We start from the raw sequence: 72,089 nt of genomic DNA on the forward strand, positions 1-72,089 counted from the left end.
CATATATCCCCATATCTCCTCTCTCTTGTGTCTCCTTCCCATCCTCTCTATCCGACCCCTCTAGGTGGTCACAAAGCACCTAGCTGATCTCACTGTGCTATGTGGCTGCTTCCCACTAGCTATCGATTTTACATTTGGTAGTGTATATATGTCCATGCCACTCTCTCACTTAATCCCAGCTTACCCTTCCCCATCCCCGTGTCTTCAAGTCCACTCTCTACATCTGTGTCTTTATTCTTGTCCTGCCCCTAGGTTCTTCATAACCATTTTTTTTCTTTTTAGATTCCATATATATGTGTTAGCATACGGTATTTGTTTTTCTCTTTCTGAATTACTTCATTCTGTATGACAGACTCTAGGTCCATCAACCTCACTACAAATAACTCAATTTCGTTTCTTTTTATAGCTGAGTAATATTCCATTGTATATATGTGCCACATCTTTTTTATCCATTCATCTGTCGATGGGCACTTAGGTTGCTTCCATGTCTTGGCTATTGTAAATAGAGCTGCAATGAACATTTTGGTACATGACTCTTTTTGGATTATGGTTTTCTCAGGGTATATGCCCAGGAGTGGGATTGCTGGGTCATATGGTAGTTCTAGTTTTAGTTTTTAAGGAACCTCCATACTGTCCTCCATAGTGGCTGTATCAATTTACATTCCAACCAACAGTGCAAAGTGTTCTCTTTTCTCCACACCTTCTCCAGCATTTATTGTTTCTAGATTTTTGATGATGGCCATTCTGACTGGTGTGAGGTGATACCTCATTGTAGTTTTGATTTGCATTTCTCAAATGATTAGTGATGTTGAGCATCCTTTCATATGTTTGTTGGCAATCTGTGTATCTTCTTTGGAGAAATGTCTATTTAGGTTTTCTGCCCATTTTTGGATTGTGTTGTTTGTGCTTCTGATATTGAACTGCATGAGCTGCTTGTAAATTTTGGAGTTTAATCCTTTGTCAGTTGCTTCATTTGCAAATATTTCCCCCCCATTCTGAGGGTTGTTTTTTCATCTTGTTTATGTTTTCCTTGACTGTGTAAAAGCTTTTACGTTTCATTAGGTCCCATTTGTTTATTTTTGTTTTTATTACCATTTTTCTAGGAGGTGAGTTAAAAAGGATTGCTGTGATTTATGTCACAGAGTGTTCTGCCTATGTTTTTCTCTAAGAGTTTTATAGTGCCTGGCCTTACATTTAGGCCTTTAATCCATTTTGAGCTTATTTTTGTGTATGGTGTTAGGTAGTGTTCTAATTTCATTCTTTTAGCTGTACAGTTTTCCTAGCACACTTATTGAAGGGGCTGTCTTTTCTCCATTGTATATTCCTGCCTCCTTTATAAAAAATAAGGTGACCATATGTGTGTGGGTTTATCTCTGGGTTTTCTATACTGTTCCACTGATCTATATATCTGTTTTTGTGCCAGTACCATGCTGTCTTGATTACTGTAGCTTTGTAGTATAGTCTGAAGCCAGGGAGCCTGCTTCCTCAAGCCCCATTTTTCTTTCTCAAGATTGCTTTGGCTATTCGGGGTCTTTTGTGTTTCCATAGAAACTGTGAAATTTTTTGTTCTAGTTCTGTGAAAAATGCTGCTGACAGTTTGATAGGGATTGCAGTGAATCTGTAGATTGCTTTGGGTAGTATAGTCATTTTCACAATGTTGATTCTTCTCGTCCAAGAATATGGTATATCTGTCCATCTGTTGGTATCATCTTTAATTTCTTTCATCAGTGTCTTATAGTTTTCTGAATACAGGTCTTTTGTCTCCTTAGGTAAGTTTAGTCCTACCTATTTTATTCGTTTTGTTGAGGTGGTAAACAGGAGTGTTTCCTTAATTTCTCTTTCAGGTTTTTAAGCATTATTGTATATGTGTATAAGAGATTTCTGTGCATTAATTTTGTATCTTGGTACTTTACCAAATTCATTGTTTAGCTCTAGTAGTTTTCTATTCGCCTCTTTAGGATTCTCTATGTATAGGATTATGTCATCTGCAAACAGTGACAGTTTTACTTCTTCTTTTCCGATTTGGATTGCTTTTATTTCTTTTTCTTCTCTGATTGCTGTGGCTAAAACTTCCAAAACTATGTTGAATAATAGTGGACATAAGAGTGGACATCCTTGTCTTGTTCTTTATCTTAGAGGAAATGTTTTCAGTTTTTCACCATTGAGGATGATGTTGGCTGTGTGTTTGTCATATATGGCCTTTATTATGTTGATGTACGTTCCCTCTACGCCTACTTTCTGCAGGGCTTTTATCATAAATGGGTGTTGAATTTTGTCAAAAGCTTTCTCTGCATCTATTTAGATGATCATGTGTTTTTTCTCCTTCAATTTGATAATATGGTTTATCACATTGATAGATTTGCGTATATTGAAGAATCCTTGCATTCCTGGAATAAATCCCACTTGATCATGGTGTATGATCCTTTTAATGTGCTGTTGGATTCCGATTGCTAGTATTTTGTTGAGGATTTTTGCATCTATGTTCATCAGTGATATTGGCCTGTAGTTTTCTTTCTTTGTGACATCTTTGTCTGGTTTTGGTATCAGGGTGATGGTGGCCTCATAGAATGAGTTTGGTAGTGTTCCTCCCTCTGCTATATTTTGGAAGAGTTTGAGAAGGATAGGTGTTAGCTCGTCTCTAAATGTTTGATAGAATTTGCCTGTGAAGCCGTCTGGTCCTGGACTTTTGTTTGTTGGAAGATTTTAAATCACAGTCTCAATTTCAGTGCTTATGATTGGTCTGTCCATATTTTCTATTTCTTCCTGGTTCAGTCTCGGAAGGTTGTGCTTTTCTAAGAGTTTGTCCATTTCTTCCAGTTTGAATGTTTTTTTGGCATATAGTTACTTGTAGTTATTTCTCATCATGAATTTCTGCAGGGTCAGTTGTTACTTCTCCTTTTTCATTTCTAATTCTATTGATTTGTCTTCTCTTTTTTCTTGATGAGTCTAGGTATTTGTTAATCAATTTTGTTTATCTTCTAAAAGAACCAGCTTTTAGTTTTTATTGATTTTAGCTATTGTTTCCTTCATCTCTTTTACATTTATTTCTGATCTGATCTTTATGACGTCTTTCCTTCTGCTAACTTTGGGGTTTTTTGTTTTGTTCTTCCTGCTCTAATTGCTTTCGTTGTAAGGTTACATTGTTTATTTGAGATGTTTCTTGAGGTAAGATTGTATTGCTATAAACTTCCCTCTTAGAACTGCCTTTGCTGCATCCCATAGGTTTTGGGTCATCGTGTTTTCATTGTCATTTATTTCTAGGTATTTTTGGATTTCCTCTTTGATTTCTTCAGTGACCTCTCAGTTATTTAGTAGTGTGTTGTTTCGCCTCCATACGTTTGTATTTTTTTTTTGTGGTACACGGGCTTCTCACTGCCATGGCCTCTCCCGTTGTGGATCACAGCCTCCAGACGTGCAGGCTCAGTGGCCATGGCTCACGGGCCCAGCCGCTCCACGGCATGCGGGATCCTCCCGGACCGGGGCACAAACCTGCGTCCCCTGCATCGGCAGACATACTCTCAACCACTGTGCCACCAGGGAAGCCCAGTTTGCATTTTTTTTAATAGTTTATTTCCTGTAATTGTTATCCAGTCACAGTGTTGTCATTGGAAAAGATATTTGATATGATTTCAGTTTTCTTAAATTTACCAAGGCTTGATTTGTGACCCAAGATATGATCTATCCTGGAGAATATTCCATGAATACTTGAGAAGAATGTGTATCCTGTATTTTTTTTGGATGGAATGCCCTATATATATCAATTAAGTCCATCTTGTTTAATGTATCATTTAAATCATGTGTTTCCTTATTTATTTTCATTTTGGATGATCTCTCCAATGGTGAATTTGGGGTGTTAAAGTCTCCTACCATGATTGTCTATTTCCCCTTTTATGGCTGTTAGTATTTGATTTATATATTGAGGTGCTCCTATATTGGGTGCATAAATATACAATTGTTATATCTTCTTGTTAGATTGATCCCTTGATCATTATGTAGTGTCCTTCTTTGTCTCTTGTAGTAGTCTTTATTTTAAAGTCTATTTTGTCTGATATGAGAATTGCTACACCAGCTTTCTTTTGATTTCTATTTGCATGAAATATTTTTTTCAATCGCCTCACTTTTAGTGTGTATGTGTCCCTAGGTCTGAAGTGGGTCTCTTGTAGACAATATATATATGGGTATTGTTTTTGTATCCACTCAGCCAGTCTATGCCTTTTGTTTGGAGCATTTAATCCATTTACATTTAAGGTAGTTGTTGATATGTAAGTTCCTATTGTCATTTTCTTAATTGTTTTGGGTTTGTTACTGTAGGTCTTTTCTTTCTCTTGTGGTCCCTGCCTAGAGAAGTTCCTTTAGCATTTGTTGTAAAGCTGGTTTGGTGGTGCTGAATTCTCTTAGCTTTTGCTTGTGTGTAAAGCTTTTGATTTCTCCACCAAATCTGAAAGAGATCCTTGCTGGGTAGAGTAATCTTGGTTGTAGATTTTTTCCTTTCATCACTTAAATATGTCCTGCCACTCCCTTCTGGCTTGCAGAGTTTCTGCTGAAAGATCAGCTGTTAACCTTATGGGGATTCCCTTTTATGTTATTTGTTGTTTTTCCCTTGCTGCTTTTAATTTTTGATAGTTTGATTAATATGCATCTTGGTGTGTTTCTCCTTGGATTTATCCTATATGGGACTTTCTGTACTTCCTTGACTTGATTGACAATTTCCTTTCCTGTATTAGGGAATTTTTCAACTGTAATCTCTTCAAATATTTTCTCAGTCCCTTTCTTTTTCTCTTCTTCTTCTGCGACCCCTAGAATTCAAATGTTGGTGCATTTAATGTTGTCCCAGACGTCTCTGAGACTGTCCTCAATTCTTTTCATTCTTTTTTCTTTATTCTGCTCTGCAGTATTTATTTCCACTATTTTGTCTTCCATGTCACTTATCCATTGTTCTGCCTCAGTTATTCTGCTATTGATTCCTCCTAGAGAATTTTTAATTTCATTTATTGTGTTGTTCATCATTGTTTGTTTGTTCTTTAGTTCTTCTATGTCCTTTTTAAACTTTTCTTGTATTTTCTCCATTCTATTTCCAAGATTTTGGATCATCTTTAATATCATTACTCTGAATTCTTTTTTAGGTATGCTGCCTATTTCCTGTTTGTTTGTTTGGTCTGCTGGGTCTTTACCTTGCTCCTTCATCTGCTGTGTACTTCTCTGTCTTCACATTTTGTTTAACTTACTGTGTCTGTGGTCTCCTTTTTGTAGGCTGCAGTTTTGTAGTTCCCATTGTTTTTGGTGTCTGCCCCCAGTGGCTAATGTTGGTTCAGTTGGTTGTGTTAGGCTTCCTGGTGGAGGGGGTTGGTGCCTCTGTTCTGGTGGATGAGGCTGGATCTTGTCTTTCTGATGGGCAGGACTGCAACTGGTGGTGTGTTTTAGGGTGTCTGCGACCTTATTATGATTCTAGGCAGCCTCTCTGCTAACGGGTGGGGTTGTATTCCTGTCTTGCTATTTGTTTGGCATAGCGTGTCCAGCACTGTAGCTTGCTGGTCGTTGAGTGGATCTTGGTCTTAGCGTTGAGTTGGAGACCTCTGGGAGAGCTTTTCCCATTTGATATTACATGGAGCCAGGAGGTCTCTGGTGGACTAATATCCTGAACTCGGCACTCCCACCTCAGAGGCACAGGCCTGGCACCTGACCAGAGTACCAAAACCCTGTCAGCCACATGGCTCAGGAGAAGTGGGAGAAAAAAAGAAAGAAAAAAATAAAATAATATAAAATAAAATAAAGTTATTAAAATAAAAAAAATAGTAAAAATGAAAAAATTAAAAAAAATAATACAAAAGAAAGTAGAGAGCAACCAAACCAAAAAACATATCCACCAATGATGGATTTTTTTTAGCAGCAAGTGCTAAAAAAGTATACTAACCACCACCACCCCCTGCCAAAATGAACAAACAGAACCCTAAGGCAAATGGTGAAAACAAAGCTATACAGAAAAAATCACACAAAGTCCACCACCTCAAATTTGGGATGTTTCTTTGTCTATTCCAGTATTCTAGAGATGCAGGGTACATCAAGTTGATTGTGGAGATTTAATCCACTGCTCCTGAGGCTACTGGGAGAAATTTCCCTTTCTTTTCTTTGTTTGCATAGCTCCTGGGGTTCAGCTTTGGATTTGGCCCTGCCTCTGCTTGTAGGTCACCTGAGGGCTCTGTTCTTCGCTCAGACAGGACGGGGTTAGCATCGCAGCTGATTAGGGGGGAGGGAGGGGTACGGAATGCCGTGCGAGCCTGATGTAGTAGAAGCCAGCATGACGTTGCAATAGCCGGAGGCACGCCGTGTGTTCTTCTAGGGAAATTGTTCCTGGATCACAGGACCCTGGCAGTTGTGGGCTGCATAGGCTCCCAGGAGGGGCAGTGTGGATAGTGACCTATGCTTGCACACAGGCTTCTTGGTGGCTACAGCAGCAGCCTTAGTGTCTCATGCCCATCTCTGGTGTCCTCACTGATAGCCACGCCTCGTGCCCATCTCTGGAGCTCGTTTAGGTGGTGCTCTGAATCCCTCTTCTCCCAAACAGTGGTCTCCCAAACAGTGGTCTCTTGCCTCTTAGGCAGTTCCAGACTTTTTCCTGGACTCCCTCCCAGCTAGCTGTGGTGCACTAGCCCCCTTCAGGCTGTGTTCACGCAGCCAACCCCAGTCCTCAACCAGTCCCCGCTTGCACCAGCAGGTGAGCAGACAAGCCACTCGGGCTGGTGAGTGCTGGTTGGCACTGATCCTCTCTGTGGGAATCTCTCTGCTTTGCCCTCTGCACCCCTGTTGCTGCGTTCTCCTCCGTGACTCCAAAGCTTCCCCCCACCCTCCGGGGCTTCCTAGTGTGTGGAAATCTTTCCTCCTTCACAGCTCCCTCCCCGAGGTGCCAGTCCCATCCCTATTCTTTTGTCTCCGTTTATTCTTTTTTCTTTTGCCCTACCCAGGTACGTGGGGGAGTTTCTTGCCTTTTGGGAGGTCTGAGGTCTTCTGCCAGTGTTCAGTAGGTGATCTGTAGGAGTTGTTCCACATGTAGATGTATTTCTGATGTATCTGTTGGGGGGAAGGTGATCTCCACTTCTTACTCCTCCACCATGTTGAAGATCTCGACCTGTTATGGCCTACTTAATTTCAGTTGCTACAATTCAGGCCTTAGAAATGTAAGAATTGGGCTTACACATTTATTTTAATATTTGGTTCAATGATTTTTTTTGCTAGAACATATCATTTGTTTTCTTTCTATCACTTTCTTTCTTAGTCATCTTAATCCATTAATAGATGGACCAATCCTTTCTTCATAAAGACATTTAAGCAGTGCCATTTCTTCACAAAGAAAGGTCATTGCTCTGGGAAGAACATTGCTCTTATTTCAGTCTTACTAGCTAATTTCCAGCCATGATTTTCATCATCTCATATGTGTATAGACACAGGATACTGAGTCACTGATTGTGGATTGACTATGTAATTGTCCTTCATAGTGACATCTATCTGGTGTTGTCAAAACTTGGCAATCCATTCTCTTCATAAACCCTAGGTGGTTCTGTATCATTTTACAGGTAAAAATAAAGGTAATTCCTAGGTAAATCTCTCAAATCTCTGACCACCCAAGATATTTTACCTCTTGGGTTTACTCCCCTGAACTCCATGGTAGAAACATGGTTGAAACCATGAGTCGCAGCTTGTTGGTAAATCTCTTAGGGGTGTGAGATACCTAAACTAAAATCCAGGACCAAGTGGATTTGGGCTGCTGAAAAAGAAAGAATGACTGTGAGGCAAAGTACCTAGAGTAAGATGTACATACATTTTCATTTCTGTGTACCTGTAAATGATACCCAGAGGACAGCTCTTTAACTTGTCCCCACGTTAGGGTTAAGCCTTGTTTACCTCCAGTATAAATCATCACTCTTATGGTTTTGGCCATTTTGCAGAAATTATATTTTCCCTCTTGTTTAGAGACGGCTCCACTGTAGTACCTTCCCTTGATTGCAGAGATTGTGGGAGCTATGATTCTGGTGCCATTAACCTTCTCATTTCAGGAAAACTTATCCCCTGTGATAAGGAAGAAACTTGAAGATTTCACGTGAATTTTTTTAATGCCCTGTGCTTTCTATATTTGCATACTCATGCTGTGCCTTCCTCAGCTCTGCCTGGGTAACTCTCCCTACTCTTAAAGGACCAGATCAAAATGCCTCTGTCCTCAGGCAGCCTTTGCCAACCCTCGCCAAAAAATTAATCTCTTCCGTGACTCTTCTAGCTCTCAGTTTATGCCTCTTCTAAAGCATGGATCATGGTTTCGTAGCCCAAGAGCAGCTCATTCCCAGGAAAGGTCTCAAATTTTGCTGCATTGCAGGCAAATTCAAAGTGAGGATAATTACGTTTGACCTTGTATTCCCCATGGAGCCCGACAAAGTGCCTTGCATGCAATAGGTTCTCAATAACTATTTGTTGAATTAAATTAGATTACATTTTATAAATGTTTGTAAATGAGAGAGCATTGCCTTACATGGCTTACAAAAAGAATCTGTTGGGATAAAAATAGACAAATAAGAGCTTAAGTTGAAGGGTTACGTGTTACACAATGAGGTTGTGTCATTTGGGATTTTTGGAAAACCTCTCAGAATTTATGCTTCCTAAAGATCCTGCAGCTTTAGCATTTTACCCACAGGCTAAAGGGCAATCAGAATGGATATTGATAAAATGGAATATTTTTATCCATGCTAATCAGCCTGGCTCTGGCCAAAGTTTTGGCCTTCAGTATGTGCTGCTGAGTAATGTCAGACGCTCACAAGTACACACACTGACATTTACAAGGCATGAGATGGGCTCAGCCAAGTTCAGAAACACAACACCCCCCGTTTTGATTGGCTCACCAGAACCTCCTCAGATACATTTAGTCTTTGCTACTAGAGGAACTGACAGGCTGCTGGTACCAAGTGAATTTCCATTCATTTCTTCACTCCAGGAAATAACATTTGCATATGAGGGTCAGGTACTCTGTGAAGTTTTGGATTCATGAGGTTACACGTCTAACTGTGTGAAGGGGACCTTGGGCTGCTCTGGCACTGGCACTAAGAGAAGCTGCACGTAGGGCTTGAGCTGTTTTAGAACCTCTGATGTGGGATTCGTAGAAATGAAAGTGAACAGGACTGCACTCCAAACATGTCCTGGATGATCTTAGAAAATGCCAGATAAAAATCCAAGAGGCCTACTTTCTTCTTTCAGAAAAAATACTATCTTATAAAAATAAAAATAAAAAGAAAGCGCTACTTTACTTTCGTGCTCCATAAGAATATCAGAATATATTTAGTAAAGTGTAATTCCACTGCCTTTTTTAGATGGATCCCACCAGCCAGGATCATAGCTCCCTGACCAGGGATTGAACTGCACCTCCTGCAAGTGGAAGCACTGTGTCTTAACCACTGTACCTCCAGGGAAGTCCGAGGCTCTGTCTTTAGATGGGGTAGATGCACTCAGGATCATGGAAGCACGTGTCTCTAATTGAAACACTTCCTTTTTTTATAATAGAAGAAAACATGTATCTATATTGCAAGAATAATAATTTTCTAGACTTGTTTCTGGAAGAATCTTCAGGATCATGATGGTGATAATGATGATGATTTTTATTGACCACTTAGATTACTTCCGTTTTTTTATTATTATAATAATGCTATTAAGAGCATCTTTATATGTAAATCTTAGCCTACATTTCCTATTATTTCCTTTATATAGATTCTCTCTCTCTCTTTTTTTCTGAAGCTTCAAGATTATTACAGGGCATTTCTATGTCCAAGTTATGATTGGAACCCAGTCTCACAACTAACTTAAAAATGTCTTCTAAGGACTTTATGACATCAGAGACAAGGCACAGTCTGGGGAGGGGTTATTTACTGAAAAAGCAGCTGTTTATTTGGTCCTTTTAACTGTCATGAGGATCAGAGGATTCATTCCTGGTTGTTGAGATGAACCAGGTAACCAGACTGGTGATGCTACTTTCAGTTATTTCAAATTCTATTTGTTTCAGCTCTGTAAGAGTGAACTTTTTTGCTTAGCCTATTTACTGGCAAATGGGAGCTGAGAAAATGTAGATTAGAAGCTGGTTTCAGGAGTTAAATGCAACAATTTAATTTTAGACATTAAAAAATTTGAGCGGGAACCAGTCATTTTCCAGATAAGATATCAGAAACTGTTCTTAGACTTAAAGAATTTTATGTTCTGTTCTATTTATTACTTTCCTATATCCTTTCTATGAACTAAAGTTTTTTAAACAAAACTTATGCTCATGGTGGTCATAAACAGAACAGAGGTGTTAAAAATTGGCTTTTTAATTTTTTCTGTATAAGTCTTGAGTGTAACATCTCTCCGCCCTTAACTGATGGCTGGTTTTAGTCTCATGATTTCGACAGGAAAAGGAAAAGAAACATATTTTTAGTCTACTCCTTCTAGAATAATCTCTGGTGGAGTTTTTAATTAGTGCATGGTACCTATAATAGTTTTCCTCTTTCAATCATGCTAAGCTCAACGAAGTCCCTTTGAACAGCAGATATTTTTACAAGCGTCATCCAAAATAAGGGCTCGTTCTTTTCAATAACATTTAAGCATTCGTAGGTCTGCTAGGAAGCCAACAGCCCTTAGAAGTATTAGGTGAAGAATGTCTCAGGATTTCCCTGTGTCAAGATAGTGAATTAATGTATCTTAAGACTCTATTTTTTTTGCGGTACACGGGTCTCTCACTGTTGTGGTCTCTCCCGTTGCGGAGCACAGGCTCCGGACGCGCAGGCTCAGCCTCCATGGCTCACGTGCCCAGGCGCTCCACGGCATGGGGGATCTTCCCAGACCGGGGCACGAACCCGTGTCCCCTGCATCGACAGGCGGACTCTCAACCACTGCGCCACCAGGGAAGCCCCTTTAAGATTCTTTGAAGTCTCCAAACATGGCGAGTTTGGAAGAGCTGGCTGAAAAGTGGTGTAACTAAGAACTAAGCGTTGGCTACATTTCAGTTGTCAAGAAGTCTTTTGTTTTTTTATAAGAGAAACTGAACCAGAGTCTAGTCTTAGCCCTGATACCAGTGAGCAGTAATGACCTGAAAGTTATGTAACTTCTCTGAGACTTTGTTTTCTAATCTGTAGAATGGGTTTGGCCTAGTAGACATCAATGGTTATTTCCACAGTTATTAAATTAATCTATTAAATTATCATATACTGTACTGTGATGTTCTATACAACAGTGGTACACGAAGTGAGAACCTTACAGCTAGAAATGAAAAAAATATTAAGGGAACCTAAAATCATACTTACTTAGAAAATTTTTATTTTTTTTCCAAAGCTCATTCTATGATAAGATTTCCACGTGCTTTTCTTTTTCTTAATTTCACATAATATATGCCTGAATCCCTTCATATATTAATGTATTTCTTCACTGGGTTTTAAATACTATAAGTTCATACACTGCCTGTTTCAGAAATATTTACTTAGACATTAGTCCTTCTACCTTCAAGGTGAGAGTAGATTATCTACTTCTTAGCAAAGCAACAGTTCATTCAACCGAGTTAGTTAAAATAGCAGTGATAAAATGACTGACTTATTGATTATTTCTATTTCTCAACTAGTTATTTTTGTGTGTAAACATACAGTTTGCTATTTTGTTAGAAATTATGCCAATTTTTGGAAGAAAACATCAATGTTATGAAGCCATAAAAACACCTTTGATGCTCTTGTAAAAGATGCACAATCTCTCTCTGGATATATTCTTTCTAATTTCTTGGTAGACAGAGCAGTTAAATTGGCTGAGAGCTGTATTCTCTTAGCCATTCTCTGTTTTAATCATCTCGCTTCTGAAAATACCATCCTCTTGGTACTATGAACAGAGACCCTGTTATAACAGTAAGATTGCCTCTTAGAGGGTCACACTCTGAAGGTAAAGTTCAAGGTTGCCAAGTGCTTAACAATATTGGTATTCACGCCTCTTGACTGGAATCTTGAACTTAAAAAAATACTAATTTGTTTAGAGCAGTTTTAGGTTCATGACAAAATTGATAGGAAAAAAAGAGAGAGGTTTCCCATATACCCTCTGCCCCTACACATCCATAGCCTCATCTGTTATCAACATTCTCTACCAGAGTGGTATGTTTGTTATCACTGATGAGTCTATGTTGGGAGGTCATAATTATCCAAAGTCCATAGTTTACCTTACAGTTAACACTCCACTTTCAAAAATGAACAGATCATGCAAAATGAAAATAAATAAGGAAACACAAGCTTTAAATGATACATTAAACAAGATGGACTTAATTGATATTTATAGGACATTCCATCAAAAAACAATAGATTACACATTCTTCTCAAGTGCTCAGGGAACATTCTCCAGGATAGGTCATATCTTGGGTCACAAATCAAGCACTGGTAAATTTAAGAAAATTGAAATCGTATCAAGTATCTTTTCTGACCATAATGCTATGAGACTAGATATCACTTACAAGAAAATATCTGTAAGAAATACAAACACATGGAGGCTAAACAACACACTACTTAATAACCGAGAGGTCACTGAAGAAATCAAAGAGGAAATCAAAAAATTCCTAGAAACAAATGACAACGAAAACATGACAACCAAAAACCTAAGGGATGAAACAAAAGCAGTTCTAAGAGGGAAGTTTATAGCAATACAATCTTACCTTAAGAAACAAGAAACATCTCAAATAAACAACCTAACCTTACACTTAAAGCAAATAGAGAAAGAAGAACAAAAAACCCCCAAAGTTAGCAGAAGGAAAGAAATCATAAAGCTCAGATCAGAAATAAATGAAAAAGAAATAAAGGAAACAATAGCAAAGATCAATAAAATTAAAAGCTGGTTCTTTGAGAAGATAAACAAAATTGATAAACCATTAGCCAGACTCATCAAGAAAAAAAAGGAGAAGACTCAAATCAATAGGATTAGAAAGGAAAAAGAAGTAACAACTGACACTGCAGAAATAAAAGGATCATGAGAAATTACTACAAGCAACTATATGCCAATAAAATGGACAACCTGGAAGAAATGGACAAATTCTTAGAAAAGCACAACCTTCTGAGACTGAACCAGGAAGAAACAGAAAATGTAAACAGACCAATCACAAGCACTGAAATTGAAACTGTGATTAAAAATCTTCCAACAAACAAAAGCCCAGGACCAGATGGCTTGACAGGTGAATTCTATCAAATATTTAGAGAAGAGCTAACACTTATCCTTCTCAAACTCTTCCAAGATATAGCAGAAGGAGGAACACTTCCAAACTCATTCTAAGAGGTCACAATCACCCTGATACTAAAACTAGAGAAAGATGTCCTTAAAGAAGAAAACTACAGACCAATATCACTGATGAATATAGATGCAGAAATCCTCAACAAAATACTAGCAAACAGAATCCAACAACAAATTAAAAGGAGAATACACCATTATCAAGTGGGGTTTATCCCAGGATTGCAAGGATTCTTCACTATATGCAAATCAATCAATGTGATATACCATGAAAAGAAATTGAAGGAGAAAAAACATATGATCATCTCAATAGATGCAGAAAAAGCTTTCAACAAAATTCAACACTCATTTATGATAAAAACCGTCCAGATAGTAGGCTTAGAGGGAACTTACTTCAACATAATAAAGGCTATATATGACAAACCCACAGCAAACTTCATTATCAATGGTGAAAAACTGAAAACTTTTCTTCTAAGATCAGGAACAAGACAAGGTTGCCCACTCTCACCACTATTATTCAACATAGCTTTGGAAGTTTAGCCACAGTGATCAGTGAAGAAAAATAAATAAAAGCAATCCAAGAAAAGAAGAAGTAAAACTGTCACTGTTTGTAAATGACATGATCCTATACATAGAGTATCCTAAAGATGCTACCAGAACACCACTAGAGCTAATCAATTAATCTGGTAAAGTAGCAGGATACAAAATTAATGCACAGAAATATCTTGCATTCCTATACACTAATGACAAAAATCTGAAAGAGAAATTAAGGAAACACTCCCATTTACAATTGAAACAAAAAGAATAAAATACCTAGGAATAAACCTACCTTTGGAGACTAAAGACCTTTATGCAGAAAACTATAAGACTCTGATGAAAGAAATTAAGAATGATACCAACAGATGGAGAGATATACCATGTTCTTGGATGGGAAGAATCAACATTGTGAAAATGACTATACTACTCAAAGCAATCTACAGAGTCAATGCAATCCCTATCAAACTACCAATGGCATTTTTCACAGAACTAGAGCAAAAAATTTCACAATTTGTATAGAAACACAAAAGACCCCGAATAGCCAAAGCAATCTTGAGAAAGAAAAATGGGGCTTGAAGAAACAGGCTCCCTGACTTCAGACTATACTACAAAGCTACAGTAATCAAGACAGTATGGTACTGGCACAAAAACAGAAATATAGATCAGTGGAACAGTATAGAAAGCCCAGAGATAAACCCACACACATATGGTCACCTTATTTTTGATAAAGGAGGCAAGAATATACAATGGAGAAAAGACAGCCTCTTCAATAAGTGGTGCTGGAAAAACTGGACATCTACATGTAAAAGAATGAAATTAGAGCACTCCCTAACACCATACACAAAATAAACTCAAAATGGATTAAGGACCTAATTGTAAGGCCAGATACTATCAAACTCTTAGAGGAAAACATAGGCAGAACACTCCATGACATAAATCACGGCAAGATCCTTTTAGACCCACCTCCTAGAGAAATGGAAATAAAACTAAAAATAAACAAATGGGACCTAATGAAACTTAAAAGCTAAGGAAACCATAAAAACATGGAAAGGCAGCCCTCAGAATGGGAGGAAATATATGCAAACGAAGCAATTGACAAAGGATTAATCTCCAGCATTTACAAGAGCTTATGAAGGGCAATATCAAAAACACAAACAACCCAATCCAAGAATGGGCAGAAGACCTAAACAGACATTTCTACAAAGAAGATATACCGATTGCCAACAAACACATGGAAGGATCCTCAACATCACTAATCATTTGGGAAATGCAAATCAAAATTACAATGAGGTATCACCTCACATGGGTCAGAATGGCCATCATCAAAGAATCTACAAACAACAAATGCCTCAGAGGGTGTGGAGAAAAGGGAACCTTCCTGCACTGTTGGTGGGAATGTAAATTGGTACAGCCACTATGGAGAACAGTATGGAAGTTCCTTAAAAAACTAAAGATAGAATTACCTTGTGCCCCAGCAATCCCACTCCTGGGCATATACCCTGAGAAAACCGTAGTTCAAAAAGAGTCATGTACTACAATGTTCATTGCAGCTCTATTTACAATAGCCAGAACATGGAAACAACCTAAGTGTCCATCGACAGATGAATGGATAAAGAAGATATGGCATATATATACAATGGAATATTACTCAGCTATAAAAAGAAATGAAATTGAATTATTTGTAGTGAGGTTGATGGACCTAGAGACTGTCATACAGAGTGAAGTATGTCAGAAAGAGAAAAACAAATACCATATGCTAACACATATATATGAAATTCTCCCCCCCCCCAAAAAAGGTTCTGAACAACCTTAGGGGAAGGACAGGTTAAAGACAGAGGTAGAGAATGGACTTGAGGTCACGGGGAGGGGAAAGTGTAAGCTGGGATGAAGTGAGAGAGTTGCATGTACATATATACACTATCAAATATAAAATAGATAGCTAGTGGGAAGCAGCTGCATAGCACAGGGAGAGCAGCTTGGTGCTTTGTGACCACCTAGAAGGGTAGATAGGGAGGGTGGGAGGGAGACGCAAGAGGGAAGAGATATGGGGATATATGTATACACATAGCTGATTCACTTTGTTATACAGCAGAAACTAACACAATATTGTAAAGCAATTATACTCCAGTAAAGATGTTAAAAAAATGTGTCTATCCGTCCACAAGTGGATGATACTTCTGTTGTCTAGAGGGATTTTCTCTCTAACGTTTTCAGAATTACATAACTTAAAAATTCATTTTAAACCCGTAATGTGGTAGCAGTATTGTGACTGTAGAATGTAACTTCATTATGGACATTTCCTTTGAAGATTAAATACAGTTGTGTGTGTGTGTGTGTGTGTGTGTGTTTACACAGGATCACCCAAAGTAAGCTAATGTGTAGTTTTATCATTACTCATGGGCTTGTAAGGTTTTAAACCCATTCTGTACAAACTGCAATACATCCCTCATAGACTCAGAGAAGCTGTGCACAGGGGTCTGGTCAGCACTTTTACAGGTGAGCACAGTGGGGCTCAGCGTGGTTTAGTAGCTTTACCACAGTCACATGATCAGAAAGACGGAATGGGCTTCCCCACATGGGTCTTGCAACATAGCACTGGGTTTACTGCCCTTCCTCATAACGTTTTCCTCCCCAGGCCAAAGCAATTCCCTATATCCAAGCATATTTTCAATTTGTCTCTTCCCCCTTCACCTCCATATTGAAAGCATCAGCTACACCTGTAGACTCCATGGCCACAACATATGTGACAGATCCCTCTTGAAGTGTCCTAGTTGAAGGCATCTTCACATCCTGATGCACTCTTGCAAGTGATTTTTGACTGGGTATCCTGCTTCCTTCTATTCTCTGCTCCTTTAAACCTTTCTCCACAGGCAGGCTGAGTATTCTCTTCTCCTTCACACCTTTCTCCACAGGCAGCCAGGTGATTTTTATAATAGTCTTGAAGCCTTCCAAAAGCTTGTCTTCTCACCTACTATAAAATCCCCATGTGTGGAATATTGCAGACCCTCCACGGGTTAGCCTGCCTGGCTCTCAGACCTCTGTCCTCCACCCTCTCCCTCCCCTTCTTCACTTCTAACAGTGGGGCTTCTTTGTGCTCTTCAAGCAAGTCGAGATGCTTCCCTCCCTCAGGGTTTTTGTACCGGCTCTTACATCTTTCTGGAATGCTCTCTCTAATTCCATAGAATTTCATATAGTGAGATTAAATTTTTAGATTGACTCTAGCTTAATATTACCTCTTTCCGACAGCCCAATATAAAACAGCTTCTCAGACACTTTCTATCACATCATTCTACTGTGATTCTCAACATAGCTATTTTATAAGCTATCCTTATCACACATACATTCCTTTATTTTAAACGTCTATTTTCTGTTGATCTTCTTCATATCAGCATGTATGGTAGTGAGCAAGGCTTTGCTTATCTTATTCACCTCTGCTTTCTCAGTGCCTAGCAATATTTATGAATGAACACAGGGGTGATGCTAGGTCTAATTTTTCCTGTTTCATGCATCATGCTTTCTCGTTATAATCCAGCTTACTGAAATGACAGGCGTTCACCCCGTGGCGAGGAATGCGGACTCTGAAGGCAGATATACACGGCTCAAATCCAAGCTCGACTAGTCACTAGCAGGGGAACTTTAGACAGGTGAGTTTCTCAGAATCTCAGTGTCCTCCTCTGTAAAATAGAGAGAGCTAATAATAGTATCCACCTCATGGAGTTGTTGAGACAAACGTGTAAACATGGCAACAATGATAAAGTACAGAGAACCCTGCCAGCCACGTAGTAAACCCTTATGTGTCAGCTGTTCTTACTGTAGGATGTGTATATATAATCTAGGTCATATAGTTTTGTTATATATAAAAAACAGGACATTTATATTCTTTTATTACTTATATATATCTACATTATAGATGTAATGTTAGCTATTTTTCTTATTCTATTATTTGATAGAGTAGCAAATAGAAAGTGTTACAAGATTTGTGAAATACCATAAAATAGATGCCAGCCAGCCACTCTTTTCTTAGCTGGCTCTGTTACAAGATCCAGATAGGTGCCTCCTGGTAGCCAGCCTTCCTTCCTCCCTCCCTCCTCACCCTCCCTCTGTCTCTCTATTTCAAATAGCTTTTATTTATTTATTGTAAGAACACTCAACATGAGGTCTACCCTCTTAACATTTATTGAAGTGCACAACACAGCACTGTTAACTATAGGCACGATGTTGTACAGCAGATGTCTAGAACTTAAAACTCTGTGTAACGGTTTTGATGAAGTTAACACCTCCGGTAGAACGTGCAGTTAGACAAACTTCCTAAAGGTGAGAGCAGAGGTCTAAGGTTTGGAAAAAGCTCCAGGGTCCTTGCAGACACCCTGTATTATTTGAAGGGGTGAGAAAAGTTATCCCATGGGTCTGCTTTCGTATCTTAAAATTCCCTTTCATTATTATTGCTGGGAAGGGGTGTGTCATGGTATTTCGGGAAGCTTCCCTAATGCAAATGATATCTGGGAGGCGGGAGCTTGCTGTTATTCATCAAAACCTCAGGCAAAATGAGAGCACTGGTGCATTAATAGGATGCAAGGAAGTGGAACTGGGGGTGGACGTGAGATAGCGGCGGGTAGCAGGAAGAAAAAGGCTTGGGTTTGGGCGCGTCCCAGAACGCCTTGATCTGCAGGGAGGGGCACAGCCAGGAAAAGCCAGAGCTGAACCCTCTCTAAATCACGGGGCCAAGCAGTTCCCTCTTGGCCCGGTCTAAGGTTTGAACACCTAGAAAAACGTCATTTATAAAGTTTAAATAACATGTAGATTCCACAGTGTTTATGTGTACATATCAGGTTCTCTGTATTTATTAGAGATCAGAGGAGTAATAAAATGGATGAAAGGAGACCAGGAATATTGTCAAGGGTTCAGATAGTGACTCTTTGCAATTAAATGTGAAGTACTTAGTATGCACCACTAGAGAGCGGTATTACCCCACAAAATGTTTACACCAAAAGGTTCCATCTTGTAAGCTAAGTGGACCGCCTACTACCACGCGTGTTTCCCGTTTGTAGCAGTGATTGGAATTATGCCTATAAGGAGCAATTATTCTTTATTTGCGCTTTTTTCCATAAATGAAAAATACACCTTTTTTTTGGCTGTTGTTGCTAATAGTGGCTGCTTTAGGTATACTTCAGTTGTTGTCTGGGATTATTAGATGGGGGCCTAAATGTTGTATTGTCTGTGACTCTATGCATTTTATGATTCAAAATTATCAGCGAAAAAAACAACAACAACTAAGCAACATGTGAACTGATGTCTAAAACCCTCACAGCCAGAATATATCAACTGCTGCAAAATTGCAAGACAAAATAACATAAAACTGTTCAGTTCATAATTTACTCTTTTTGATTTGCAGTCTATGACTTTTCCTAATAGCATAAAACAAAATGGTTACAAAATATCGTTCATATGGTTTACACATTTTATGACCATTTGTGTATAAAACAGCCCTCTGTAAGTGCATTTAGTGGTTGAAGAGTTTGCCAAGGTGATTATCAAATAAGATAATGTATGTAAACTATCTAGCTCAAGTTGTACACATAGCAGGGATCATAAAAAATGGAGGCTGCTGCTCCATTTATTAAGAGAAATAATAGATTAGGGAATAGGTACAACAGTCCTTTAATAGGTACAACAGGATCAGCCAAACAGTGAAATATCAGACCGATGCTTTAGTGGAAACCACTATATCAGGGCAGGAAAAACAACAAAACATTCTATCTTCAAGAGACACTCCAGACCACAGTGTTCAGCAACGAACCGTTAACACCTCTCGAGAATAGCAAATCCATATTTTTCTATTTTGCTCGATTTGGATTAAATCTCCAGGGAAAACTTAAAAGAACACTTCTGGGGGCAGTTTTTGCTGGCATCTGCTGAGTGTCTGGTTTCTTGGACAGGAATATTTGGTAGCCATAATGACATTGCAGCTTCAAGACACTATTGGACTGTATAGAGCATAACAGGCAAAGATGAGTGGCCTTAATGGCTGGGATCATCCAATTTTCACTGTCTTCTCTTGTTTTAGACTTCTTCCTCCTCCTAGTAGGTATAGATGGGGCGAATTCCTTAAGTAAGGTCTCTTGTTTGGACCGATTTAGACTCTAGCCATTCTTCAAGCTTTTTCCTCCCTCCCTCCCTCTCTTCTTTCCTTCCTTCCTTCACCTCCCCCTCTCCCTTCCTTTTTTCTTTCTGGGCATCATAATGACTTGTTTCTTATTGTATTCTCTTCATTTTAGATCCAAACATTAGAAGCAAATACTTTATTTAACCTATTTCCTGTTATGGAATGAATTGTATCCCCTCTTTCCATATATATGTTGAAGTCCTCATCCCCAGGGGCTCAGAATGTAACTCTATTTGGAGACAGGTCTTTAAAGAGGTATTTAAGGTTAAATGAGGTCATCAAGGTGGCCCTAATCTAATGACTGATGTCCTTATAAAAAGACATTAGGACACAGACACACAGAGGGGAGACCCTGTGAAGACATGGAGAAGACGGCCGTCTATAAGCCAAGGAGAGAGGCCTCAGAAAAAAAAACCAAACCTGCTGACATCTTGGTCTTGGACTTCCAGCCTCCAGAACTGTGGAACAATAATCTTCTGTGGTTTAAGTGGCCCAGTCTGTGGTACTTTGTTACAGCCGCCCTAGCAAATGAATACATCCCCTTAGAATATACATAAATAATGGAACACTTCAGGAATTTGTGCCGCATCCCTGCTCAGGAGCCATGCTGATCTTCTCCATATCAGTCTAATTTTAGTATATGTGCTCCTGAAGATAGCACTCCCTGTAGATTCCTTAACCCCCAAATTTACCAAAGTTTTTTTTTTTAAAACTGGGCTTTGCTGGAGTTAGGGTCTCACCCCTGCTGTGGCCACATCCCACCCGTTGCTGCCCACTTAGCAGTTGCATGAGTGCGAGCCGACACCGAATCACAGTATTTCTGAGCAGTTTCAGGGCCCCTCTACTAGGTACAGCACGTTGATTCACTTTCAAATTTAACATCACCACATGTGCAAAAGCATCATCAAGAAACGGAACAAACTTAAAAATGTGCGTGTGGGTGGGAAGGAATCGGGACCGTGACTAAAGGGAAAATATTGGTCAAAAACTTTCTCTTACTGTTGTGCTGGCAAAATGTTTCTCCCTCAGTAGAATGACCACATGTCTATAGAGCTCATTAAAATTCCCCTGTTTGGGTGAAAATACTGAAATAAAATACTGCAGATGGCAGCATGACATTACACATGATGATTTTGGAGCAAAGCCATTGCATCATTGTCCCACTTTCCTTTTTTTTTTTTTTCTTAGTGGGTAAGTTACTGGAACCTTTTAAAAAATGATTATTTATGGTGAAAACTTGGATAGGCAATTATGCCTGTTTTTCAAGTTCACTTCCATGGCCTGTACGACAAAGTACCAATCAGCAACATCCCCTTGAAAAGACTCTAGGCAAATACACTGTTATTCTAGCTACCCACCAGGAGAATCCCGTTTAGATTTCAACCTATTTTGAAATTCAACTTCAGAGATGTGCCCAACCTTCTTTGAAGTTCCTAAAGATAAGTTTACCAAATGTTAACAAAGAAATAATTGTTCTCAGAACTTATGGCAACAAAGTGATGAGACTGAGAACTGCCTTTTAGACTGATGCACACATGCTACTCTGTAAGGGACATACAGACACAGTTCAATGTTCCCCCATTCAATTTTTTTTTTTTTTTTTTGCGGTACGCGGGCCTCCCGCTGTTGTGGCCCCTCCCGCTGTGGAGCACGGGCTCCGGACGCGCAGGCCCAGTGGCCATTGCTCACGGGCCTAGACGCTCTGCGACATGTGGGATCCTCCCGGACCAGGGCACGAACCCGTGTCCCCTGCATTGGCAGGCGGACTCTCAACCACTGTGCCACCAGAGAAGCCCCCCCACGCCATTCATTTTTAACCAGAAAAAAATCATTGCTTTGGGAACTCCAATAATGACTGTTTTCAGAAAAATCTCTAAACACCAGGTCAGCAAATTTTTTCTCTTCAGGTTCAGGCAGTAAATATTTTCAGGTTTTGGGCCACATGACCTCTATCATAACTCTGCCTTATACCCAAAAGCAGCCATGGACAATATGTACACCAACTGGTGTGGCTGTGTTCTAATAAAACTTTATTTATAAAAGCAGGTGGACAGGTTTGGCTGTACATAGTTTGCCAATGTCTGCTCTAAACCTGGGCTTGCTAGCTCTTTGTGGAAGACTCCCTGTATTAAGTTTGAACTCTTCTATGGACATTTTGCCCTCCCTCATCTTTTTCTTTTGTTTCCCACACTTACATGTTGCTACAATTCATATATATTTCAAGCATGACCTTGTGTCATTTTTTTTGAGCTAAAATGTTGAGCTTGAGACACATTTAATCATAGTGTTGGCCTGGGCTTATTACATTTTTTCTTATTTCTTCCCATGGGGCCCATCTGGCTTGGGTTCAACCTTAGGAATAGGGGTTTGGATTTGTGTCTGCGCTTGTTTCGAAACTGGCCCAGTAAGTATGAAGGTAATGGAGCAAATGCTCTTCAGGTACCTTGGAGGTAAAGCATGTGTCTAGTAAGCAAACAACCAGCTTAGGGAGTTATTTACATTGGTAATTATATTAGAGGTCACATAAACATGCATTTATGAACAGTGCCCTGTATGTAATAACATGCATTAAGCAATTTTCAAAAAGGTGATGTGTTTACTAATATGCTTATCAACAGTCAGGTTCCATAAGAGGCTAAATCCAATTACAGTTCACTCAAGGCCAATGTCTCATCTCTGGCTGAAGATGGTCCAGGTGTTGATAATGATGATGAGTTTGTGGAAGTCAGCAAACATGATCTCCTCAAGTCTACCTTAAGGCAGACCTGAACCCTGGTTGGGCCCAGACTGTCTTCCTTCTTGAAGGGATTCCCTTGAAGGGAATTCAGCTGCTAGGCTGTTTCCCACCTGCCCACACTGGAGCAGACCCCAGAAGAGTAAAGCAAATCATTTCTAGGAACTTCTTCTGTAGAAGGTATATATGGAAGGATTTTTTTTTTTTTTTTTTTTTCCGGTACGCGGGTCTCTCACTGTTGTGGCCTCTCCCGTTGCGGAGCAACAGGCTCCGGACGCACAGTCTCAGCGGCCATGGCTCACGGGCCCAGCTGCTCCGCGGCATGTGGGATCTTCCCAGACTGGGGCACGAACCCGTGTGCCCTGCCTGCATCGGCAGGCGGACTCTCAACCACTGCGCCACCAGGGAAGCCCGGAAGGATGCATTTGATAGCTTCTGGCCTCACTTTAATTCTAAGGTTATAAGAACGTTATAGAAGTGATGACCTTGAGCATGAAACTGAAGCTAGTTAAGGATATCTCTTCTGTCACATAAAATCCACACATACTACACTTGATATACATTGTATGGATTAATTTTTGAATAAACTCCGTCATACATATGTGGACTATGGTACCCATGGGCTGAAAAGTGGCCAGAAATCTGTGGTTGGTCTTCAAATCTTGACCTGGAGTCATCTGAATTCCTGCTTTGTGTCAGCTCTCATAGGAAAGTAAAGACATTCCAGAGGCTTACCTGTACAATAAAGGACTTTGTCTGTTTTTATCTTTCTTGCCAGTTTGGAAATCTTATTGCGTGGGCTGAGTTGCAGAAATAGACAAAACTACATAGAGAAACCTGCTTCATGGAACAGCCTTGGAAAGTGTGGTTACTAAGATAAAGATAGGCTTTATGTAAGGGGAATTTCCATTATAAATATACTAAAAGGACCAGAGAAATGAATTCACATGAAAAACGTACATTGGGTGCTTGGAAAGTGTACTTTCTATAGATAGGTTGTGTAAAATCATATCAAGGGAATTGTCCAGGGGAAGACTCAAGAATTTGTTCAAGGCGTTGGTATCAAAAATTCTGCTAACTTGTTTTAATTATTGGCTGAAACTTGATGGAAAGGGGAAAAAAAATCCTCCAAATGATACAAAATGGACCTTTTTTCCTCATGCTCCACAGAAGTTTTTTGGAAACATTTTCCATTTCCACCCTTATTTGGCAAGCTTTGAATATGTATATTCAGTGCATACCTAAATGTCTTTCCTAGATTCTGGAACTGTGCTGTCCAATAATGGTAGCCACTAGCCAGGTTACTCTTAGGCACTTAAAATGTGACCACTGCAACTAAGGAACTGAATTGTTAATTCTATTGAATTCTAGTTACTTTTATGGAATTTCACATGTGGCTGTTGGCCACCTTATTGGGACATCACAGGTATAGAACATTTCCATCATTGCAGAAAGTTCTATTTAGACCGTGCCCAGTTCTAGAGTGTGACAGGTCAATATTTTGCTCATAGAGTTGTTTTTAATATTGAAGACTTTGTTTTCTACCAACTGACAAAGTTTAAAAAAGAGTGCTGTGGAAAAGGCAACTTAACTCCCATTTTATCCAAACCTTCTTAACGTTTGCTCAAACTGCTTTTCCCCCCACTATTCTGAGTAATTCTGTTTGTTCTTGTCTGTAGCATTTTATATTTAGTTCATTCTAATGTAGTTAAATACAAATATACAAATATCAGGAAACACTTCTTTAATTAGTTGTGCTTGAAATGTCCTCACGAATCCTTCCTGCAATAACTGAGTGACCCATTCCATATTCTCAGTGGGAAAAACAAAAAAGAGAAAGACCTGTTTTCTTCATTCATGCCAAACAGGAAAATGCTGTGGTTTGGCAATAGAAAATTAAGAGAGAGGAAGCTTTTTAGATCTTCAAAATGGAGTAACAAAACATATCTGTCAACTTATTTTGCTCTTCTTCCTAATTTCTCAAGAGAGAATCTGTGAATACCTAATTTAGCTTTTTTTGGGTTCTCACTTTAAGACACATTAGCTTCAGGAAAAAAAGACCTTTACTTATTTTTTAATCATGGTTTACAACCTAGTGTGGGTATATTTCAGGATGTGGCTGATATTCTCAAAAAGGTCATATACCATCAAAATGGTCATTTTCTGATAATGTTATCAAGAAAAACTAATGGAAAGCAAGATGCGTTAAAATTACTAGAGCCCAAGATCCTTGAGGGCACCAATCCTGTCTGTTTTGTCCCCATGGTAAACCCAGGTGCCTCCAAGTGCTTGTGCTATATGGAGTTTCTATGCCATTTCTTTGCGGGCCTCTCACTGTTGTGGCCTCTCCCGTTGCGGAGCACAGGCTCCAGATGCGCAGGCTCAGCGGCCATGGCTCACGGGCCCAGTCACTCTGCGGCATGTGGGATCTTCCCGGACCGGGGCACAAACCCGTGTCCCCTGCATCGGCAGGTGGACTCTCAACCACTGCGCCACCAGGGAAGCCTTGCCATTTATTTTTTTAATAATTTTTTTTTACATCTTTATTGAATTATAATTGCTTTACAATGTTGTATTAGTTTCTGCTGTACAACAAAGTGAATCAGCTATATGTATACCTATACCCCCTCCCTCTTGAGCCGTTTAAATGTGAGTCAGTTTGTATATTATTACGGGATAAGAAATGTTATTACTGCAGAATGTTGGGGAACAGGGTCATCTTGGAATGATTTTCTTAGGTCCAAGGCTCTCCTGTTTTGGGGATCAGGCAGAAACTTGGGATAAGTAGCCTCAGGGGTAAGGGCCCAGGCTCCTGGCCTCTCCATGTAACTGTTTCCTGTGTCACAGAAAGGTGTCTCTCTAACACAGACCCAAGTGTTAGAGATGGACAGATTTAACTGTCCCAACTGGCGTTTACACTTTAAAGTGATACTCAACTTACTGTCTTTTTTTCCTCCCAGATTTACTGAGCTGTTATTAACATACAACACTGTATCAGTTTCAGATGTACAGCGTAATGATTTAACTTACATATATCATAAAGTGATGACCACAGGCAGTTTAATGAACATCCATCAACTCATACAGATACAAAATTAAAGAAATAGAGCAATTTTTTTTCCTTGTGGTGAAAACTCTTAGGATTTACTCTCTTAAGAACTTTCATATATGACATGGAACCGTACTCATCTTTCTTTTTTTTTTTCATAGTTTCAAATTTTATTTTATTTTTAACATCTTTATTGGAGTATAATTGCTTTATAATGGTGTGTTAGTTTCTGCTGTGCAACAAAGTGAATCAGCTATACATATACATATATCCCCATATCCCCTCCCTCTTGCGTCTCCCTCCCACCCTGCCTATCCCACCCCTCTAGGTGGGCACAAGGTACTCATCTTTCTGACTGATGTGAAATAGGAAGACAGAGAGAGGGGAGTCCTCCCTAGGCCCATATCAACAAACAGCTTCCCATTCCTTTCCTATACTGTCTCATCCTTGCATTGTCAGAAAAATACATCAGCAATATTGCACCCTACTAAAAGATTGCCAACACCTTTTCCACATAATAGCTATCAACATACTTAATAGACTTCAGCTGTCTTTTGGGCGAACTAAACCTAACTAAAAAAAAAAGTCAGATTTTTAAAAAGAAATTCTGCTTTATTGCTTAAATATGGAAATAATAGAGACCACCAGCTAAGCTAATAGATTTTTGAGAACGAAAGTTGAACACACACATAAAGGGAAGGTGACAAAATAGATTAATGCATAAAAAGGGGCCCAGATCTGCTGGCAAGTCATTGCTATTCTGAACTCTCCACCCTCAACAATGGTCTGAAGAAGCTAAAAAACAATCTGTAAACCCTCTAATAATGCTATCTCCAAGTAAATAAAAACACAGTGCAATTCACTTCTCCATGTCTCTCCAGCTGCTCTTGACTGCATTTCTCCCTGCAAAGGACTCTTTACTTTGAGCACCCCTCTTAGTCTTCTTGGATGCTGGGTGTACATTACTGGCTAGAGTCCAATCAGCAATGGAAACTTCTGAGCATTTTGGCAGACCTGGATTGAGGAATTATGCATAGCTTGGTAAATTTAGCCATTGAGCTGAGTTGTGAGAGCTGTAAAGTGGTGTATATAGAGAAAGACACAATTCTCAACAGCTGTTGAAAGTCCTTAAAACAAATATATGTTCCCTACAAGCTTTTATTCTAAAGTTGGTGCACATTTCCAAGGTGGCCCAGGAATCACACAGCAGCTCATCTTTTTCTTAACATTCTCTGAACTAATTAAGCTCTGAAAAACCATTTAAACACAAGTAGGCCAGGATTTCAACACTTCCAAAAATTAAAAAAATAAAAAAGAGGCTGATATTTGAAATCTTGTTTTCCCTGGCCCTGCCCCCAAAGCCTCAAAAACATTTAGTAATAAATAGAGGACTGAGGACAGAAAATCTTTTTTCCCTCCTAAAAAACTTTTTGTATTAGCTTTGTATTAGTTGGGACTCTTGTCTCCTTCTACTTTTGAGTTTATGGGTAGCCTGTTCAAAACATCCTTAACTCCTCAATTTTGCACATGGAAGGGAGATGAGGATTCTGAGGGCTTATTATAAAGATAAGATTTAAACCTCCGTGAATCTTGAAATATCAGTAAGGGAAAGGAAATCTATCTGCCAGTTTTGACTTTCTCATCTGGACTGGTTGTGGATTTTATTTCCTTTGCACCTGGCTCTCTCAGTCTTTTCTTTGGGAACAAACGCAATCAGCAGGATTTCTAGAAAGGATATTAGTGTACTCAGGTTTCCGGTTTGGGAACAGCAAGTTCCCCCTCTTGCTGCCCCTTGAAGTGAGGTGTGAAAGCATCCTGGTGTTTTATTGCACTGATGAGAGATCAGGAGGCAAAGATAGACTAGGCTTTGTGGAATGGAGTAGCCAGAAAATAAAGGTGGCTGATCTACTTCTAGGGGCAGTGTGGGTCTGACATTTACTGCCTGCCCATCCATATTCTCATGCTTGGAATTAGAAATAGGCTTGCTCTCTAGGTCACGTCATTGCAGCGAGAGCAATTGAGGTGTTGCTGCTAGACTCTAAGCAAGACTCATGCATGCTGTCGGGGACAGATTGCAAGAGATGGTCTCAACCCTTCACCCCTCCTTGTGTCTATGCCTCCTTGCAATATGACTTTGCAGTTCTTTCCATCAAAAGGTAGCATCTATTTCCCCACTGTCTGCATTTGGGCTGACCTGCTTTGGTCTTTAGAATCTGGTAGATGTGCTGATGAACCAGTGGAGCCTAGGCCTGTACCAGGGGCAGAATTCCAATGTGACCTGCAGCGGCCCTCACCCTTGTGTAATCCTCTTGCCTTGACTGCTTTCAGCACCTGTGAAAATGATGAGCCATCGCTCTTGTGATTGATTATAAGAGGGATTTTGCAGATATAATTAACTTCCTAAATCAGTTATCCTGAAGAGGGAGATTATCCAGGTGGTCTTGATCTAATCAAGTAGCCCTTAAAATCTGGGTCTAGGGACCAGAGACAGAGGAAGTCAGAGAGCTGAGGCATGAGGAGGATTTGAAGTGTCCCGGCTGGCTGGAGTGAGCCTTGTGGTGAGGAGTGTGGGTAGCCTCTACTTGCTGAGAGTGAATTCTGGCTGATGGCTAGCAAGGACACAGAGACCCCAGACCTACAAATGCAAGGAACTGAGTTTTGCTGACACCAACAATGAGATTGGAAGCAGACATTTCCACAACCCTCCCCCGCCCCCACCCCCAGAGTTTCCAGACAAGAACTCAGCCTGGTTAGTTTTCAGCCTTGCAATGCCCAGAGCAAACAGTCACGTTGTGCTGAACTTCTGATTTACAGAACCCTGAGCTGATAAACAATTGTGTTAAGGTGCTAAGTTCATGGTAATTGTTACGTAGCAATAGAAAGATAAGACAGTCTCTAAAGACCTGTGCACTTCTAGTCTCTCCTGGAAAATTGCGAAGGTCATGAGACCATGCCTGGACTAGCCTACCAGAGGCTGAGAGGCCCCCTGGAGCAGAGCTGAAGAACCCCTGCTGACAGCTGGCAGACTTCTAGAAGCAGAGCCACGTAACAAACCCATATTTGACCCCAGGTGTCTGAGGCAGCTCAGCCCATTGTAAAAACATTCAGCTTATCCTAGTCTAGGTCACTGTCCTGCAGACTCATGTGTGCTGTGGTCTGAACATCTATGTCCCCACCCAGATTCACATGTTAAGTCCTAACACCCAGTGTGATGACATTAGGAGGTGGGGTCTTTGGGAGGTGATTAGGGCATGAGGGAGGAACCCCCAGGAATGGATTAGTGCTCTTATAAAAGGGGATCCAGAGAGATCCCTTGGTCCTTCTGTCATATGATGCAATTTATGAACCAGGAAGCAGGTCCTCACAAGATACCAAATCTGCCAGCACTGTGGTCTTGGGCTTCCCAGCATCCCAAACTATGAGAAATAAGTTTTTGCTGTTTCTAAGCCACCCAGTCTGTGGAATTTTGTCAGAGCAGCCTGAATGGATTAAGACAATGAACTATATAAAGGATTGCTGTTGGGCCATTCTGTTTTGGGATGGTGTGTTACACAGCTGTGTCTAATTGATACATTGGCTACCCTCATGAGCAGGCACTATATTTTTGATGTCTGCACTTAAAGCTAACATGTATATTATTACATTAGAAAGGATGGAAGCTGCTGTGCTGAAGATATGCAGCTTTTCTCTGCCTGGCGATGAGACCTCATTTCCATGAGCCATTCAGGTGGCATTCTACCTTAGAGCAGATGAAAACGGTGGTATGGTTTGATCAGGATTACTGCACAGGCTATGCCAAAATTCCTCATTGTCTCTCTAATTCATGGTAGATACATGATCAATTTATAAACATTCGTTATGATCAGGAGCTCAGGGTACATTATTTTAACAACTCAACTTTTTTTCAATTGTAAATATGATTGCAAATTGTAAATATGTGAAAAAAAGCAAATTGTCTTGCTGAATTTCTGATTATTGTCTAAAACAGACAGGCTACTGCAAAAATGTAAAAGAAATGTAAAAGATGAAGATGGAAATATTTCAATGGTGCACTAATATTGGAGTTTAAAGTTGTATGAACATTTAAAAATAAGTGCAGCGTCTCTGTGTGTGAGTCAGAATTGTCCTCAATAAACTCAAGCACGCTGTTTTGCAAACTTGGGAGTCTTCTTCAAACGGACACAAGCCTATTTTGTGTTGTCTAGATGAACAGGTAGGTCTGTGAAACAAAGATGTGGGTTGCTCAATTTCATTTTGAGCTCCTGATATGGATATCTTGGTTTCAGAAATTGCCATTTCTGTAGTATTTCAGTAATAGGAAGACTGCTACAGCATCTAATGCTACTATCTCCATCAAGGAGATATGATCATGGCTCACCTCAACCCCCAAATTAACCAAGAAATGAGAGAACAGGCATCTGTGGATGGAGGTTGCTGTAAGACTAGTGTGAAGGAGGAAATAGATCAGCAATAGGGCTGCCATTGCTGGGGGATTGGGTGGGGAGAGTGCTGTGACACGGGAAGAATAAAAGTGGCTTATGAACAACAACAAGCAGGCTATTAAAAGGTTGAACAGGGAAAAATGTCTGTGTGTGAGAAAACTGGGGGTGGGGAAGTGGGTAGGGAACTTAATTCAAAACATTAGTGACTCATAGAGAAAGGAGAACAAAATGTAAGGTGACGATAGAGGATATGTGTTCAAGTTCAAGTTCAACGGCAGAGAAGCTGTGATTGCATCACTGATTTCACTCGTCCGGGGACTGGCAGGGGTGCCTCAGGGAAGGCTATCTACTGGATGCTTCATGTGCTTGATGGGATATTCAAATGGAGGCTGTTGTGGAGACTTAAATGAGAAACAGAGTCAATGTTACCTAAGAGGAATTCTGCTACATCCAGGTAAATGAAGACTGTGGAATTTGTATAAACACTGTTGCTGCCCATTTGTACCGTTTGTGTCAGTCAAGGGGGAGGTAATGAACAGGGGGGCAAACCAACCCCTAGGAAAGCCTCCATCTTGCATAGACCCTATTCTAGAAGAATCTGGGTATTGACAAGAAGCAATGTTTGTTCTTGAGGGAGAGATACGTTTCTGGGGGACACCTGGAAGAGGGGGATAATGACTAGGGCTTAGCTAAAGTCTAGGTTTTGCTTGTGCAGATGGACTCTTTCTCTCTGGAGTGTGGAGAATCTCAGAGGATTTGGGTGTATAGGAAGGTTGTTGACGGTCATCCATTCCACTGGTCTCTCTAGGAACCATTATTCACACAAGCTTCTTTATCTTGACCTGTGGACCCCCGTCTAGTCCCTTTCTGCACCCCAAACCTCATGCCTACAAACCTTCTTTTGTTTTGGGCAAGGGAAGAGCAGATTATTGAACTGGGTCTCAGAGAGATGCACAGGTATGTCCATGACTCAGAGTCTTCTGTCTCTTGAATCCCCTTCACACGTAGAGCCCCTCCTCGGAGTCCCCAGGTGACCTGAGACATCCCTTTACGATAGCACTCATTGCATTGTTTTTGGTAATCCACTTGTTTTCCCCCCACACTGGACTGTGTTCCTGGAACACGAATTCTCTGTTTTATTTATCTCCTACCCTCATCACACATCACAGTGCCTGGCACACAACGAACACTCGAATATCCATTGAAAAAATGAGACTAAATATGGAATTACACATATGACCATAATTTGGTTAAAATTTTTATTTTTTTCCATTTCCTTAGGACGTGAAATCTTGAAGACACAAAGGTCTACATGGATTATATTTCTGTGCAGCATGTAAGGCTAGAAATAGCTGTTGTACAGACCTGGTACTTCAAAGGCAGTAGGAAGTGAAGTGTCTCCATCTTTGATCTACAGCCTATATCAAAGAACAAAAGGGCAGGGGAGACTGGGTAGCTGATGAAAGCAATTATCTTGTTTCAAGTTCAAAGCAGAGCTTTTGTGACATGTTATCAGGAGTGACACATCCCACCCATGCACCCTGGACAAACTTTTGGATGTCACCATCTTTGTCTGGGCTGCAAGCTATTGGTGAGTCTCGGGCTGGAAGCACTAGCTGTATGGTCCTGAGGTGTTCTACAGCCTTCCCTGGCAGGAGCTGTTGACACCAGTGACTGCTTGCTTCTAAGCCAGGTGCGTATTTTATTTTCTGGCAGAGCTATTGTTTCATCACTGTCATAAAACTTCAGATTTAGGGGACATTTCAGGACACAGAAAGAACAATCAAGTTTCATTCCTGAAAACTTTTCACTAACAAGTATATCTTCATCAAATAGTTGGTTCCAATCAGATTCTGAATATGAGGAGGTATAATTATAGTATGGAGTAAGGCACTTTTTCAGGGATTGGGTATTTATAGGTTCTGGCTCCATCATGTCCTATCTACATGACCTTGGGTTACTCAGCCTCTCTAAGATTCAGTTTCTTTGTATGTAAAATGGACATCATATATAAACAGGGTATTGTGAGTGTTGGGAACTGCTTATTCCTTACTCCTGATGTTTCTTGCCGTTTGGAGTGACCTCCTCCTTCCCCTTCCTTCCCTCTCCATGATTAGCCCAAGGCTTATAGCCTCTTTCTACTACTCCTTACTCATTCAGAATTTATTGACCTAATGGGTAGGTGTGAATGAACATGTGTAGTATACCCCTTCCTCTATCATTTCTCCTGGGGGCAAGCTGCTTATAGGGAGTGGATGCTTTTTCTGCTGGGATGGTGGAGAGAGCCCTACCGCCCACCCACTGTGCTGTCTGATGTGTCTGTCAATGTGGGCTGCTTCTGAGAAGGTTCCCTGTGATCTCTGTCTCATGGTACTCATGCCCTTTTTAAATCTCTCCCCCTCGAGTGTGTGCTGAACCCAGTGACGTGCTTCTAACAAACAAAATATGGCAAAAATGATGGGATATCACTTCTGAGATGAGGTTACAAAAAGGTTGTGACTTCTGTCTTGCTGGCCCTCTCTTTCTCTGGTGGAACCCTTGCTCTGGAGGGAAGCAAGCTGCTATGTTATAAGTAGCCGTGTGGAGAGGATCATAGAGCAAGGGACTAATGTCTCTGGCTAGTAGCCAGTAAGGAACTGAGGCCCTCAGTCGAACAGGCTGTGAGGAGCTAACTCCTGCCAGAAGCCAGGGAGCCTGGAAGCCAATCTTTTCCCAGGTGAGCCTTTAGATGACCACAGCCCTGGCCAACACCTTGATTGTAGCCTTGTGAGAGACACTGAGTCTGATGACCCAGCTGTGCTGCACCCAGATTCCTGATCCACACAAACTGTGAGATAATAAACATTTGATGTTTAAAGCAGCTAAATTTTGGGGTTATTTGTTACACAGCAATCAGTAACTGATACAGCTGGGCAGGTCTGTCTAATTCTTGTGTTCAGTTTTAGGAAGCCCTTTGTCCCTCACATGTAAGTGTATTCTCCAGCTTAGCCTATATTGGTCATAAACATGACAGTTTGCTCCCCATCTGCATTTTTCTTTTTGCCTTATTTCCCAAGTGTTTATTAATTAGAAACCTGGACAAAGGAGAGGTGGGTTACTTATTACCTGCCACACCCTCCTGTAAAAACCTCAACATGAAGTCTCTCCAGAGATGTCACTTGCCTTTAAGAACTGCTGTAGGGTTTGCTGCAAGTGAAGTAGGAGGGGTCCAGCTTTGCCTGAGACAGCATATTCCCAATGCTATCAATAAAAATGCATGTACTCTTTCTAGGAACTGCTCCTGGACTTGATAGAGGCTTATGTACTTTGAAGTCCCTTCATTTCCAAACCCAATTCACAAACTTTGCACAGCCTCTGTCTTGGCCTTGTCATTTGCTCCCATCAAAAACATCCCCACTTGAAGCCTAGATCTTAGGAGAAGAAATCTCAAGTTCACGGGAAGCCCATGTAGGCGGGATGTGGAGGCTTAAGCAGCTGCTTAACTTTGAGGTCACGTCAGGAGAAGGACTGGCTTTTCCCCACCTGGTCATTGTGGCCCATGTTACCTTGGGGAGAAGCAGAGGGAGAAACTGAAATTATCATTGAATAAAGACTTTCCAGAAAGTGTTAACAATGACACAAACATTTGGCATTTGGCTCCCTTGGCTTTTTCTCACTTGTTCTTTTTCAGTTCAGTGAATTTAAATGAGTGCACACTTAATTCCAAGGCTTTGGCCACTCCTGGACATTTTTTAAACATGGTCTAGAACTGGACACTGTGTGAATAGACTCTCCCTAAGAGTCCCAGCTCCCTGGAAGGCAGGGAGTGGGCACCTTTTGGCCCTCTCTGGAGGAGAAGAGGGAGACATACGTGACCTGGCAGCTTGAGAAGGTTAAAATGTGCTGTTTCAATTTCTTCCCTTGTGTCCTATTTCAGATTCTATTATTTTTTTAAAAGTATTTAAAAACAGAAAAACAGCATTTGGATTTTATAAAATACAACAGATCAATTCCTACTTGTGGTTTTTCCCTGGAGCCTGGCATGAAGAGCAGTCTTAACAGATATTTTTCAAAAATCATTAGGCTCTCTAGAATTCATGCCCATGACATTAGGATTGGATCCATTTTTTAAAATCGAATACTTTTCTACCCCCAGTGGTCTCTGGCCTTTCATCCTGTTCTTTACATCATGAATTTAGGAAAAAACAAGAATTTTCCTACTGAAAATATATGAGTTCTTTCATGTTCATTGATTTCTGGGCAAACAGGACTGCCTGAGTAGGAAAGAGAAGCACAGCTGATAAATTCTCTGCCCTTTAGGGAGGCTCCATGATTTTTAATAACCCCCAATTTCTGCTCCCCACCTCTCTCAATTTCCTTTGTACCTACTCTGGTGATAAGCTTACTTTCATATCTGCATTAGATTACCTAGGGTTATCAAAAGTCATAATTATTTAAGAAGAATTTTATTTTATTTTATTTATTTAAAAAATTAAAAAAAAATTAATACAATTTTTAAAGGTTACTTTCCATTTACAGTTATTACAAAATACTGCTATATTACCCATGTTGTACAATACATCCTTAAGCCTATCTTACACCCAATAGTTTGTACCTCCTACTTCTCCACCCTTATATTGCTCGCCCCTCACCCAGCCAACTGGTAACCACTAATTTGTTCTCTATATATGTGATTCTTTTTTGGTTATATTCACTAGTTTGTTGTTTTTTTTAGATTCTACATATAAGTGATATCATACAGTACATGTCTTTGTCAGATTTATTTCACTTTGCATAATGCCCTCCAAGTCCATCCATGTGGCTGCAAATTGGAAAATTTCATTCTTTTTTATGGTTGAGTAGTATTCCATTTTATCTATCATCTATCTATCTATCTATCTATCTATCTATCTATCTATCTATCTATCATCTATCTATCTATCTATCTACCACAGCTTCTTTATCCATTAATATGTTGATGGACACTTAGGTTGCTTCCATACCTTGGCAATTGTAAATAACCTGCTGTGAACATTGGGGTGTGTGTATCTTTTTGAGTTAGTGTTTTTGTTTTTTTCAGATATATACCCAGGAGTAGAATTTCTGGGTCATACGGTAGTTTTTTTTTTTTTTGAGAAACTTCCATACTCTTTTCCACAGTTGCTGCACCAGTTTACATTCCCATCAACAGTGTACAGGGGTTCCCCCAAAGGATTTTATTTTAGAAGTCATATGATTTTAATGTACAGTTAATATGCGATATGCCTACATAGTTAATTTGTAAAATACCTGTCATTTCACTAGGAGACTGTATTCGTTTCCTATTGCTACTGGAGCAAATTACCACAAAGTTAGTGTTTAAAACAATATACATTTAAAAAAAATTAATTCATTTTTGGCTGCATTGGGTCTTTGTTGCTGTGCGCGAGCTTTCTCTAGTTGTGGAGAGTGGGGGCTACTCTTTATAGTGGTGCACGGGCTTCTCATTGTGGTGGCTTCTCTTTTTGCAGAACACGGGCTCTAGAGTGCAGGCTTAGTAGCTGTGATGCACGGGCTTAGTCGCTCTGCGCGGCATGTGGGATCTTCCCGGACCAGGGCTCAAACCCGTGTCTCCTGCATTGGCAGGCGGATTCTTAACAACTGCGCCACCAGGGAAGCCCAACAATATACATTTTTAATCTTACAGTTCTGGAGGTCAGATGTCTGAAACGGGTTTCACTGGGCTAAAACTAAGATGTCAGCAGGGCTGGCTTCTTCTAAAGACTCTAGGGGGAATCTGTTTTCTTACCTTTCCCAGTTTCTAGAGGCTGCGTGCATTCCCTGGATTGTGGCTCCGCCTCACTCCAGTCTCTGCTTCCTTCATCACACCTCCTTTGACTCTGACCCTTTCACTCTTTACCTCCTCCTTTCACTTTTAAAGGCCTTTAGTGATTACATTGGGTCCACTCAGATAATCCAAGAAAATGTCCCCATCTCAAGGTCCTTGACTTGATCACATCTGCGAAGTCTCTTTTGTCCTGTAAAGTTAACGTATTCATAGGACATCTTTCTGTGAAAAAGGGCCAATATTCTCTTTACCGTAGGAATTTTCAGAATACTTATTTCTGTGCCATGATAGAAAAGGGTCCCATACTGTCTCTATCTGTTTGTATGAAGGCCAGGATGAAACAAAAGACTACAGTCTTTATCATTATTATTGCTATTGTTTAGAAAAGATACAAATTGTATTGCTGTTCTTTTTTGAATTCCCTGGTAAAACTATGGTAATTCAACACTAACAGACCTCTTGGCCTACTATGGAAGGAATCACCCTGAATTCAATAAATAAACCATTCGTAAAGAAATCATTAGTTTAGGAACCAATTGGCTCAGACTGCGTGAAACTACACATGTATTGTTATAATTAAATCGCTGCATATTGTTTCAGATTATTATATGTATGCATACACAGTACACATAAAATAAAGGCACATTTAACATTCACACAAATCTAAACCAATCACTGGAAAGTTTACACAAAGGTTAGTCCTGCCAGGCTGTTTTTTTGAATTTATCTACCTGTGGATTTTATTTGATTCCCTGACATAGGGCAAGTGGAATAAAATCCGGACCACTGGTCCAAGTTTCGTCAGCCATAATGAATGATACAGGTCATTGAAGACGGCCATTTCATGCGATCCCCTGACCCAAAAATCTCCATTGATTCCTCGCTGCCCCCTTTAACTTTTCCTGTATTGTCTCCACCTTGTCTGTTATATGAACATCACCAAAGCTGTTCTTTCCACTTTTCCCTGACATCCTTAGTGATTTCCAGTATCCCTGTCTTTTGTTATCTTATATTGCCCCCTGCTAGAAGACGCTCCCCTTTTCTTCTCCATTAATCTTAAATCACCAACAAATCTACCCACAAATCAGATTATTCTGACTTGGTGATTCCTATAGCACCCAGGATGCACCTTATTCACTTGTAATTTTGAGCAAGCTCTTTTTATTTGTGGCAAGGCGCAACTTTTTTTTTTTTTTTTTGGCGGTACGCGGGCCTCTCACTGTTGTGGCCTCTCCCGTTGCGGAGCACAGGCTCCGGACACGCAGGCTCAGTGGCCATGGCTCACGGGCCCAGCCGCTCCGCGGCATGTGGGAACTTCCCGGACCGGGGCACGAATCCGTGTCCCCTGCATTGGCAGGTGGACTCTCAACCACTGCACCACCAGGGAAGCCCAAGGCGCAACTTTGAAATGTTAACTAATGTATTTTTTTCCTTTTCTGGTAACTATTTGCCCCCTCCTTTTGAGGCAGCTGTCAGGGCATTAAAGTTGTATTAACTTGTACAAAGGGTGCAACAGCCAAACCAAAGAGTTAGTTCTCAGTTTTGGGGTTTCAAAAGCTTGGCCTTTGAATTTCACACGGCAAGGTTCAGAAGGACTTGGGGGTCAGAAAGTCTATTCCAAAGCCAGTGAACTGTAAACTGGTGTGTGTGTGTGTGTGTGTGTGTGTGTGTACCCTGGGGGTTCACAGACTTCCAGATCTTTTAATTCCCTAGGTCCTCTTCTCAAACTGATCTGTCTATAGACACACTTACCATCTGCAGGATTTCTTGTTTACTTTTCACACTTGTTCTTTTCCCATTTCCCCTCTTATTCATGCCTATTCTTGCTATGATGGAAAAACTCCCGAGAGCCAAAGCAAGGGACCCTGTGAAATACTGATGTTGAGAAAGCAAAGTGCTCTGATGACTGGCAAACACATCCTTTTCAACTCAGATGGCTTCTAATTCTTTACCCTAAACAAAATTGCTCTAAAATTATCATGAGACTTACTCAAGATTATTCCAAATAATCTTTGATGATAGACTACTATGTTATGTTTAGAATGTGACTCCGGAAAAGTTCAAAGAACTGAAGGCTGTTGCTATAACAAAATCTATTCCATTCCCAGCTACTTATTATTTTTTGAAAAGTTCTTTCAGTGCTATTTATTAAGATGAGGAATAACACTAAAGATGACCTTTGTCTCATTCTAGTAATAAAATAATATTCCTGTATGAAGAGATGAACTAATTAGGAAAAACAAACTAATCCTGTCCATTTTATTAAGACATGAATTTCTGCTAGCATTTGAATTATTCTGTTTATTTATCAACATTAAAATATATTTGTATGTTTTACTTAATTTTGTACTAAATGAGAAGTGTTAGAGAGCTCTTCAGAAGAAAAATTTAAAAAAACGTTTGAACTGTATGGTCACAGGAAATTTTTAAAAATGTCAATTTATATCCTTCTTTTGAGGGAATTATTATAAGCGTATTTAGCAAAATTCTTTCAATTATAATGTTATTGTATTAGGATAAAGTTCTATGGGGATAATGGAATGGAAATAAGACTTCAAGGAACATTATAAAACAAGATACACATACATTTATATTTTTAAATGGAAAATGGTGAGTAAAAAATTCCTTTGGAATTTAGATTCCATTGGAAACATTTAAAAGAGTGGAGTAACAGTTTTATTTTGGACTTTCAATATTTACATTTCACTGAAAGTCACATCTAGCAACCGCTTAAACTTTTGATAAAAACCATATAAATAACTTAAAAATGAGTTGTAACTAGTGGGTATAATGTCTTGAAATTATTTTAGGGACTAGATGAGCAAAAAGGATTGAAGACCAGATCATAAGAGTCATTCATAATTATTTAAAAGCAAGATCTCAAATGAGATTAACAACCTATAGGTTGTGGGTAACAGAGAATGCTGATTTGAAGAGTGACAGTGCCTGGACTTGCCTCTGACAGTAGGTGGGAACTGGGGTCAGGAGATGATAGAGTTTGCAGTGTCCAACCTGAGAATTGGCAGAATCTAAGTCCTCACTCTAGTCTGCAATTCCTGGGTAGCCAGTGATGGGTGGATAAGAGCAGGAGAGTAGAGATGGCTGTGTGGGAGAAACACCTAGGATTTATGAAGTTCCATTCATATGGTTCTTCCTAGTGTCCCTCTGGGTCTGGAGCCCAGTTGCCCCACAGCACTTACCCATCTCATTGATGCACCCTGTTTAGCTCACCTCCCTTCCCTGGCTCACTTTCCACACTGCCTGACTTGTGCTTCCTGAGACCATCCCCCAAATAAACTACCTGCCCCCAAGCTCTGTTACAGGATCTGTGCCCAAACCAAGATATGTGCCATAAGTTACTTTCTTAAGTAGAATAAAATTAATTTCAACTCAACTTAGCATGCATTTATTGAGTGCATGCTAGGTTGTCTCTAGGGATACCCTAGAACTATTAATTAATTAATTAATCAGAACGGAATTGTCAGGAGTATCAGCCGATTGATTCTCTGTACTGTGTGTACATAAAGAGATTTGGGAAAAACTGACCTTGAAGAAATTAATCTTAAAAAGAGATGAAATGTGTAGTGAGAAGCTGCTCTGTCAAAAGCCGGAAACCAAATGCAGAGACATAATAAAAGTTGAATATTTAGTGAACTTCTTTTGGAATAACCACAATTTTTCATTAAATATTTTTTCCTTATGAAATTTGCTGCTGTTCCATCATGGCAATGAGGAATCATAAAAGAACCCAAGTGTAGTGTCTGGTTTTAAAACAATGGTTAAGCTTTATTTGTAAGGGCAAATGAGAGTCATGTTCTATTATGGAGTTAATAGGAAATAAGCAAGATTTCCCTCTTAACTTCCATTATGGCTCATATGAATGCTGGTAATGCAATTATGTAAATGTCTGGCTGAGGTTTGGAGTGCTGCCTTTATTATTTAGCTGTAAAGTTATAAAATGTCTAATTTACATATTACTTTTTTTTTTGCAGCCGTGGTCTAAAGCCTATAAACAAGGCTTTATTTTTCAGAGAAGTTTTTTAAAACAGAGGCTTCTGGCAGTGAGAATATATAGTCTTACCCTGCATTTGGCCTTGAGCTTTGAGCAGGGAGACATGTTTATAACTCCAGCTGGAGAAAACCAAAATTAGAGAGAAATAATAAGTGTGTTAATAACTTTATAAGTTATTAATGAGTAGAGCCAGAGGGCTTGGAGGGGGACCTCAGTTTCGAAAGTCTCTTGGATAGTTTTTCTACATGTGTGATCTTGAGCAGAAAACATGGAAGCCTCTTGTGACACTCAGAATCATCACTGAGGCATTAGTGTCAGTTGGTTTGCTTTTTGATGCTCGAAATTACTAAGTTCTTCCTTCACTAAAACACTGCAGTGTTTTAATAAGGAACAGACGTGGGTCAGGAAAACAAAAAGACACAGCATGGAAGACAGTGCTGCCTGCTTATATATCCATAGACTGTCTAAGCTGGAAAGAAGCTTTAGTATCATCTACTGTTTAAAAAAATCACTTTTTGGCTCTTACTAGGCACAGTACTAGACAGTTACAAAGATGAACTCATTCTATTGTTTTATCTGTCCTATGAAGTAAGCATGATTATCTCCATCTTTTTAAGAAAGTTTTATTTTATATTGCGGTATAGTTGATTAACAATGTAGTGTTAGTTTCAGGTGTACAGCAAAGTGATTCAGTTATGCATATACATGTATCTATTCTTTTTCAAATTCTTTTCCCATTTAGGTTATTACAGAATATTGAGCAGAGTTCCCTGTGCTATATGGTAGGTCCTTGTTGATTATCTATTTTAAATACAGTGTGTTTAAAAACAGTGTGTACATGTTAATCCCAAACGCCCAATCTATCCCTCACCCTCCCCTTCCCCCCTAGTAACCATAGATCCTTCTCTAAGTCTGTGAGTCTGTTTCCATTTTGTAAATAAGTTCATTTATATCATTCTTTTTTTTTGATTCCACATATAAGCTGTATTATATGATATTTGTCTTTCTTTGACTTACTTCCCTTAGTATGATAATCCCCAGGTCCATCCAAGTTGCTGTAAATGGCATTATTTCATTCTTTTTAATGACTGAGTAATATTCCATTGCATATATGTACCACGTCTTCTTTATTCACTCATCTGTTGATGGACATGTAGGTAGCTTCCATGTCTTGGCTACTGTAAACAGTGCTGCAATGAACAGTAGGGTGCGTGTATCCTTTTGAGCCATATTTTTTTCTGGATATATGCCCAGGAGTGGGATTGCTGGATCACATGGTAGCTCTATTTTTAGTTTTTTAAGGAACCTCCATACTGTTCTCCATAGTGGCTGTATCAATTTACATTCCTGCCAACAGTGCAGGAGGGCTCCCTTTTCTCCACACCCCCTCCAGTATTTATTGTTTGTAGATTTTTTGATGATGGCCATTCTGATTGGTGTGAGGTGATATCTCATTGTAGTTTTGATTTGCATTTCTCTAATAATTAGCGATGTTGAACATCTTTTCATGTGCATCTTGGCCATCTGTATGTGTTCTTTGGAGAAATGTCTATTTAGGTCTTCTGGCCATTTTTGGATTGGGTTGTTTGTTTTTAAGATATTGAGCCACATGAGCTGTTTGTGAAGTTTGGAGACTAATCCTTTGATTATCTCCATCTTATAGACTGCCAGAGGTAATGTGGCCAAGGTCTTAAACTAGAAATCAAAGAGCAAAGATTTATTGTTTTTTAGTAGCTTTTGCTTAATTTTTGTTAGATAATTTTATTAATTGATATATAACTGTAGGGTGAATTTTTATTTCGTTTCATGGTGGTAAGAACACAACATGAGACCCAGACTTCTTAAGTTTTTAAGTGTATAATACATTGTTGTATATCACCATAGGTATAATGTTGTGCAGCAGATCTCTGATTCCTCTTGCTTATCTGAAACTTTATGCCCATTGATTAGGAACTTCCCATTTCCCTCTCCTCCTTGCCTCTAACAACAGCTATTCCTTCCACTCTTTGATGCTATGAATTTGACTATTTTAGGTATCTCATATAGATGGAATCATGCAGCCTTTGTTTTTCTGTGACTGGCTTCTGTCACTTAATGTCCTCAAGGTTCATTCATGTTTTTGCATTATTGCAGAATGTGCTTTTTTAAGGCTGAATTACTATAGCATGTATTGATATATACCACATTTTCTTTATCCATTCATCTTTGATGGACACTTGGGTTGTTTCCACATCTTGGCTGTTGTGAATAGTGCTGCAATGAACATAGGAGTGGCAATATATTTTTTGAGATCCTGGTTTCAATTCTTTTGGATAAATACCCACAACTGGGATTGCTGAATTGTATGGTGGTTTTTATTTTTCATTTTTGAGGAATCTTCATACTGTTTTCCATAGTGACTGCGCTATTTTTTTTGCATTCCCACCAACAGTGCTCAAGTGTTTCAATTTCTCCACATCCTTGCCAACACTTGTTGTCTTTTGTTTTTTTGATAATAGCCATCCTCACTGGTGGGAGGTGACATCTTACTGTGGTTTTGATTTGCATTTCTCTGATGATAATCATATTGAGCATTTTTCATATACTTGGCCATTTGTATGTCTTCTTTGGAGAAATGTCTATTCAAGTCCTTGACCCCTTTTTTATCCAGGTTATTAGCCTTTTTTTTTTTAAAAAAAACTTGAGTTATTGTTGTCTGATTTTTAACCACTATATATATGTCTTCTTTTTCTTCTATGCTCTCTTTTTTGATATGAAGCCTTTGGAAACTCTGTGATGTTCCAAGATCCCGGGGGTTACAAGTGACAGAGAAGGACTTAGAATGTAGTCTTTGACTCCCAGGCAAATGGCTTGGTGCTGTACCACCTACCACCACCCCAGGCTTCCCTGTATGACAGAGGAGATAGCTGCGATGCAAGTGTGTAGTGACATGTAGACCAATTGTTGCCAGCATTTAAAAATAAAATCTCCAAGACTTGTAGCAGGTTTTGGAGATGCAGATGTCTGGAGTATAAAAGGGAGTCGAGCCTTCTTCACTACCTCTCATGGACGCCTTCCTTCCCAGAAATAACCAGGACAGGAACGATTTTTAACATCCTTTGGCTGATAAATGGAAACTTACACAAAGACATTTCAGATTACTTTCAAAAAAACAAACAAGAAATTTTATACAGGTAGCCTTGGTAGTTTTGTTTTACAAATGCCCATTTCATTCATTTAGCAATTTTCTGCTTTTTCCATCAGACTCCTATTCCTGTTGATTTAGCTGTTCATTTACCTGGAAAAGCTCAGTTCATCTAAAATTGTGGGACTTCACAGCACACTAGTTTTTAAAAGTTTTTGTTAAATATTATCCTTAAACTTCACTTCTTTAAAAGTTTTATTTAGTATTCTCTTTTACTATTATTATTATTTGCTCTTATTGTTTTGCTGTTTCTTCTTACTTTTTCTTGAGTCCAGTTTTACTTTATTATTATTGTTTAAAATTTTTTATTGGAGTATATTTGATTTACAATGTTGTGTTAGTTTCAGTGTACAGCAAAGTGAGTCAGTTATACATACACACATATCCACTCTTTTTTAGATTCTTTTTCCATATAGGCCATTACAGAGTACTGAGTAGAGTTCCCTCTGCTATACAGTAGGTCCTTATTAGTTATCTATTTTATAAATAGTAGTGTGTATATGTCAATCCAAATCTCCCAATTTATCCCTCCACCTCTCACCCCCTGGTAACCATAAGTTTGTTTTCTACATCTGTGACTCTATTTCTGTTTTGTAAATAAGTTCATTTGTACCTCTTTTTTTTAGATTCCACATATAAGTGATATCATATGATATTTGTCTTTGTCTGACTTACTTCACTCAGTATGACAATCTCTAGGTCCATCCATGTTGCTGCAAATGGCATTATTTCATTCTTTCTTATGGCTGAGTATTATTCCATTGTATATATGTACCACATCTTTATCCATTCCTCTGTTGATGGACATTTATGTTGCTTCCATGTCCTGGCTATTGCAAATAGTGCTGCAATGAACATTGGGGTGCATATATATTTTTGAACGATGTTTTTCTCTGGGTATATGCCAGGAGTGGGATTGCTGGGCCATATGGTAGTTCTATTTTTAGTTTTTTTTTTTTTTTTTTTTTGTGGTACGCGGGCCTCTCACTGTTGTGGTCTCTCCCGTTGCAGAGCACAGGCTCTGGACGTGCAGGCTCAGCGGCCATGGCTCACAGGCCTAGCCGTTCTGTGGAATGTGGGATCTTCCCGGACCGGGGCACGAACCTGTGTCCCCTGCATCGACAGGCAGACTCTCAACCACTGTGTCACCAGGAAGCCCTATTTTTAGTTTTTAAAGGAACCTCCATACTGTTCTCCATACTGGCTCTACCAATTTACATTCCTACCAACAGTGTAGGAGGGTTCCCTTTCCTCCATACTCTCTCCAGCATTTATTGTTTGTAGATTGTTTTTGATAATGACCATTCTGACCAGTGTGAGGTGATACCTCATTGTAGTTTTGATTTGCATTTCTCTAATTATTAATGATGTTGAGCATCTTTTCATGTGCTTTTTGGCCATCTTTATGTCTTCTTTGCAGAAATGTCTATTTAGGTCTTCTGCCATTTTTGGATTGGGTTGTTTGTTTTTTGATATTGAGCTGCATGAGCTGTTTGTATATTTTGGAGATGAATCACGTGTTCGTTGCTTCATCTGCAAATATTTTCTCCTATTCTGAGTCTTGTCTTTTTGTTTTGTTTATCATTTCCTATGCTGTGCAAAAGCTTTTAAGTGTTTCTTCTTACTTTTTGACCTCTGCTTCTACACTAGTTCTAGACTGAAGATGAACCAATACCCTAAAACTCATGATGATTCAGCATTTTCCCCTTGCAAAATCTTAACTTTTGGAAGTTAATGACTTTCTTTTCATCTGTTTATATCTTCAGAGAATGCCACTGAAGGCATAAACCATTTTTTCTTTCTACCAATAAGTAATTTTTATTTTAAGGGTTTGATGATCGTATCAAATAGACATTTATTTGTGTGTGTGTGGTGTGTGTGTGTGTGTGTGTGTGTGTGTGTGAATGCAATGGTTAAGAATGTGATTGCTGATTTCCTGAGTCAAATCTGGCTCAAATCTGGTGCTACCTAGGGCAAGTCACCCAATCTTTCTTTGCCACAATCTTCTAACCTGAAAAAGGAGGAAAGACAGTAGTATATATTTCAGGGAGTTCCTGTGAAGATTAATTAAGCTGTACTTGGGACAGTGTTTGGCTCAGAATAAGTAGGAGACAAGTGTTAACTACTATGTAGTAGTGTAAATTCTCACAACATGGCTATTGGTTCTAGATCAGCACTGTGTGATGCAAGCATAATGTGGGTCATATATGAAATTGATTGATTGATTGATTGACTGATTGCTGGGCAGGGTCACAGGCCCATAATTCAGGCTTTATTTGCATAACTGAATCTCTGCATCTTCTACCTTTTGGTAAGTGAGCTATTATTTTTGGCAGAGGGATCTTCAATAGGAGTCTTGGATAAGACTGATCATTTTTAAACCATCAGGCAGCCCAAGGAACTATGTTAAAAGGGATAATTGAATATCTTCATGCATGCATTATTAAGACACCTAAATTTTTGGTGTTTACAGTATATAACTTTACTGCTACATTTTAGTCTTTTTTTTCATTTTGCACAACCATGATATTAGATATTAAGTGACATAATTCTTTCTCTAGTAATGAACTGGTTTATCCATTTTGCAGACTCTAAATTGAGATCTTGTGAAAAGGAAATAGATAATGTGGGAACACAGAGAAAAATATATTGAAAATCAATGGATGTATTGTTGACTACAGTATCATAAAATGTAAAAAGGTTCTAGTAGCCACATTTAAAAAAGGTAAAACATAAACTGGTGAATTCATTTTAATAGTACATTTTATTTAACCCACCATATAAAAATGTTCCAATATGTAATCAATACAAAAATTATCACAAGATATTTTACTTTTTACAAAAAATCAACTGTGCCTTTGAAATCAGGGCATATGTTACATTGCCAGTACGTCTTCATTTGGACCAGACAGTCTTGTGCTCAGTGACCACATTTGCCTGGTGGATCCTGCACTGGGCAGTGCAGGTCTAGATTGTCAAACACTAAGATGAAAACTCTGATACAATGCTCATTTGCCATGGATATTTTATGTAGCATAGTGGCCAGACTAGTAATACTATTAATCTAGGAATAGGGTTGGGCTCAAGAAGTGTTGAGAAGAACTCAAAGTTTGTATCCAGAGTTCCAGCTCCCAAGTTCAGGGCCTTCCTCCCATCTGGCACAACACTCCCTACCCTAGGCAGGATCTCATGGGGAAGCCCACCCAAACCTACACTTCAGGGCTTTAGGTTTTGACATTACTGTCCATTCTGTGTCCTAATCCCCAAGGACTTGAATATGATGAAGTTATATTTGATTCTTGTTATTTATGGTAGTTATGTTTTATAAAGTCTCTGAGAACACTGGATTAGCAAATACTAAAGTGTTGCTCCTGGGGACGAACAGGGTTAAGTTCTTGGGCCTCTGGTCACCATATTTTCATCAACCATCCAACATATAACCTTTTAAAATGTATTTCTGTTTAAGTATACCTTATTTACCATATACTGTTGATTCTTGAACATTGAACTCATGGCCAACAGCACTATAACTCATGCTTAAATGAAATTTATTCAATACACATACTACACAGTACATCAGTACTAAGCTTGGGGAGCCATTCTATATATTTATTGATTGACTGATTTCAGTTTTATTGATATATAATTGACCTACAGCACTGTATAAAATTTAAGGTACACAGCATAATCATTTGACTTATATATATCATGAAACGATGACCACAGTAAATTTAGTGAACATCCGCCATCTCATATAGATACAAATTAAAGAAATAGAAAAAAAAAATTTTCTTGTGATGAGAGTTCTTAGGATTTATTCTCTTGACTTTCATATATAACATATGGCAGTGTTAATTATATTTATCATGTAGTACATTATATTCCTAGTACTTATTTACCTTATAACTGGCATTTTGTACCTTTTGACCAACTTCATCCAATATTCCTAATCCTCCACACCCCCTTCCCCACCTCCAGTAACTATAAATCTATTCTCTTTTTCTATGAGTTGTTTGTTTGTTATTTGAATTATAATTGACTTACAACATTATGTTAGTTCCTCATGCACAACATAGTGATTTGAAGTTTCTATACATTTCAAAATGATCACCATGGTAAGCCTAGTTACCATACAAAGATATTACATTATTATTGACTATATTCCCTATGCTGTACATTTCATTTTAAACAGTGAAATCACCAACCAAAAGCACAAAAATACAAAAAACATGGCAGTAACTAGACTGCGAAAGGACACTTGTTTTATAGTATGGCAGTAACTAGACTGCGAAAGGACACTTGTTTTATAGTATGGCAGTAACTAGACTGTGAAAGGACACTTGTTTTATAGTATGAGAGCTTAAACAAGAAGGCAGAGTATTGTCTTGATTGACCTCAGCTGGGAATGTATATGTGGGGAAACTCAAATTTTTTGCTGCTCTGTGCATATCCATGAATGGCCACAAAAGTTCCACGAATATTGATTTTGATGTTACAAATAAATTTTAGTGCATAGGCAAATTTGGGAATAATTGAGATTGGCTGTATCCCTTTTTTGACAGCATCTGCATTTTCAGAGATGCTTCTAGTGGATGTGGGTGGGCAGTTGGGAAGCTATGGTGTTCCTTCAAACTTCATTACATGGATGAGGGCTCATACATGGTGAACCGCCCACTCCCAGGGAGTGGAGCAGCTGCTAAGTGAGAGTACCCTGGGGCTTGATTGGGCAGAGTCAGCTATAAGCAAATAGAGCCAGAGAATGAGCAGAGCTGCACCTTGGGAAAAGGTAAAAACACAGGAGCCCCAAGTCTAGTGATCTTCAAGAGCAAAGCAAGGGCAGGGGTGGGAGATAAAGTCAACTGATGAGGAGGCCATAAGAGAAAGTGAGATGAAAATGTCAGGACTCTTGGGTGAGTAGGGATGGGGTGTCTAGAGTTGCCTTTTTTGGGGAACCAGCTATGTGGGGCCTAAGTGAATTCCTCTGGGATAAAGACACAGAGCTTTGAGTGAGCACAGTACCCTGGCTCACACCTAAGCTTACTGTGCATAGTCAGTGACAGATTATGCAAGAAGTGTTGGTATTTCCATCTACTCTTTTGTCTCATCATTAATCAAGTTGACCTACTTTTCTTAATTTACTGGGCCCTCACTCTTTGTAGCTTCAAACCACCTTTTGTTTGAAACAAACAAAGTATATGTATATATTGTAAGCGATTCTAATTTCATCAAGAAAACAGCAGCACATTTAAAATATATAGTGATTCTGTTATTATACAAGTTTATCCATTCTGTGGAACTCTCTTTTGGGTAAGTCTTCTCAGATAATTTATTTTCTTTTCTAAAATAAAGATTGTGTTTAGCCTCTTGTGTATTACTCAGTCCCATGTCATAGTAGACATTCTTTAACCATGTTTGTTCTTTCAACTAGGAATATTATCTGGTTTCATTGTTTCCAAACTGGAACTGATTTTTCCTAGTCTTTATTCTACATAAAGTTCAGCCTCATCACATCACCTCTTCCTGCCCTTATCCCAAAACACTCTCCACACCCTACCTGTCCAGGAAAATATATTTTGAACAAAACTGACAAGGCTTAGGGTGTGTATTTTTGTATTTTCCTACTTTATTGCAGCTTTGTAAAAATTGGGAGATCACATAAGCAAAGAATAGGAAAAATGTATCTGGAATGACATAATATGGTACAGTGGGAAGCCAAATAACCAAGTTGGAAAAGGATGCTAGGAAATTAATCAATAAACTAGAATCTGGATAAGATAAAGCTTAGGAAACTTATCCATCAAGTAGAAACATTTTTGTTGAAGAGGTGTCAGGACAATGATATAATGGAAAATTTCGAGAAATAGAAAAACGATCCAATAACTCAATACTAACACAACTCCATAAATGCTACCTATTATTCTTTTTTTTTAAATTGAAGTATAGTTGATTTACAATGTTGTGTTAGTTTCAGGTATACAGCAAAGTGATTCATTTATTCTTTTTCAGATTCTTTTCCCTTATAGGTTATTACAAAATAATGAGTATAGTTCCATGTGCTATATAGTAGACCCTTGTTGGTTATCTATTGGTAGTAGTAGTAGTTGGTAGTAGTATCTGTTAATCCCAAACTTCTAATTTATCCCTCCCACCCCCTTTTCCCTTTGGTAACCATAAGTTTGTTTTCTATGTCTGTGGGCCTATTTCTGTTTTGTATATAAGTTCATTTATATCATTATTTTTAGATTCCACATAGAAGTTATATCATATTATAGTTACCTACTATTCTGCCTTGCAGTATAGGGTGGTGGCTAGGAGTGTCAGCTCCAGTCAGACAGACTTGAGAATAAATTTCAGGTCCATCATTACTGACTGAAAAAATTATTTAAGAATCTCTCAGCTTTAGTTTTCTTAGCTGTATATGGGCATAAATAAAGCATCTAAAATGATTAACAAGATATCTGGGGCAAATTAACTTATTAAAATAATTTTTTAAACACATATTTCTTAAGCCTCTGCTATGTACCATCTTCATAGAACTTATGGTCAAGAGAGGGAGGCAGACAATCAAATAAACACACAAGTAGGTAATGGCAGATGGAAAAGGAAAAATACAGAATGTTAGGAGAGCAACTGACAGAGGGATCTGGCCTGATCTGGGGGGCCAGAGAAGGTTTCCTGAGAAAGTGATGTTGGGCTGAGAAGTAGAGAACAATTGGGGGTTAAATAAGGAAAGAAGGAGGGGCATGTGGGATGTACATATCAACAATAATTTAAAGTTTATTCCAGATCTAATTCAGGTTAATCTGATTTTAATGTAGCATCACATGGCAACTTTCTGAGTTCATTCTTGAGATTACTGTTGTACTTATCTCTGTTTTATAGATCTGTGTAATCTCTGGCCCTAGGGGGTAATCTGGGTTTGGATCACAAAGCAGTGAAGAAATGAATATATAGATCCTTTTTGACTCACCTGCTAGAGAAATGGAAATAATAACAAAAATACACAAATGAGACCTAATGAAACTTAAAAGTTTCTGCACAGCATAGGAAACCATAAACAAGATGAAAAGACAACCCTCAGAATGGGAGAAAATATTTGCAAATGAAGCAACTGACAAAGGATTAATCTCCAAACAAGCAGCTCATGCAGCTCAATATCAAAAAAACAAACAACCCAATCCAAAAATGGGCAGAAGACCTAAATAGACATTTCTCCAAAGAAGATACACAGATTGCCAACAAACACATGAAAGGATGCTCAACATCACTAATCATTTGAGAAATGTAAATTAAAACTACAATGAGGTATCACTTCACAACAGTCAGAATGGCCATCATCAAAAAATCTACAAACAATAAATGCTGGAGAGGGTGTGCTGAAAAGGGAACCCTCTTGCACTGTTGGTAGGAATGTAAATTGATACAACCACTATGGAGAACAGTATAGAGGTTCCTTAAAAAACTAAATATAGAACTACCATATGACCCAGCAATCCCACTCCTGGGCATATACCCTGAGAAAACCATAATTCAAAAAGAGTCATGTACCACAATGTTCATTGCAGCTCTATTTACAATAGCCAGGACATGGATGCAACCAAGATGTGCATCAACAGATGAATGGATAAAGAAGATGTGGCACATATATACAATGGAATATTACTCAGCCATAAAAAGGAACGAAATTTAGTTATTTGTAGTGAGGTGGATGGACCTAGAGTCTGTCATACAGAGTGAAGTAAGTCAGAAAGAGAAAAACAAATACTATATGCTAACACATATATATATATGGAATCTAAAAAGAAAAACAAATGGGTCTGATGAACCTAGGGGCAGGACAAGAATAAAGATGCAGATGTAGAGAATGGACTTGAAGACATGGGGAGGGGGAAGCATAAGCTGGGACGAAGTGAGAGAGTGGCATTGACATATATACACTACCAAATGTAAAATAGATAGCTAGTGGGAAGCAGCCGCACAGCACAGGGAGATCAGCTCGGTGCTTTGTGACCACCTAGAAGGGTGGGATAGGGAGAGTGGGAGGGAGACTCAGGAGGGAGGGGATATGGGGATATATGTATATACATAGCTGATTCTCTTTGTTATGCAACAGTAACTAACACAACAATGTAAACAATTATACTCTAATAAAGATGTTTTGTAAAAAAAGAACTTTACAAATAGTTAAAGCAGGAGATCACTGTGATTTTAGACTAGCAAGACAACTGCTGCCATTATTTTTAATATTTGGATGATACATTCTTACTGTAAATGCAACCTTAGGTGGTTTGAAGGGGTAGTTTGCAGGAAATGAACTGTCAACAAGAATACACCACCTTGATATGGGCCATGATTAGGTCCCATAGTGGCTTGACAATGACACATATGATCCTCAACTGGGCCAGCTGTACAGGCAAAGCCCTCGAGGTACTGGAGGATCAAGGTTTTTTCTGGGGAATTGAAAGTTGGCCAGTGTGGCTAGATGGCATTGAAAGAGATGAGCCTGAATAGGTGGGCAGAAGCCACATCAAGTTGGACCTTTATCCTCAGAGCAGTGGGGAGCCAATGAAGGACTGTAAGCTGGGAAGGGAGACATGATGGGCTGTGAGAATAGAGTGAAAGAGGGGCAAGGGTGAATGTTTGCTCCTTCTGTCCTTACAGTGAAAACTGATTGATGGTGGCTGAACCGAATGGTGACATGTACAATTGAGAAAAATGGAGAGATCTGGGAGGTGAAACTGACAGGACTTTGATGGGCTTGGTGTGGCCACTGAGGAAGAGGGAAATGTTAAGGACGAACTCTGGTCTTCCGACTGGAAACTGTATATGTGGTGGTGCCATTCATTTCAGTGGGCAATACCAGAAAAGTACCAGCTTTATAGAGTAACCTGCTTATTTACAAGCAGACATAGTTCACAAATCTGAAAACATAATGTACATTTTGCCTAACAACTTACTTTTATTCATGAAAGAGCATCAAGATTCATACGCATGTATCTATGCAAACACATACACAAATATATTAGCTTTGCCACAATTGGTCTATACTAGCCCAAACCTTCATTTAGCTGTATTATAAATTTAAGAAAGGTGAAAATTTTACACTATTTATATTATTTCTGAAAATCTGTCTTGTATGTTTTGCTCTTAGGTTTCTAAAGAGCTGCAGTGTATTAATCCCCTGGTCAAACAGTTATTTTTCTCCTCAGACAGTGAAATTTATGTTTTGAGGATTTAGCATCATATTCAAGATTCTGAACCACTTTCCTGCCTCATGTTCATTATTTTCCTTCTCACCCTGGGTGTATTGTATTTTTTTATTTGTTTGTTTTTATTCTGTTGGTCCTTCTGCCTCGAATGTCCTCTAAACACTTCTGCCCCAGCTGAACTCATCTTCATCCTTCAAGCCCTCTTTGAAACATTACCTTCCCTCTGAAGCTTTTCTGGATCCCTGTCATATTGTTTCTAACCTGCCTCGTTCTGGTGTGAGTTTATCTCATAGACAGACTTGCATTAAAGTGAAGTCGTTCCTATCAGTCTTCTCCTTTAGGTCAATAGTTTCTAACAGTATTTGGATGATACTTTCTGATTTAAGTTGGGCTCTCCCAGAAGCAGATCTTGAGATGAGGATCTGAGTGCAAGTGATCTATTTCGGGAGGGAATGGAGTGGGGAATGGAGACAGGGAAGGGAAGAAAGCTGGTATGAGGTACGTTACTGAACAGGTAACCCCTGCAGGCACCCAGGGCTCCTTCTCTCTGGGACCTCCGAGAAGCTGTGTAGAGAAGGGCTCCCCAACCCCCGGGCCATGGACCTGTTCATGGCCTGTTAGGAACCGGGCTGCACAGCAGGAGGTGAGCCTCTCCCCATCACCTACATTACCGCCTGAACCATCCCCCCTCCCCCTCCCACCCCACCGGTTAGTAGAAAAATTGCCTTCCACGAAACTGGTCCCTGGTGTCAAAAATTTGGGGACCGCTGGTGCAGAACAGTTCTCAGGGCTATTGCACCTGAAGGCAAGGATGCTGGAGAGATTTTCCTCTAATGTCAGTTAGTCAGTGGTTGGTTGAAGACAGCTCCAAGGGACCTTGACTCCCCAGTGCTTCTACCCTGGCCTGCTCTGCTTCTGGGCCAAATACACTCCAGCAGCCAGAGGACCCCTCATACAGAAGTTGCAGATATTTGCAGTTGGTGAATGGGGAAAAGTGAGTGCTGAAGGCACTGATGATATCTGCAATGCCCTCTGTATATACATGGAATATTTTCTTACTTCTAAGTCATATGCAACAGTGAAAGCTTCTCCCTTCTCCTCTGAAACAATTAAGAGGACATGTATCTGAGAAGGAAAAGAGGCTACTACAGAGGGAAGAGTAGTAAAGACCTGTTTTTTCTTTCTTTTTTTAAATTAAATGTACCTAGAGTTTTTAGCTAATATATTTGAATATGAACATATTAAAAATTAGGGTCTAGAGTTTATAGTGGCTGCAGAAGAAAAGTGAAAAATAACAAGGCTCTGGAGTCTGAGTGTTTTTAGTGTGAAAGTGCCACCAGCACAAGGAAGGGGTTATAAAATCTTATCATGAAGTATGGGAAGCATTAACCACATAGTTTAAAAAAGGTTAAAAAAGGAGAATTTTCTCATGAACAATATAACATAAAGCCTGTTTAATGAAGAACTTGGAATTTGGATATGGCTTTGGTTTACGAATGTGTTATCTGAAAGCCTTAAAAAATAGCAAATGTATTTTATGTGAAGCATACACATGGAAGCAAGCTTATTTGATTTTTTCCCAGCAGAAAAAAGAGAAAACTGGTTCTTTTCATTCCATTTTCCATATTTGTAGCACTCACTATCCTCTGATTCTTTTCCATTGTCTTCTCTCTTCACTCCTACTCCTTTTTTTTTTTTTTTTTTTTGCGGCATGTGGGCCTCTCACTGCCGCGGCCTCTCCCGCTGCGGAGCACAGGCTCCGGACGCGCAGGCTCAGTGGCCATGGCTCACGGGCCCAGCCGCTCCGCGGCATGTGGGATCTTCCCGGACCGGGGCATGAACCCGTGTCCCCTGCATCGGCAGGTGGACTCTCAACCACTGCGCCACCAGGGAAGCCCCTTTTCACTCCTACTCTTATTCCTCCTCCCTGGTACTGACTGCTTTTTAAGGTGATGTGATTTCTGGATTTGCAAAGTATATTAATTTTTCAGGAAACGAATCAGTATGGAATTGCACAGTGTCCAAATTATTGGGGTGGTCAAAAAGCTCCTTCAGGTTTTTCGTAAGATGTTATGGAAAAACCTGAATGAAATTTTCGGCCAAACCAGTATAAAGTATTTAGGTGATTTGTCATCCATACACATATGGAGAAAACCTATATAGATTCTCTTATTTGTTTGCATGGTTCCTATCACAAATAACGTTTTAAAAGCAAAGGGAGGTGAAAGTCTTGGTTGACTTGTGTTACTTTATATTACTTTCAAGAACAAAATCAGACCACTCATTGGCTGGTTCCCCTGTTTCCAAATCATATTCCCAGCAGAATGCCAATCCAGACCAGCAGTTTAATTCATTATTATGCAAAGTCCAAGTGAGTGAAATTTTAACCTCTGTTTCTAACCACTTCGTGTTTGTTTTATCTATAATTAACTTAGTGAAAGGCATCTGATGACAGATTCTTCCTTGTGCTCCAGTTATCTAACTTATGAGGCTCTCCAAAGAGTTTAATTTAACCACTTTATACTGAAAAGTGTCATGTGGTAGAGCAGGAATATTAACCAAGAATTCTAGGTGTTTTAACAAGGAATCCCAAGGGGCATTATTGGATGAGCCCACAGGGAGAATGTTTGTAAAATGTGGTTGGTTATGTCTGAGGCATATTGTGGTCAAAAGAACACAGTACCAAAACCAAAATTAGCTCCAAAGTAACTTAAATCCCTTACATCTCTGGAAACCAATGCTTTTTAAAATTCCTTTTCCCACCCTTCTCCCATCCATGATGCATCGGCCTTTATTTTTCAAATGTCCTTTACCTGGGAAAACTCCTCCCCTAGCCCCAGACACTCCAATTTCCCATGCTCTTCTCCCATGCCACTCACCTGATTCTGTCTAAAGAAAGCCCTAAAGAATCAGTTTAGCAAAAGTGAGAGCTCCTTAGAGGGCTGAAAAGAGGAAAACAGACTAGGTAAAGCTAGAACCCTTTTTATAGGGCAGTTTTCAGAATTGCTCACAATATTCCAGGTGTATGAGCCAGTTTTGTATGAGGAACGACAGATTTCTATGACTTACTTTTAGCATTCCACCCCTCCTTTTAAAAATATTTTGGCCATTTTTTTTCCCACTGTGCAGTGCGGCACGCGGAATCTTAGTTCCCCGACCAGGGATCAAACCCGCGCCCCCCTGCACTGGAAGCACGGATTCTTAACCACTGGACCACCAGGGAAGTCCCAGCATCCTTTTTTGATAATTCCAGAATTATTTTTGTTGTTATAGATTCTCAAAGGACTAATATCTTTATTTTATTATGGGTTATATCAAGTTTATTCTGTAACTCTTCTTTGTTTTGTAAATTTTCCTTTACAGATTTATTGAGATATAATTGATATACAAAAACTGCACATCTTTAATGTATGCAATTTGATGAGTCGGATGTATGCATATACTCATGAGATCATCACCAAACTTAAGGTAACAAGCATACCCATCAACTCCAAAAGTTTCTTTGTGTCCATATGCTCTTTTTGGGGGGGGGTAATATAGGAAGAAATCTTTATTTACATGGAGTGATTCTCTTTCACCCTGTCCTGACTTATTTTGACTTAAGGAAGAGTCACAAAATGAAAGCTTGAGTTTGCTTATCAAACCACTGCAGCTAGCAGACTATAGAAGTGGGATTTAAAGGGTGGTCTGGGAACTCCAGGGGTTCTTGAGAGAAATTCAGAGGGTCTGGGAGGTCAAAACTATTTTCATAATAATACTAAAACATTATTTACTCTTTTTTGGTTTACATTCTCTCATGAGTGCACAGAGTATGCAAAGTTCATTGCGACTAACCTTTGAAACATATGCTTGCTGAGTTTTGGTGTAGTATCAAAGAAGAATATCCACAGTTATCTGAAAAGGTACTAAAATATTCCTCCCATTTCCAATTACATCTCTGCATGAGGCTGAATTTTCTTTGCATATTTTAACCAAAACAACAGATTGCAGCAAATTGAATGCAGCAGCAGATATGAATATAGTTGCTTTCTGTTAAGCCATGCATTAAAGAGATTTGCAAAAATGTAAAACTATGTTACTCTTCTCAATATATGTTTTTGAAAACTATAGTTACTTTCATAAAATATCATGTGTGTTAACATTTAATGGGTTTATTATTATTTTTAAATGAATAAATATATTTTAAAAATTCTCAATTTCAATTTCTAATACAAGGAATATCAATTAACATAACCCATATAAACAAAAACCCCTTGAGATCCTCAGTGATTTTTGAGAGTGTAAAGGGATGCTGAGGCCAAAAAGTTTGAGAAGTGTTGGACTTTGGAGAATCCAGATATCATTCTACATTCTTTGTGCACATGATTAATTACTTCTTCCAAGGGTTGTGTTATATTTCCTTCACTCACTGGGATATTTATATTTATTTTAGAGCATAGAGTAATTTCCTACAGGCTTAGAGTTCCAAGGTAGAATAGGGTACATATAACAGCAAGAAAATACAGTAGTAATAGTATGGTACAAAGAGTAATGTCAATTTTAACATTTGTGGTTCAGGATAAGTATCTAAAAATTCAGTATTTAGCCTCCAAATAATAATTTTTTAAGCTGGGCTAATTATCCTTAAAATACAAGCCTTTCTTTTTGTGTGGTGGTAATGGCCATAAAGAGAAAAAAATAGTGGGAAGTCTGGGAAAGTCATCTAGTTCTTAAAAAGTTTAGAAAATTCTGAACTTTCAAAGATGAATGAGACCTCAAAATTTTAGAGAAAATTTAACAGTGTAAGAAAGAAAATTTATGAAAGTAGCTAAATTTTCCTGCTTCCAGGATGAGTAAAATTGACCCCCGTGGAGACATCTGATGGCCAAATTGTACATGTATTTTGCTGAAAGTCTTGCTTTCCATTTCAAGGTTCGTAAGATTCGCTGGCAAAATAACCACTCTACACTCAGTTAAACAAGAATTTAGAGAGAGTTTATTGAATTGACAAAGATTACAGAATACTGTAATAATTAAGAAAATAGTATAACTAACTGAGAAAGAATAGTAAAGACAGAGGTTTATACATCACTGAATTGGGGAATCACCTACATCCAGATCCAAGCAGCGCTGGTAAGTCCCTTGAACGGCAACCTGGAGCCTCAGTTGGGAAGGTCCTGGGCTGTGCGTCCATCCCATGGGTGAGACTTCAGTTTGACATTCGAAGGAGCCTGGGTTTTAGCACCAGGCTGCAGGCTGATAACAATCAGCCTACTTGCAAGTTTGCAGCTCTGGTTGTTGTCATAAATGCCTTGGTTTTAACTCGTAAGTTTTGGAATGTTCTTGATCTCTGGGGTCTGGCCAGACCCTCAAGGTGCAAGAAGTCCCATGACTAACTCTCTATCTTATCTAGCATTTTATCGAGTGGTGTCCACATGTTTGTTCTCTACGTCTGTGTCTCTATTTCTGCCTTGCAAACCGCTTCATCTGTATCATTTTGCTAGATTCCACATACATGGGTTAATATACAATATTTGTTTTTCTCTTTCTGACGTACTTCACTCTGTATGACAGTCTCTAGGTCCATCCACATCTCTACAAATGACCCAATTTCATTCCTTTTTATGGCTAATATTCTATTGTATATATGTGTGCTGGCGCCATCCCTTGCTGGCCTGGGTGTAGCTCAGCAGTTTGGCATGCAGCCAGCTTTAGCGTCATTGTCTGGTCAGAGAGAGAGAGGCTTGGTGCCACTTCTGAAGCCTGAACAAGACTACTTTACTAGCTTCCCCAACAATATGTACCTCTCTTCAGTCTATGGGTGAGGTAAGGCACGAGCAGCACGTGATTGAGAACTAGCAAGCACCAGCAATTTCTCAGAAATACAACCAGTTCCTGCACTCTTTAGATATTTTTCAAGTGGAAACCAAACATTGCATAACAGGTTAAATGTCATTGTGGTTGCAACTGCCTGCTTTTGAATGCTCAAAGGTATACACCAAGGAACTCTTCTGTGTGAAAATAGATGGCATTTAGAGACAGATTTGAGATTTCCTATGAAAAGTTAGATTTACTGCAAAGTAAAACAATTAACCTATGACTATGCCTGTAGGGAATGAAGCACTGATACCTGGTGTGATAAGCAGAATAACAGCCTCCCAAACATATCTATATCCTAATATCCAGAAAGAACCTGTGAATATGTTACCTTACACGGCATAAAATAACAACAGCAACAACAAGAAACCAAAAAAACTTTGCGGATGTGATATTAAGGATTTTCAGACGGGGAATTTATCTTGGATTATCCAAGTGGGCCTAAGCTAATGTTTCTAAAAAATTAATTAATAGGTTTAAAATTATAATTAATTAATTAATTAGGGCTGTTTTTTTTGTTTTATATTTTTATTTACACTTTTACTATTTTTTATTTATTATTATTTTTTTATTGGGGTATAGTTGCTTTACAATGTTGTGTTAGTTTCTACTGTACAGCAAAGTGGAGTTCCCTGTGCTATATGGTGGGTTCTCATTAGTTATCTATTTTATACATATTAGTGTATATCAGTCTCAATCTCCCAATTCATCCCAACCCCCTTCCCTGCCCCCCTTGGTGTCCATATGTTTATTCTCTGCATCTGTGTCTCTATTTCTGCCTTGCAAACTGGTTCATCTGTACCATTTTTCTAGATTCCACATATATGGGTTAATATACAATATTTGTTTTTCTCTTTCTGACTTACTTCACTCAGTATGATAGTCTCTAGGTCCATCCACATCTCTACAAATGACCCAATTTTGTTCTTTTTTATGGCTGAGTAATATTCCATTGTATATATGTACCACATCTTCTTTATCCATTCGTCTGATGATGAACATTTAGGTTGCTTCCATGACCAAGCTATTGTAAAAAGTGCTGCAATGAACATTAGGATGCACATGTCTTTTTGGATTATGGTTTTCTCTGGGTATATGCCCAGTAGTGGAATTGCTGGGTCATATGGTAATTCTATTTTTAGTTTTTTAAGGAACCTCCATACTGTTCTCCATAGTGGCTGTATTAATTTACATTCCCGCCAACAGTGCAAGAAGGTTCCCTTTTCTCCACACCCTCTCCAACATTTATTGTTTGTAGATTTTTTGAGGATGGCCATTCTGACTGGTGTGAGATGATATCTCATTGTAGTTTTGATTTGCATTTCTCTAATAATTAGTGATGTTGAGCATCTTTTCATGTATTTGTTGGCCATCTGTATGTCTTCTTTGGAGAAATGTCTATTTAGGCATTCGGTCCATATGTGGTTGGGTTGTTTGTGTTTTTGGTATTGAGCTGCATGATCTGTTTATATATTTTGGAGATTAATCCTTTGTCTGTTGATTTTTCTGCAAATATTTTCTCCCATTCTGACGGTTGTCTTGTTTATGGCTTCCTTTGCTGTGCAAAAGCTTTTAAGTTTAATTAGGTCCCATTTTAAAATTTTTATTTCCATTACTCTAGGAGGTGGGTCAAAAAAGATCTATGATTTATGTCAAAGAGTGTTCTTCCTATGTTTTCCTCTAAGGGTTTTATAGTGTTCAGTCTTACATTTAGGTGTCTAATCCATTTTGAGTCTATTTTCGTGTATGGTGTTAGGGAGTGCTCTCATTTCATTCTTTTACATGTAGCTGTCCAGTATTCTCTGCACCACTTATTGAAGAGACTGTCTTTTCTCCATTGTATATACTTGCCTCCTTTGTCATAGCTTAGTTGACCATAGGTGCATGGGCTTATCTCTGGGCTTTCTATCCAGTTCCATTGATCAATATTTCTGTTTTTGTGCCAGTACCATATTGTCTTGATTACTGTAGCTTTGTAGTATAGTCTGAAATCCAGGAGCCTGGTTCCTCTAGCTCCATTTTTCCTTCTCAAGATTTCTTTAGCTATTTGGGGTCTTTTGTGTTTCCATACAAATTGTGAAATTTTTTGTTCTAGTTCTGTGAAAAATGCCAGTGGTAGTTTGATAGGGATTGCATTGAATCTGTAGACTGCTTTGGGTAGTATAGTCATTTTCACAATAATGATTCTTCCTAACCAAGAACATGGTATATCTCTCCATCTGTTTGTGTCATCTTTGATTCTTTCATCAGTGTCTTATAATTTTCTGAGTACAGGTCTTTTACTTCCTTAGGTAGGTTTATTCCTAGGTATTTTATTTTTTTTGTTGCAATGGTGAATGGGATTGTTTCCTTGATTTCTCTATCTTATCTTTTGTTGTTAGTGTATAGGAATGCAAGAGATTTCTGTGCATTAATTTTGTATCCTGCAACTTTTCCAGATTCATTGATTAGCTCTAGTAGTTGTCTGGTGGCATCTTCAGGATTCTCTGTGTATAGTATCATGTCATCTGCAAGCAGTGACAGTTTTACTTCTTCTTTTCCAATTTGTATTCCTCTTATTTCTTTTTCTTCTCTGATTGTTGTGGCTAGGACTTCCAAAACTATGTTGAGTAAGAGTGGCGAGAGTGAACATCCTTGTCTCGTTCCTGATCTTAGAGGAGATTCTTTCAGTTTTTCACCGTTGTGAATGATGTTTGCTGTGGGTTTGTCATATATGGCCTTTATAATGATGAGGTAGCTTCTCTCTATGCCCACTTTCTGGAGAGTTTTTTTTTATCATAAATTAGTGTTGAATTTTGTGAAAAGCTTTTTTTGCATCTATTGAGATGATCATATGGTTTTTATTCTTCAGTTTGTTAATATGGTGTATCACATTGATTTGCATATATTAAAGAATATATTTTTTGTTATTGAAGTATAGTTGACTTACAATATTAGTTTCCGATACAACATAGTTATTCAAAATTTTTATGGATAATACTCAATTTAAAGTTATTATAAAATATTGGCTATATTCCCTGTGTTGTACAATATATCCTTGTAGCTTATTTATTTTATACATAGTAGTTTGTACCTCTTAATCCCTTCCTCCTATTGGGCCCCTTCCCCCTTCCCAGTACCCACTGGTAACCACTAGTTTGTTCTCTATATCTGCAAGTCTGTTTCAGTTTTGTTATATTCATTCATTTGTTTTATTTTTTTGATTCCACATATAAGTGATAACATACAGTATTTGTCTTTCTCTATCTGACTTATTCCACTAAGCATAATACCCTCCAGGTCTAGATAGATAGATAGATATGGTATGTGTATATATATATATATATATATATATACCACATCTTCTTTATCCATTTATCTGTTGATGGACACTTGGTTGTTTCCATATCTTGGCAATTGTAAATAATGCTGCTATGAACATTGTTTTGCATGTATCTTTTCAAAGTAGTGCTTTTATTTTCTTCAGATATATACCCAGGAGCTGGATCATATGGTAGTTTTATGTTTAGATTTTTGAGGAATTTCCATACTGTTTTCCATAGTGGCTGCATTCACACAGGTTTTTAAAAGCAGAGAATCTTTCCTGGCTCTGGTCAAAGCAAGGGAGATGTGGCTACAGCAGAATGGTTAGAGATGCAATATTGCTGGCTTTGAAGGTGGAGGAAAGGACCATGAGTGATGGAATCAGGTGGCCTCTAGGAGCTGGAAAAGGTGAGGAATGGATTTATCTCTAGAGCCTCCAGAAAGAAATGCAGGCCTGCAGACACCTTGATTTTGTCGCTGATTGGACTTCTAATGTAAGAAATGTTAGATAATACTTTGTGTTGCCTTAGACCTAACTTTATAGTAATTTTTTACAGTGGAAAATGAACATAGCAAGATTGAAATTGATAACCTAACCGCCAGCTCTTTATTTTCTCTTCAGGTACACTATTGTGTGGGCTAATAATATTCCATCTAAATCAGCTGTCCAAATAATAAAATAGGAAGTCAGCGAGACACATGTTGCCTTTCTATTTCTTTCATGAAGTCCTCTTTGGAACCAATTTTTAAGTCTATATCAGAGTGAGTGAAGAAGAAAATCAGTCTTATGGGAAAATCATTCTAAATTTGTGCCTTTCTTTTGGTGGAGAAAGGGAAGAGAAGTAATGAGGAGTCTTAAAAATTACTTATATCAACTAAATAATTTATTGTGGTTATTTAAGATCAAGAGATAATAAATATTAGTTTACAAAAAATAAAGTTACCATATGATCCAGCAATCCCACTCTTGGGCGTATATATAGAAAAGACAAAAACTCTAATTGTAAAAGATACGTGCACCCCAATATTCTTTGCAGCACTATTCACAATAGCCAAGACATGGAAGCAACCTAAATGTCCATCAGCAGATGAATGGATAAAGAAGATATGGCATATATACAATGGAATATTACTTAGCCATAAAAAAGAATGAAATAAATACCATGAAATAATACCATCTGCAGTGACATGGAAGGACCTGGATATTATCATAGTAAATGAAGTCAGACAAAGAAAGACAATATTATATGATATCACTTCTATGTGGAACCTAAAAAAAAGATGTAAATGAACTTATTTACAAAACAGACATTAAAAACCAAGCTTATGGTTACCAATGGGGAAGGGAGGGGAAGGGATAAATTAGGAGTTTGGGATTAACATATACACACTACTATATATAAAATAGATAAACAACAAGGTCCTACTGTATAGCACATGGAACTATATTCAATATCTTGTAATAACCTATAATGGAAAAGAATCTGAGAAACAATATATATTCTTATATATATATGTGTGTGTGTATATCTATCTATCTATCTATATATATATCTGAATCACTTTGGGTACACCTTAAACTAACACAACATTGTAAATCAACTATTCTTCAATTAAAAAAATTTAGTTTACAGAGGAGAATGGATCCTAAGAAATGTTAAAAATTATTTGCTAATTTTAAAGCTTTGGCCCCATAGTAGGACAGTGGTAGAGGAAAGGTCAAGGTGGGACACGAAGAAAGAAAAGAAACAGCAATTTCTAAGCTGCTTGGAGAGAGAAGAGCTGTTTCTTTTTCTTTACCCTTAGGGCCAAAGATGCCTAAGAGAAGACCAGAGCATACAAATGGTAGCAGCAGTGAACAGGGAATAAGGCAATGACTCTGGGTGTAAAATTAGAAGTACCAAAGCAGTCTGAAGCCAGCCATGAAGTTTGCCAATATTTGAAAACATCAGTGCTTACTGCCTTTACATGTTCCACCTGGTATGGGGACCAGGATAATGTTTACATTTAGCATTTTTATTTTGAAACTTTGTATACTTGGTCACTGACTTTTATTTAAAGCCATTTATTTTAAATGATTGGCATTCATTACTTAAGAGTAATTTTTAGTGCCTCTTAGGGCCAAGAGTTTTCCTAGGAGATGACAGCTGGAAGTGGGGGGAAAATAAGGCTTACCTGAAAGAATTTGATTTTTTAGACAACTTTTCCCCACTGTGTCCATTCAAAGCCTACTTGCGTTTCATAACTGTAGTGGAAAGGGAATAATTATTTGCCAAAACCTCCTAGAACATGCTGAACATCATGGTAAAAGGAATATAACATGTAGTAAAATTGCTAAGCAAGGAATTTAGAGCTACATCCCTAATCAATTGTGTTATCCAGATGGTGTCCCAGATGCAATATAAATTTCCAATATAAATTTTGCAAGGAAAGCAAAAACTTTAAGAAGCTGCATATTGTATTTGAAGTCTCAGGGCACTTAGAAATTGCCTCATGTGTATAAGGAGGTTTAATTGCAAGAGGGATCAATTTGGAGGGCTGACAAAGAACCAGAATGGGAAGGAAAAGAATTTCTATGTGGTCTGAATTATACTCCCCAACTAGGTTTAGCTTATAGAAAGTCAGCATTTTAACCTAGTCCTGTCTTCCTTCTACTGTTCTAGGAAGATTCCGTTAACTTAGTTAATTTCCAAGACGTGAGAAGCTTCCATGAGTTCAGTCCTCCAGGTGACGTTTGTATGTGGAGGGTTCTTTTTCTTCCGTCTCTTAAAGTCCCAAATAATACTTTGGAGAGTATTTTTTACTATAAGGTGACATTGGCAGACACTGTTTCATAGATTCATGATGTCAATTACCATTAACCATGACCAAATAATCCACTGACCCATGAACATGGGGTAAAATATCGGTGTCCTGACCTAGGAGAATAATGCCTGAAATACCAAGAAAAGGATGAAAAAGGCGTAACACCTCATTAAATATAATGTTATTACACTGTGATTTTTTTTTAATGTAACTAGCTCTGAATCAGAGTATCCAATAAATTTTACACAGGGTGAATGTACTTCTATAAAAACCATGTTTGTTCTGTGCAGGAGGATGCTGACTAAAATGCAGGGGGTGGGGAATGTAAGAAGTGCAGTGTAGCGGAAATTGCCACAGGAAAGAGCTGTCTTTAGCTTGGACCCTTGGATAGAGCAATAAAACAGAAGTCAGGAGGTTTGGATGTCAGCTTTTCTTCATTCCTAGCTGAAAGATGAGTAAGGTACTTAATTCCTCACTGGGCTTCTTCCTCTGTAATGTGGTGTCAGTAACACCGACACTTAGGATTATTGTAAAGACTATATTAGAAACAGAAAGCAAGACATCTAATATGATACCTGACACACTGGTGCTTAATGAGGTGGGCTTTCCTCTTCCTTTAGCCTTAATCTAGAAAACAAGGATAATAATGCTTATTTTATACCTTACCCTAGGCACTCCCTCTGTTCAGCCAGAGATTCTTCAGGGAAATTCCCCCCATGCCCACTTTTTTTTTTCTTTCTTTTTTTTTTTTTTTTGAGAAAGCTAAATATAATCAACACTTCAAATACGATTGATCATAATGAGGACAGTTGTCTTAACAGTGGAAGAGTTGAGAGAACAAAGTCAGGGACAAAGGAGGAATAGGTCAGGAAAAGCTACACCCTGGAGGTGACGCTGGTCCTCTGGTGGGAGGAGACGGAAAAGGGCTACGGACACCCTAGGGACAACCTTCTCCTCCATGATGTTTTTCTCAGGCTCGAACAGTTTAGTGGCCAGGAGCTGGTGGCACTACTTCTTTCTCACTTTAAGGATCAATGACTGGTTAATTTAGCATTTAGATGTTTTGGGGGAAAGAAATTGGTATTAACCTATTAAATACAGTTAAATAACATGGAGAACCTGCTTAGTATTTTAGGGATGTAGCAGGAAGATTCTATGAAATTAATTTGAGTGAGGATCCCTGGCACATGAACCAAGTGCTTACAGTTCTTGTTTTACTGGGCATGACAAACACTATCTGACCTATCTGTTCCTGCACAGTGTGAGCAACCTCAGACTTGAAAAGAGGACAGACGTGTTTGTGCTTGCAAACTTTTCCTTCAATACATTTAACGAAAAACTTACATGCCTGCCTTTGGCTCTCCATCCTTTTACTGATGATATCTTTTTGGCAGACAAATTTCTCTGAAATTTGATAAGACCTGAAACAGGACTAAAGTTCAGTGTATGCAATTTTATTTTTACCTTTCTCAAACCTCAAAATGTTAATGGTACTTAAACATTCATTCTTTTCTTATTTTTGTTTGGTACATATAAATCCTTCTAAAAAATACTCAAACTCAGCAGGCTTATCCACTTAGCTGTAAATTCTGGCCAATTTATTACCTTCAGAATCTTCCTTGGAGAAATTTTTTGTATTTCATATTTTTCCTAAAGGTGGTTGTAGGGTCAGCCACAGCCATCATAATCTTTTTTTATTTCACTGTGTTTCAGGATTCTCTGTGGTAAACATCCATTGACTTTGACTTCCTAAGTTTCTTTCAGCTTTGAGAAATGAATTTTAAAAGAACATTTCCTGCACTAGAGTAAGTGTACTCCTTGTGAGTGTGTGTACTTTCTTGAATTCAATTTATCTGAGATCTGTTGATTCACTCTTCCATTTAGACTGAAAATGCTTCATAGCACAATTACATCACTGATCCTGATAGAGCTGGGTGTTTGTTTTTACTTTCCACTCCCCATAACTCAGGTTATTATGGTGATGATATATCATCTGCCTTTAGTTACCTGCTTATTCATTGAGAGGACTAGTGTATATTCTACCACATAGAGATAAAATGTTCTGTATAAATAATAAGAAGAATTGTTCCCTGGAGTCAAAGAGAGAGGAGTGGCATGAACCCTAAATATTGAAGTTATAATGAATTGGTTTCACTTTCAAATTATCCATTCACTTTAGTTCTTTTTTCCCCCTGCTCAAAAAGTAGCATTTTGGTCAGTTTAGACCATGTTATAAAGCAGTAACAAACAAACCTAAAATCTCAGAGGCTTACAATAACAAAGAAGTATTCCTCAGTTGTTTAACATATTGGATGTGGCTTGGTTATAGCTCTGTCCCATGTCTTCATTCTGAAGGAGCAGAGAGCATAGACCAATGGCAGAACCACACAGTGGCATTGAAAGGATTTGTTCAGAAGTGAACCATGTTACTTACACTCACATTTCATTGGCCATTGCAAGTCACATGGCTAAGCCTGATGTCCATGGAATGAGTAGTGCAATCCTCCCCCAAGGAGAAGACCAATAGGGAGGGAGCCAGTAGGAAGGAACTGGATGAAGAGCAGCAAGTATTTTGAAAAAGTAGTTCAATGCACTCTCTAATGCTTGTTAATATCTCCTTATATATATACACGGATAACATTTACAAACAGTGTGGGTGTAAAGTAATGAGCACGATTTTCCTTAAAACAATTTTATCTATATTTTTAGTCTCTGAGTAACAGATGTCTTTTTGACAATTTTTTCAACTTCTCCAACATTATTCAAAGGTCTGTGAACATCATTTGTAGTCTCAGTCCTTTGAGGGTGGTTTGAAACTTGGAAATGCCTAGCACTCATTTCTAGTCAATCTGTGTAATTTATTTTAAAATACTTACTGCCTTTGTGACATTTGGTATGTGTCTGTTAGTCAAGCTTAAAATTTTTTTTTCAAGCTTTAACTTCTCAAGAGTATAGGATGTATCATATGCTATTTTATTAAATAGTTCATTTTAACTAAAATTTTAGATTTTCTTCTGTTGTTTATAAAGTTATACTGAAGGCCATTTCAAAAAATGAATTCCAACAACATTCTGAGCAATCGTTGTATGGATTAAAATATGTGCCTAATATTAGGTGGTGAACACTTCAGAGGTAAAAAACTCACTTGGATACTTACATTTTGGTTGACTTTATAAAGAATACAGCAAAACCACGAGACACTAAGTTTTGGCTAGGGCCTCTCATTCTCCACCCATGGGGTGGGGTTTGGTTGGGGTAAGTATTTAAGATTCAGTGCCTTAAAAAATAATTGGTCTGTTTATGACACATCTAATAAAATAAAAATATTTTTGTTCAAATAGTTACTAGAAGATAAAGTGGAAAAAATTGGTTTTCATTAACTTTGCAATAATTCAATCTTAGCTTTTGTGAGCTTGCAATTTTTGGATCCTACTTACAGCTTTTGGTTCATTTCCTGTATTAGTTACAACATTTTATAATCATTCCTCATTTGTTTTTGTCTTCCTTTTTCTTTTTTTTACAAGAATTTTAAGTTCCTTGAGGAGATGAAACCAAGTCTTCATATTCCTGGCACACACCTTACAATACTAGTAATTATAATTACAATACCAATAAGACTAACATTTATGAATTATTTATAATGTGCTCAGCATAACTTTGAGCAATTTCTCATTTAAACTTATTTAAAGCCATGAGACAGTCAATTTATATTATTTCCAGTTTATAAATGAGAAAACTGAGTCAAAGAGAGGTGAAGAAACCTGTTCTAACAGCACAGCTAGTAAGCATTTAAGTTCAGTTGGTTCCAGAGCCCATGCTGCCACTAAAACTACATATGCTACTGAATATATGTTTGTTAGTTCATTATTCATTCAATTAGAAAGAATATTAAGCACAAGCAGTATCTTGAGCAAAGGAAAGATAAGAGAAAAGATTGTGGTATTGGCCTTCATATCTGACTCAGACCAGCTAATTAGGAAAGAAAGATGAATGAAGTTTTCCAATGTTGCATCTTGAACAAGAAAGAATTACTCAGAGAACCGGGAAGAGATAGATATCCCAGCAGAGAGAAGAAAATATTAAAAAAATTAGAGAAGGGAGATTAAACATTTGAGAAATGTGAGTACAACTACATTCTAGAGTGTGTCAAGTAAAGTGACACGAGGACAAGAAAGCTAAGCAGAGGCCAGAGGATGGCTGGTTTGAACCATGCTAAGGATTTAAGACTTTAACCAGAAGTGGTGGAGGGAGGCTCTGGAGAATTTTAAGAAGAGCTTATAATGTGGATGACTTCTTTTTTTTTTTTTTTAAAACCCAACATTTGTTTATTTATTTTTGGCTGTGTTGGGTCTTCGTTTCTGTGCCAGGGCTTCTCTAGTTGTGGCAAGTGGGGGCCACTCTTCATCACGGTGCGCGGGCCTCTCACTGTCGTGGCCTCTCTTGTTGTGCAGCATAGGCTCCAGACGCACAGGCTCAGTAGTTGTGGCTCACGGGCCTAGTTGCTTTGCGGCATGTGGGATCTTCCCAGACCAGGGCTTGAACCCGTGTCCCCTGCATTAGCAGGCAGATTCTCAACCACTGCACCACCAGGGAAGCCCGGATGACTTCTTAGTGCCATCTTAAAAGATCTCCTGTACCTTTCATTGTTGTTTTCTGATAGTACTTAGAGTATTCAAGGATGAAGTGTATGCTAGTTAAACAATATGGTGGCACAGAGACCTAAGACATCCCTGCAAGTTAGGTCAAAGCAAATTTTGGAGGTTGGACAGTCTACAATTCAAGGCAAAGATGTACATTAACCATCAAAAGAATGGAAAGAAAACAGAAAATGAACCACAGCACGTACCTGGTATAAATGTTCAACAGGCTTGTGGAATGGAATTACTCAAGAAATTGTTGACCAGGCCAATGGCTGAAAAAGTGCATCCTTTGTTGAAAAATCTACCTTTGGAAATACATTTGTAACTGCATCATAATAGCTGAGAAGTTGTATTTTTGGTAACAATTCAATGTTTTGTTCATACCATCCACTACCTCTAGGTTTGTAAGTCAATCTTTAAATGGGCACACTTTCTGAAAATATTTTGAAAAACATTTCACTTTTGATTGTGTGGATGAAGAAGTGAAAAGTCCATGTTGAATTTTATTTGAGACAAACACTGATTAAAAGAGACAAAATTAGAGCTTTTCTTCATTCTTTCTAACAGCGTATGAAAAGTGATTGATACATGTGCATCCGAGATGGATGAGATTGCAAACATGTGGCAGCCATGCTCAAGGCAAATTCCATTATGTAAACCAAGTGGACTGCTGAAGGCTCACTGTGCTTTACATGATAAAGAAGGCATGCTTTTCTGCACGTTCTGCTAAGACAAAATGATGTGATTTCCAAAAGATAAAAATGCATTTACACTCGGCAGGCTTTGGCATGCCTGGGTATCATTTTGACATTACTTCTGTGCAATGGAAATTTAGAAGGAGAATCAGAGATTTGGGTTAAGAAACAGACATAAAATGTACAAAATTCCTCATTTCTTGGGGGGGCTTATCGATACCTGATATTTGGCAGAAAGTTTTAGCCTCGAGTTGGGTTGGCTTAAAAGTGAATCCTTGTTAGGTTAAAAATGTTGCAAATCATATTAGCCAAGTCCTTATTGCTATTATGGCACTAGCTTTAGTAATTTGCCATGCTTGCTAAAATTTGGGGAGCTGTTGCCATGCTTTCACATTGAAGAGCCCTCACAAATGCCACCTTCTCTGTATACTTTGTAGATTCCTTCCAACTTCTCATTTGTATAGATCTCTATAAAAACTACACATTTGTTGAATGACTTATTTACTGCTCACAGTAAATATGATATGCATATCTTTTCATTTTTAATGGAGAGATATAATTCACTACCATAAAATCAGTGTACATTTCAATGGTTTTTAGTGTTTGCACAAAGTTGTGCAATCATCACCACTATATAATTCCAGCATATTTTCATCACCCCACAAAGAAACCCAGTACCCATGAGCACTCACTCCCCAGCCCTCTTTCTCCCCAGCCCCTGGCAATCACCAGTCTACCTTCTACCTCTATGGATTTGCCTATTCTGGACATTTCACATACATAGAAGCATGTAAAATGTGGCCTTTTGTGACTACCTTCTTTCACTTAGCATAATGTTTTCAAAGTTCACTAGGTTGTAACGTGTATCAGTATTTCATTGTTTTTTATTGTAGAATAACATTCCATGGTATGGATATACCCATTTTATTTATTCATTCATCAGTCGATGGATATTTAGGTGGTTTGCACCTTTTGACTATTATGCTTTATGCTGCATAATATGAATGCTATTAACATTCATGTACAAGTTCTTGTGTGGAACATGTGATATATTTAAATATATTGTATTAGAATGAAATATTTACTTTTAATATTTATTTATTTTTATACACTTAAGTATATTTTATTAAAATTAAAACATTCACATTTAAAAATTTATTAAAGAATTAACTCAACATTAAAATATTTAAAGTACATAAAAACATACTATTAACATTTTGGTTTATCTTTTAGACTTCTCTGGTTACTTTTATGATGGCTTTGTTTAAAAAAGCCAATTTAGTAACAAAATATGTATACTGTTTGATATTCTACTATCTTTACTTTACTTTCCCTATAGTAAAGTATGTATGGTATATATATTTCTAGGATAGAATTTTTAATAATTATATATATCTCTATATTTTATTTTAAATATTAGATTATCTTTCTGTACATTATAACTGCAATTCTTTTTTTTTTCTTTTTTTAAAATTAATTAATTAATTTTTAAATTTTTGGCTGTGTTGGGTCTTCATTTCTGTGTGAGGGCTTTCTCTAGTTGCGGTGAGTGGGGGCCACTCTTCATTGCTGTGCGCGGGCCTCTCACTGTCGTGGCCTCTCTTGTTGCGGAGCACAGGCTCCAGAAACGCAGGCTCAGTAGTTGTGGCTCACAGGCCCAGTTGCTCCGCGGCATGTGGGATCTTCCCAGACCAGGGCTCGAGCCCGTGTCCCGTGCATTGGCAGGCAGATTCTCAACCACTGCTCCACCAGGGAAGCCACTATAACTGCAATTCTTGAGGGCAGTTACTTTGCTTTATTCTTCATCCCTTTTTCTCCTTCCACTAGTAGCTAGCAAGTATCATCTAAAGTAGTAGTCTCTCAAATGTTTGCTGAAATGAATTTAAAATATATATGGAATTATAGAATTTCAGGTTTGAAAAGAGTCTTAGGGGTCATCTGGTACTATGAATAATATGGATGATATGCTTTTTGAGTTAAAAGTGGATTTAACTAGTGACTATAATTTTGACTTTTTAATTTGCATATTTAACCTCTATACTATGTTCTTTGATTAAACCACTTGGGAAGATTGAAAGAAGAGTAATAGGAAATTTGCTCCTAAGTCAGATCATGAGTAATGTTTAGCAACATCCTGGATTCCTGTATGATAAAATTTGAAACTTGGAGAGAGTTGATGAATGATTTTTTTTTTGCAAATTTAAAACTACATTGGTAGAAATAAATATTATTTTTTAAAAGTATGAAATGTTCAACAAAGTCATTAAAAAATCTCAGCCACCTCCAGTGTTGTCTTGTCAGATATTCACAGGTTGTTTCATAAAAGCAAAATGTATTTGTTTTGCATGTTGGGTTCAAACTTCATATTCTAACATCACTGTTGACACTTTATCTATTGTTGAATCA

General features: G+C 38.5%; 1 non-coding gene across 1 annotated transcript; it reads right to left on the reverse strand.

Moving 5' to 3' along the window:
- Nucleotides 1–20,502: 20,502 nt before the first annotated feature.
- LOC115802425 (U6 spliceosomal RNA) lies at nucleotides 20,503–20,609 on the reverse strand. Its single transcript, XR_004022887.1, has one exon. It is a non-coding gene; the product is annotated as a U6 spliceosomal RNA (small nuclear RNA).
- Nucleotides 20,610–72,089: the final 51,480 nt, after the last annotated feature.

This window comes from Delphinapterus leucas, chromosome 4 (assembly GCF_059928025.1).
Source record: "Delphinapterus leucas isolate spDelLeu-1000000601 "Yukka" chromosome 4, BTC_Dleu_Yukka2, whole genome shotgun sequence".
NCBI lineage: Eukaryota > Metazoa > Chordata > Mammalia > Artiodactyla > Monodontidae > Delphinapterus > Delphinapterus leucas.